The sequence below is a fragment of the Marmota marmota genome, unplaced genomic scaffold (genome assembly GCF_001458135.2).
Source record: "Marmota marmota marmota unplaced genomic scaffold, marMar, whole genome shotgun sequence".
Lineage (NCBI taxonomy): Eukaryota > Metazoa > Chordata > Mammalia > Rodentia > Sciuridae > Marmota > Marmota marmota.
This window is the reverse complement of record NW_026000005.1, coordinates 45,881,005-45,953,093: the sequence shown is the minus strand read 5'-3', so window position 1 is coordinate 45,953,093 and position 72,089 is coordinate 45,881,005. Positions and strand designations below refer to the sequence as shown.

Here is a 72,089-nt window from a genome sequence, read left to right as displayed (position 1 = left end):
GGTTGTTTTCAGCAGTGTCCAGTGCTTTGAAGAAAAGAAATCGGTGGAGTATTGGAATGGAGGGGAGAGCAGTGCTTAAGGACATCCCCCACCTGTGGGGCCTCCCCATTATTCTTATCAGTACAAAAGGGCACGTCTAGGAATGAGTAACCGCCCTGTGGACCCATTCCACAGTTCACCTGTCGAAGTCTTAATCCCCAGTAATTCAGAATGTGGCTGTATTTGGAATTACAGTATAATAAAATAATAAGGTAATTAAGTTAAAGTGAAGTCATCAGAGTAAGTTCCAGTCTACCGCAACTGGAGTCCTTATAAGAAGAGATTAGGACACAGATACACGCAGAGGGAGGCCCACGTGAGACACAGGCGGGCACTTGTTTTCTCATCCTTCTTCCTTTCTGCAGAGAGACCCCCAAGGAGCAGAGCTTCTTCCTCCTTGTCTTCCTAGGCCCAAGTTGTTACAATGTGTAATTCAAGAAGTCATTCAGTACAGCTATCAGGAGAGAAGAGTTTTCAGTGCTTACTACAGCACACTTCAAAGTGTTTGGCATGCATATTTCTCTTCATTTGCGCAAACTGGTTTGCAAAGATACCACTTTTATTTGGGTCTTACAGACAAGAAAACCAAGGTACAAAAGGGTGAAGGCACTTGCTCAAGGTCACACATTTAGTAGATGCAAGAGCCAGAGTTTGTATCTAGGCTACCTAGCCCCGTAACCTAGAGCTCTTACCTGCTAGCTACAGAGAACGAGGAGGGAAGGCTGTGGGAAAAGGGTAACGGAGGAGAATAAGAACCAAGGAGAAGTGCCAAGTTGGGCAGAGATGATTTAAAATTAGGAACAGTCTTTTTTAGTAACCAGTCTTCAGAGAAAACTTGAGGTCTGGGATGGAGCTCAGTGGTAGAGAATTAGTCTAGCAGGCATGAGGCCCTGGGCTGAAAGAAACAAAATAAGACAAAACAAAACAAAAACAACAAAAAACTTGAAAACTCTTTATTCTTTTATAATTATCTTACATTCGTGTACCAAATGTCTTTATAACTAATGCTCATTTTAAAATATCTGTAATGAGACCCTTTGTCCTGTTTCCCAATAATTAAGCCACAAAATATGTAAACTTGGTATTATTTCTTCTTTTAATTTTTAATTCACCACTGAAGCCATTTGGATCTGGGATTTTCTTTGTGAGGAGGTCTTATAGTTACAAACGTAGTTTTTATTTGCAGAGAAGGCTATTTCAGTTATCTGTTTCATCTTATTTCTATTTTTGTAAATTGTGTATTTTAAGGATTTATCTATTTTATCTGGGTTGTCAAATTTGTTTTCACAGAACTGTCTTGTTATTTCCTTATCTATGTTATATCTGTAAGATCTGTAGTAATGCTCCTCCCTCTTCCATCCCCTCCTCCTCTTCCTCCTCCTCCTTCTTCTTCTCTACAAATGTCAGGGCAAGTTGGTTGGTAATGTTGAAATCTCCTATATTCTCACTAACTTTTTTTTTAACAGTATTTTTTAGAGAAGTTTTATATTTACAGGAAAATTGCAAATATGATACAGAGAGTTCCCATATATCCATACCCATTTTCCACTATTATTAGTTTTATGTTGGTAAGTACTTTTATTACCATTAATGGATCAATATTGATATCATTATTTTTATTTTTTTGGTACTGGGGATTGAATTCAGAGGCACTTGACTACTGAGCCACATCCCCAGCACTTTTTTGTATTTTATTTAGAGACTAGGTCTCACTAAGTTGCTTAGGCCCTTGCTAAATTGCTGAGGTTGGCTTTGAACTCACAATCCTCCTGTCTCAGCCTTCAGAGCCGCTGGGATTACAGGCATGCATCACTGTGCCTAGTTTGATATCTTTATTAACTAAAGTTCATGCTGTATTCAGATTTTCTTAGTTTTTGCTTAGTGTGCTTTTTCTGTTCCAAGATCTCATCCCAGATATCCCAGTCCATTTGGTGGTCATGAATCCCTGGGCTCCCTGGGCTCTGAGAGTTGATCAGCCTTTCCTGGTTCTGACGACCTGGATGGTGGTAAGATACTTTGTAGACTCTCCGTGCTTTGAGGTTTGTCTGATGTTCTTCCATGACTAGACTGGGGTTATAGGGACAAAGACCACAGAGGTAAAGTGCCATTTTTATCCTAACACATAAGGGACACATGTCATCAGCGTGACATCCCTGTTGATGTTATTCCTGACACCCAGTCAAGGTGGTCTGTGGAGCTCCCTCCCCTGTGAAATCACTCTTTGTTCCGTGCCGTGTTCTTTGGGAGGAAGCCACTGTGCACAGCCCCTGCTTAGGGAATGCCCCGCCTCCTGGAGGACAGGCTATTTACAGGGATTATTTGGAATTCTGCATGGAAGATTCGTCTGTCCCCATTTATTTGTTTATTTAACCCTTTATTTGTGCCAGCGTGGGTACATGAATATTTATTTTATTCTTTGGACCACTTACTTGGATTGCTCAAACTCTTCTGGCATTGGCCACAGGAAACTCTTTCAGAACAACAATAGAATTATTACCCTATACTTTCTAGAAATAGATAAAAAGGAAACAATGTCCTTCTTCATTTCATTTAAAAATAAGCTACATTTATAAAACATTATCCTAAGAATTATTGTTCTGCTGAGCTTTCATCTGAACAATTGCATAATCACTTAATCATGGCACTGAAATTAAGCAAGAGAACATTGAAAATTGCTTGATATGAAAGACAAAAACTTGCTGAGATTTTTGGATCAATAGAGGAAATGTGTTAACAATAACAAAAACATTACATTTATAATATCTAGAAATCAGATAAGATGGCAACAACTTACTAATAAGATTCACATTTATAAGATGTACGCTTACTAAACACAATCCTAAGAATTCTATTCCATTTGTATTATCATCTATCTCAGATAGCAAAAAAAAAAAAAAAAAGAAAGAAAAAGAAAAAGAAAATTTAAAAAAATACTTTGGAAGAAATACAAAAATTATTCTTGTGTTTCTGAACTATTTTAACGGACGCATTAACAAGGATAAAAATGGGCTACCTGCAAGTAGAACGAGATGGAAGCGATTATAAGATCCACATTTAAATAGTCATCATTATGAAACAGCTTTTGAATGACAACCCTAGCTTGCATCATAGTTCCTTAGTAACAACAGCAACTAAGCTAAAAGAAAGTATTGGAGAGAGAAACCGTATTGCTATGATTCTGGAACAATATTATGGAAGGCGGGGTCGGCTCAGAAGGTGACACGTGGCTTTCAGATCCTGTCCGTGGTGCTTGGTGCTGGCAGCAGAGGAAGTGCCTTGGCGGAGAATTCTCGAGGAGCTTGTTCGTCCTCACTTTCCAGCACTGGGGGAGCCCTAGGTAGCCCCTGACCTCTGACAGGAGGAAGGCATGGGAACCCAGCCTGGGCCTGCGGGTGGCAACCTGAGCATCTGGCAGACAGCACAAGCTCTGGCCTGCTCTGGGGAGAGCTGCTGCTGCCGATGGGGCTGGCGGGCTGGAGGGGTCCTTCCCCACCCTGGTGCGGGGCATCTTGTCCACACCAGGCACCAGGTCTCAGATGCCTCCACTATTACAGCCTGATGTTCTTCCTTCCTCAGGGATTCGGGCATCTGGTGACAGGATTGCTAGATTTAACACACACACACTCGCACACACATTCGCACACACGCTTTACACAGGCACCCCCCCACAATGCCTAGTTCAGTTTGAATTTCGGATACACAGCACATAATTCTAAGTGTAAGACTGGGCGACCCGAGCGTCATCTGTCAACCCTGCCTGGTGGTTCTCGTGGCCTCTGCCAAATGCCCCTTTGGAACATCAGGGATGCAAAGATACTCCTCAAAACATTCAATTCTTTCTCAAGAATTTTTCCTCTGCTGCGTAACTCTTCTTAAATTATCGAGGTTTCTTGCAGCCAAAGAGCTCTCAGCCCATTCTCCCGAGTGTTTTCCTCTCTCGGGAAACAGGCGAGCTTCAGTGACAGCCCATGGTGCTTTTGATTTTCCTGACAGACTGTTGGCGTGTCCCTCCTGGCTGGTCTCCGCCATCTGCTCTGGAAATGATCTCCTCTGTTGGTAAAGGGCAAATCCTCTCTAGACTGAAGATTTGGGGAACGTCCGTTTCTTTCTCTTGTAATTCAGAAGGTCCTGAAGTTCCTGGGGGAGCTGTTCGCCCACCCCAGCCCCTACTCCCTTTCTGGGCTCTTCTGACCTTGGTGAAGCCTTCGAGGTCTGTAGACTTTCTGGGGGGGGCTTCGATTATTGCACCTCCTTCAGCTGATTTTGTTTCTTTTACGTGCTGAACAGGACTCTGAGTTGTGTGTTTTCTCAAACACCCCCCCCCCAAACCCTGGCCCAGGAAGCACCCATTTTTGCATGGGGTGGGTCACCTTCCGTTCCAGCCTCCCACCCAGGGGAGTGTGAGCGCTCCCCGGAGGCTGGGGGGCTTTCTGACGTTTCACGGAGTTGGTGTGTTCACACTCTGTTCCCCTCGGCTGGCTTCTCAGGAAAGCTGCTTTATGGGACCCTGGAGGTCCTGGGTTTCACCTGCAGAATCCTTTAGTCCTGTTTAAAGGTGTTCTTCCTCCTTCTGATGCACCCTGAAGGCCATCTGGGCTGCGGGCTGTGGATGGAGGATGTATTTTCATGCACCTTCTGAACACTGTTTTGTAAAGCCAACCACCAGCTTGACCTGTTCCAATGCGTAGGTTTCTCTTTTTGTCCTCTCCTAAAAGCCTCTATTTTAAGCCCAGATAAAGAGTTTGGTGATTTCAGCTCTTTATTAATGGCCTTCTGCTTTTATATTTCCAATAATGTGTGTGCGCGCAGGGGGTTGAAGCCAGGGCCTTGCACACGCTAAGCAGACACTAACCCTGAGCTACCCCCTGAGCTACACCCCCAGCCTCTAATAACTCACTCTGTGGTCCATTAAAGTTGGTTTGAGGGCTTATTAGTCATTTTCCATGAGACCAAGTTTCTAAAAATTTGATTTCTTTTTTCATAGAAGTGCAGAAATTCCAGTGGCCAGGTTGTCTCAACTTGCTTGACGTAGTCTCTTAAGGAAACTCTACGACCTTCAGCACCACGGACCGGCCCAACAGTCCTCGGGAACGCTGGCGAAGGCCCCTGCGTTGTGCCTCGGCCTGGCACTGTGTCTCTAGGTCAGTGCGGCACAGCTACTGCAGACCCTACCAGGCCCTAAGGAGTCCCTTAGGCCTGTCGAGCCCCGTATTTTAGGACAGGGGCCGACAGGACCAAGGACCACATGAGATTCTACTTTGGTGCTGCCTTTGGCTTTACTAATGCTGACACAGGTAGTCCAGCCTTCTTGAGTAATTTGGGCTTGTGTGTGTGTTTTTAAATCCTCTCACTTTTAACGTGGATTTATCTTATAAAGTCTGGCTGTTGACAGTGTGTATTGGGTCTTGTTTTTTAAGTGGGGTGTTTACCCAGGGTCCACTAGCATAAATGTGGCTATGGGAAAGTCCATCCTCAGCTGGTGGTTTCTATTTATCCTCTCTGTTCTTTGGTCCTCTTTTGGATTAATCAGGTATTTGGGTTTGTTGTGGCCTACTATTTTATTTCCTCTGTTGCTTTTTTGACTATGCATGTTTGTCTGTGTGTGTGTGTGTGTGTGTGTGTTTTAATGGTTGCTTTGGGGATGTAGCAAAGCATGTGTCTTTAATGTATCACAGTCCACACTAGATTGATATTAAACCACGCCTGTGTAAGACAAGAACCTTACAATAGTACAATTACTCATTTCTTGTCTTTGCTCTGTTGTTTATTTTGCTTCTGTGTATGTTATAAACAACACGACATTTTATTATTTTTGCTTTACATGGTCAATTGCCTGCTAAAGAAATTAGGAAAAGAGATAAAACTGCCTTTTCTATTTACCAGTACATCTGTACTCCTGGCGCCCTGTTCCTTCCTGTTTCCTTCTGGATCTTTCTCCTTGGTTCCTGAGTGCTCTGTGGCAGCTCTTTAATGGTGAGTCTGGGCTCCAAATTCTCTCAGCTGCCCTTTATCCAGAAATGTCTTTATTGTACCCTCACTTTGAAATTGTTCAGTATTGTAGACATGAACGTCTTCTTCTTGATTTCCATATCACAATGCTATTGTGTCACCATGTTGAAACATGCACCAGCAATCATTACTTTATTTCTCAATAGATTATATTTTAGTCAATAGAAAAAAGTATAAACTTCCTTTTTATACTGAAGTGTTTTCAAACTTTAAGATGGGGGGATAGAAGCAAATGATTCAGTCAGATACCATTTTGAGGGGATTAAATATATTATGATTTTCAATCCAGTGTTTTTTAGTAAATTTTTAGAATCAAGTAACCATCTCAGAGCCAGTGTTACAACCTTTTAGTCACCCTGAAATGTTCCTTCTCAAGGCCATGTACAGCTAATCCGTGCTTCCTTCCTCAGCATTAAAGCATCGCAGATCTGCTTTCAGTCTCATTTAGTGTAAGACAGTTGGTGCAGGTGGAAACATAAGATATACAGTCTTTTGTGTCTGGATTCCTTCAGGTAGCATAAAGTTTCTCAGGTTCATATGTTCATATGCAAGTGTAGCAGGTATCGGTAGATCTTTCCCTTTAATTGCAGCATAGTATCCCAATGCCTGGATGAATCATATTTTGTTCATATGTTCAATAGTTATTGGACATTTGGACTGCTTTAAGGTTTTGGAATTATGAACAATGGTGCTATGGACACTCAGGTACCTGACATTTTGTGGCCCATGTATTCGTTTTTCTTAGAAGATTCCTTGGAATGGAATTGCTTGTCACATGGTATGTTTATGTTTCATTCTTTGCCTGGTTTTCTTTCTCCTATCCAAGCCTCATGCATACCAGGCAAGCACTCTGCACACCCCCTGGCCCCTCATTTGTGTCTTTGAATCTAAAGTATGTATCTTGTGAATAGAATATGGCTTGATCTGGCTTTTTGGCCTGTTGGATGATATCTGCCTTTGTTTTGTGATAGTGGAAGCAAATGTGACTCCATCCTGTAAAACAACCAGGCCAAGTAGAAGGGTCATGACTGGGGAAAGATGTTCTTTTCCTTTTGCTATAGAAACCTTTAAGAACACGGAACTACCTAATGGGGTATTGTTTCTGTAACTAGGGTAACGGGGCTCTGTTTCTGTAACTGGGGTGACTGGGCTAACTGTGATTGGTTAGGCTTCCTTCCACTTGACTGCACTGTCCCGCTTCTGTAACCTGGCTGGCTTGCATTGGCTGGACCCCTGAACATCCCTTTTGCGGTTTTCAGGCTTATGAGGGGCGCCCTTGCAATTGTTTGGGGCTGATCAGGGGAACAGCTTTATGTTCTGGTCAGCCGCCACCGGTGTGCTTCAATAAAGGCTTGATTCGATTATACGTGAGTGGTCTGGAAGTCAGTTTATGAAACCCTGGGACGAAGCTTTAACTATAACAGTTTAAACAAATTTTTTGGTAGTGGGGGTTGAACCCAGGTGTGCTTAACCACTGAGCATCCTCAGCTTTTTTTATTGTATTTCATTCTTTTTTTTTTTAAGATTTAATTTTTAGGGGCTGGGGTTGTGGCTCAATGGTAGAGCACTTGCCTACCATGTGTGAGGCCCTGGGTTTGATCCTCACCATCATATAAATGTAAAATAAAGATTAAAAAAAAAAAAAAAGATTTAATTTTTAGGTGTAGTTGGACACAGTGCCTTCATTTTATTTATTTTATTTTTATGTGGTGCTGAGATCAAACCCAGCACTTCCCACGTGCTAGGTGAGTGCTCTACTGCTGAGCCCCAGCCCGTATTTTATTCTTTTGAGACAAAATCTCATACTTGATAAGTTGCTGAGGATGTCCTTGAACTTGCGATCCTCCTGCCCAGCCTCAGGAGTTGCTGGGATTACAGGTATGGACCACGTGCCTAGTGGCATCTGCCTTTTGCCTGGGGTGTTTAGACTATTCACAGTTAATGTCATTATAATTATGTTTGGATTTATATTTATTCATATTAAAATCACTATTCTATAGTGATTTGTGTCCTGTTTTATCTCCTCTCCTTCCCCCTTTCTCATTACCACTGCCGTCTGCCTTAAATACATATTTTTAGTATGCCATTTTAAGTCTCTTGTTAACCGTTTTGAGTTTTTTCCCCTTAGTGGTTGGTTGCTTTAGGCATTACAATATGTATCTTTATTTATCACGTTTTACTGCAAACTGATGCTAACTCAATTCTGGTAAAATTTAGAAATTTTGCTTCAACACAAGTCAATTCCACCCCTCCTCCTTTGGAGCAGTTAGTGTCATAGTGAAGTCTGCGTATCACCATAACTCCCAGTGCTAGAGCTTTACGCAAACATAGGCCTTTTGGAAGTTAAGAGAAGACGTAAGAATAATAACAATAACCTGTCTGTAACGTGAGTGGACACCTTGACTGTTTCTGGACGCCTTGTCCCTGGATTCCACCCGACCTCCCATGTTCTTTCTTTCGCCCTGAACCATTTCGCTGAGTATTTCTTTGGAGGCAGTTCTGTCAGTACCCAGGTCTCCAGTCTTGATTGATCTGAAATTTCGTCTTCACTTGGAAGGACAGTTTTGCTGGGTGCAGGATGCTGGGTGGCTGGGTTTTGTCATCCCACGATGCTGCAGGGCGGAACCAGTGTGTTCCCACCTGGCTCTTCCCATGGGTCCCTTGTTCCCCTGCCTTGGACAGCCTCGAGTGACTCAATGCACCCATCTTCCTTGGGCTGCTGGGTGTCTTGGGCGTGAGGACCCACACGATTGCTACCCATGGGGCCAGTGGGTGACCGTGACGGCTCCTGCAGGGGGTGTGGGGTGCGAAGTCCCCAGAGCCCTCCTGCGGCTGGATGGCCTTTGCCCGGGCCGCGCTCTCATGATCAGCCCTGATCCTGAGCTGTGGCCTTTGGATCTCAATTGAACCCAGAGCCGATTGGCTTCTGTTTTAGCTATTGTGGGGTCACCTTTGGGTATACTCTGGCAGGTCCGGGATCCGGTCCCCTCAAGAATGATCAGGACTCTGCACTTTCCCTCTGCCTCTCCTTTGCCCTATTGATTTTTGGCAAAGCCAGGCTGAGGCTGTTTCTGGGCCAGGTGATCTGTTCATGTGCTTGGGGCCCTGCCAGGCTCCAGTCTGTCCCCTGAACCCGCCGTCTCCCAGGCCTGGCTGGTTTCCCTGGGCCAGCAGCACCTCTCTGGAATTCCTCTGGAGAGATCCAGTTCATCCGGGCGCCTTGTGTCCACAATGTTTTGCTAACTTCACAGAAACATTATTTTTATTTTGTTGCTTGCTTCTTGTTACCACAGGAGTGGCGCCTCTGCTTCCTGCTGGGGCCGAGGGCCGGCCGGAGCTTCCCCTGGGTGTTCTAACTGTCGGTCAGCTGTCCACTCCACTGCCCCGCTGCCTGCCCATCCTGACCTCCTCAGGGAGGTGTGAGGTCAAATCAGCTGACATGCATCCTTGCTAGTGTCCTGGTGGCTGTGATGGAGGGGACAAGGCACTGTGGCCCAGGCTGATTATTTTTATTACATTTTTTTTTAGTTGTCAATAGACTTTATTTATTTATTTATTTTAATATTTATTTTTTTTAGATGTAGATGGACACAACACAATGCCTTTATTTATTTATTTTTTTAAATGTGGTGCTGAGGATCCAACCCGGGTCCCGCCCGTGCTAGGTGAGCGCTCTACCGCTGAGTCACAATCCCAGCCTGACTTTATTTATTTTCATGTGGTGCTGAGAATCGAACTCAGTGTCTCACACATGCTAGGCAAGCACTCTACCCCTGAGCCACAACCCCAGCCCCAAACACAGTCTTACTTAAATCAAATCATCCTTTCAGTGAGACAGTTCTTAAAACCTTGTCCTTCACTACTGCAGGTCCCGGCCAAAGTCCCCCAACTTACATGAGGCCAGAAGGACTTGTCACATTGACCTCTCTAATGCTCCCGTTTGAGTCAGGGAGGAACCATCCGTGGGGTCCCAGGGTGTCCTGCTTACCTGGACCTCTTGGCCCCTCCCAACAGAGCCCCTTTCCTTAGGGGGTGTACTTAGGTGTGTGGGCAGGGCCTCTGGCAGTGGCTTTGTGTTCTTTTCACTTGACAAACATTCCCAGGTTGGGTGCTGGGGCCTGAGCCTGCCCAGGGGCATCAAGAGCTGGGATCCTTATCCTCTGGTTCAGACTCTGGCCGTGGCCTCCTGGTCCCGTGTTTACCCCCAGCAGGTCCTCTTCTGTGGGTGGACACAGCAGGGAGAGCCTCCGCCCATGCTTATCTCCTCCTGGAGAGACACTCGGGCAGCCCAGACTCACCTCCGGCACGGGTACCACAGGTTGACGCTTTGATAGGAGCACACCTGAGTTGTCTCCATCCTTCTCTGAGAAGCCACCCTCAGCTGGCTCCTGCAGAAATGCATTCTGCGGTTCATGGGGGACCTCAGCCATCGTTCCTCTGTGCCCTGCACCCCAACAGACCAATACTCAGAGGCAGATGCAGGCCTTCGGGAATTGCCACCAAACCTCAGAGAACCATGTCCTGTCCCTACCTGAGTAAGGGAGGCAGAGGCCACTGCTCCATGCGAGCCAGGAAAGCCATGCCAGCCAGACCCCACACCACCACCGTGGCACTCCGCAGCTCTCCCCGGGGCAGTCCTGAAGCGAGGACTGTGGCCCTACACAGTGCAGGTGTGTCAGCACTGCTGGGACGGGCTCTGGCTCAGCTGGAGTAAGGCTGAAGGTGGAAAGGCGGGCGACTCTGATTTCTGACCCTGAGACGCTCGTAGGGCCTTGGGGGCGGGTGACATACAGATGAACCATGACACCATAGGTGAAGTTTGGGCCAAATGCTGCCCAGTTCAGACTCCCAGCCCTGGGTGCTAGGTCCAGGCCTGCCTCACCTGGAGGCTGGGCTGTGGCCCCTCCGGTGGCTATGGTCATCTTGGTGGACTCAGCAAATGGAGTCCTGGCACCTAGTGATGCCCAGGCCTCGACTGGCCCTCTTCCTGGAGAGGCCAGCTCCACCTGGGCTGCTCTCCTTACTCACCTGTACCGCCTGTCCTGGGCTTGCAGCTGTGTCTGCCGCCCACCCAAGGAGCTGGGCAACCTGCTCATTCTTAGCCCCCATGGCCGCAGGTCTCCTGCTACCACTCCTGCAGGTGCGGGGCTCGGCCAGCAACACGGGCTGTGTGAGAGCGCTAGGGAGGCCGAGTCGGGGCGCCTGCTCAGGCACTGAATGCACATGGCATCTCCGGATCCCCGGGGGAGCCGGGGAACTGCATAGCAGGAGAGCCCTGTTCTCATCATTGCCTCGGGCCCAGGCCCCTCTGTTCACTTTGATTACCTGTTGGACTTTGATTACCTGCTTTTGACAATTCTGAAGGAAGGCGGGCACTTGGGGGGAAAGGTACAGCATGCTGGATTAGAGATGCTGCCTGCCATGACCACTTCTTTGCTTCCCGTTACTGTTTGGCCTTAAGCTGAGTGACTTAACCTCTCTGTACAATCAGGATAATAGAGGACCTCTCCATCTGAGGGTTATGAGGATTGAGTAGGTTATCCCTTATGAAGCACCTAATAATCGCTCAGAAAGTGCTAATGAGAAATTGTTGGAGAACTTGAAGGAACAGGGATCTGCTTTCGTGGCTGCTGTAGAAGGCATGGGTGGGTTTCCCAGATTAAATGGGCAGGGTTAGCCAGAGCTAGCTGTCACTCAGCAGCTATAAAGCTGCTTCATCATAAGATGGAACCTCCAAGTTTGTTTCCTAAGAAGGGAAAAGAACTTTCCTACCCGTTTAGGGGGCTTGTCTGATAGTTTGGAGGATGTTCGACTTGCAACTTTTGAAACTACACGCTTTATGGCAGGACACGTCCACTGTTGACGGGACGGGCAAGAGGCCAGGCGAGGAACCAAGGATGATCCCCACATTGCTGGCTTAAGACACCAGGGGACCCTGGCGCCCTGAGCTTGGGGTCCCTGGTGGGTGGCCTCCATCGGGATGTTTTGTGCTGCGGTTGCTGGTTGGGAGGTGGATGCTGCGTCCTACCTGGTCTTTTTCATCATATCCTGCATCCTGTTCTGGCTGCTCGTCCTGCTCCCTGGCCATTTATCACTTTTTAATTTCCACCACTTCGTTGTGAGCACACAGAAATGGAAAGAATGTTATAGGGAGAAGCCATATAATGGGGAGAAGGGACAAAAGTCCAGCAGAGACAGAAAGGATGTAGGAATTCCATCCTCCTGGCCCCTTGCTCCTCAGGTGTGGGCTGGGCACGGTGACTTCCTTCCTAAGAATGCAGAGTGGTGACTTCCTTCCTAAGAAGGCAGAGTTGACAGAGGGCAAAAATGAAGAGCAACCTGAGAGTGGAGACACCTGGAGAACCTCCCTGGGTCACAGTCAGTGTCAGCAGGGAAGTCCTGTTGGTACAGGTGCCCTCGACAGGCTGGGGTAACAGGATGTGTCCTCCCTCACCACCTCATTCTAACCCCTGGGAAAACAGCAGGCAGACCTCCGGGGGAGGGGGAGACTCTGTAAGGAACGGCAGTGATGGCGGGTGACTAAGGTGTTATGGGGAAAGCTGGGTGTGGTGTCTTTTGGGGACTCTACTACATATGCATTTTTTCCCACCTGGAAATCGAAAATTCTTCTAAAACATAAAATTTAACAAATCAAACAGTTGTATACCCATCACCTAAATTTTACCCTTCACATTGTGTCTCACATCCCTCTTTCTTATCCCCTTGGCCACTCCCTCCTTGTGGATGAAAACAGTCCCCAGGAAGCTCAGGGCAGCCTGGTATGTGAGTGACACCTCTGTCCTTCTTTGTCACACTGGGTTGGCCCTAGAAGGCCCAGCTGCTTCTAAACACGGGGCTCCACTGCCACCCAGTGGGCTTCTCAGAGAACGACCGCAGAAGCCGGGGGACCTGTGGGCTGTCCTAGCAGCAGGGACACCATGGAGAGGCTGACTCCACAGAGACCCAGGGCCCTGCGGCCCAACTGCACCATGGTTTTCTAGGACTCCATACCTTTCAATAAAGTCCCTTTTGGAAGGGGCAGATGAGAATCCCTCAGTTTCGCTGGCATGTTGGCTGACGATGAACAAAGAGCTGTGGGCACATCCCCCACCCCACAGCTGGTTTTGAAAGATGATGGAAGCTCCCTGGGCAGCAGGGCAGCCTGATGAGCCCTGCCACTCACTATCTGGGGACAGGCTTTCATGTATCCACGGTGGTCACAGTCCTAAGTTTCGCACCGAGAGGGACCAGGAGGAGGCTTCAGGAGGTCTGGCAACCCCATTTAGCCACACTGACTTCCTCTCCCAGGAGGAAGGGCCCCCACAGGGCTGACCTCAGGTGGGCCATCCACACCTCCGACTCAGCAGAAGGAACAAGCATATCCTGGGGCCTTGATCCCAGAAACACTGGTCCACAGCAGGGTGTGAGCCAGGGAGAGCTCAGAACCCATGGAAGCCCTCCGTGGAGCTGCTGGCCAAGGAGGTGGGCATTGGGGCTCAGTCCTGCTTCAGACCAGGAGGAGGCGAGCACCTGTCCTTGCCCAGCAGCCACTGTTGTCACTGTTGGCTGAGGACTGCTTCTGCCTGTGGCTCCAGGGGAGGCACCCAGGTGGGTACAGGAGTTCACACTCGGCAGTGGGCCACAAAGGACAGCGTAGGCACTGCCGGCCCTGTTGGCATGCTTGGGTGATGGAGGTTGGCACCTGACCTGCCTGCCTGGGTAACTGGGAAGCCCAGGGCCACACAGATTCCACCACATATGGGAGGAGCCACTCGAGTTGGGGGTGGGGGCCTGACTCTCCCCACCTGTTTCTCCACGCGGGGAGGACCTCGTAAGAAAGGCCTAGTGGCCTGTGGTGAACATCTGTAAGCAGTGTTTCTGGGAAGGGTACCTTTGTTCCCAGGGACTGGGCAATTCAGGGGACCACATGCCTTCAGTCCCAGCCCACGTGGAGAGGAAACCACTAGGGTGCAGCCTGGGGAGGCTGGCCTGCTCCTCCTGAGGCCGCTGCTCACTATGGCCTCTCAACCAAACACAAGGCCCAGCCAACTAAAGCCAGCCTGTGTCAGTTCCATGGACCAAGATTAAAGTGGTAACAATTTATTACCCAGGAACAGGGGGGTTCTGTTGAGCTGCAACAGCTGTAAAACCTTTTGACCTTGTGGAAAATGTTGAAAATTAGGCATCTTCCCTAGAAATCACCGGAGTCTGTCTTACGGAAGTGCTACCTAGAAAAGAAATTAATGGGCTGGGGCTGGGGCTGAGTGGTAGAGCACTTGCCCAGCGTGTGAGGTGCTGGGTTCGATTCTCAGCACTGCATATAAATAAATGAATAAAATAAAGGTCCATCAACAACTAAAAAAAAAAATGAATAAAAAAAAAGAAATTAACAAATTGCAGAAAGACTACTTAATGGATCCCAGAGGCGTCCATCTCTTGCACAGAAACCTGCTGATCACCATCCTTGGATTTTCTTCCCACGGGACATGCCCTCAGGTGCAACGTGTGCTCAACCTTCAGGCCCAGTGAGGACGGCTGCATGAGGAACCAGACACTGGCAAGGCCTCAGAGGTCACCATGGTGCATGCAGGCGAAAACACCGTGCACTGAAGAGATGCAGCCTGTGCAACCACCAGTCGGGGTCAATGCTGGGAGACGGGCTCCCTGAAGGGTCAAGGCTCACAGTCCCAAGACTTCCTCAGCTGCTTGGTGGAGGCAGGCAGGTTGACTGGAAGTGAAATGTTAGTGAGCAGATGCTGATGGTCACTTGAGGTGAAGCTCAAACGGGACGTACTCAAGACTGCTCCTAAGGTCTTTGGGCAAGGTCTATTTTTTGGCAGGCAGAAGAGCCTCAAGAACACCACGTAGGAGCATCTTATCTTGTCCTGGCCTGCTGGAACCAGATGGCCTGAGTGGACATCAGGCTCTGGAAGATGTGGTAGGAACATAGCAAGGTTGGGAAGAACACGCAACATGCTGCAAGTTCAGGAGCAGAGAAGACAGGGTCCAGGCAGTGCTTGAGGATCTCTCCGGCACATTCTCCTGCGGGATTTCTCATGGCCAGGGAGTGGCTCCAGATTCCTTCCAGAATGAACCTGGTGTGGTGCACTGCAGCCCTGGTGATCTTGTTTGGTCCTGGTGTGTTAGGATGGCAGGTTAAGAATCCTATAGCCCCTGAGCAACCTGGGGCTGGAGGTTTGGGGTTTAGTTGCAGAGGAGGATGGTATTCCAATTCGTGACTGGGAGGAAGTGAGATCTGAACTGCAGTGCAACTCTAGCTGTGAGGGTGGTCACCTTCAGAAGCAACAGACACAGGTTGTAACTCCCTGGTGCAGTGGTCAATGTGGAGTCACAACATATATAAGTAGATAAAAACTGCCTGGCAGAAACGATAGCAGGAAGGAGCTGTTATTCAGATGAGGCGCTTTGGACAAGGGAACATCCCTTGCCCTTCTGCCAGAGCATGGAGGTCTCATTTCCTGTTAAATATCAGGGTTAAAAGTAGAGGGCAGGGTGTGCCCAAGGTTAGTGGCTTCCTGGAAGTCCATGCCGGGGTTCAGCTGAGTACCTTGCTCCCAGTTCTTTGCCGGTTGTCACCTCCCTCCAGCAACTTGTGAACACCCTACCAAGCGGCTGGTCTATCTTGGGAGTATTACAAAGAAAAGGGTTTAGAGCCAGAGAGGATCACTTCCCCAATGTTATGGTCTGAAAAATGGCATCATGACACTCAGCTGTGGCACTAGGATGGCGACAGCGAGCAGCGTGCTATAGCAGGCATGTGACAGGGAAGTAGAAACCGCCCTTTTGGTATATAAAATCTTGAACAGAGAAAGAAAGGAGTGTTCACTGTTTGCTCTCCAGCTTGTGACACAATTTGTCCCTGTGTCCTGATGGGGCTGTTTACAAAGACACGAGTGCAGCTGTCCAAAAGATAGTACGAAGAGGGACAAAGTTGTTTCTCCAAAATTTTTATTTTAATTTAAATTACAGGGCCAGCCAGATATTCTGATAAGAAATTCACTTTTCCTCAGGAGGAAGGAAATGCTTTCATGGCATTAACAACTGTATACATCTCCACTTTTTCTTATTGGGTTAAAAATCACATTAAGTAACTGCTTAAGTAAAATTAAACCTTTGTAACACAAAAACAAACCACTTCCAGTATAATAATTTGGTAATATATTAAATGATTGAAACTTCAATGCAACTTTTCAACTTTGAACATTTTTACAATGTTTTGTTTAAAAACAAAAACCAGAAAGTCTGAACTACCTCCAGCATCCAATGCATTAGTAACATACAAAAATTTTGACACACTGCACCCCGTCCTCCACATGAAAGGCTCTAGAGTGACAATCACGGACCTGCCCAAGTGGAAGCTGTTCTGTGTTTGGACTTCTAAGAACTAGCTTGGCAAGGAGACGCTTCTTCCACTTGGTGTGGTGACTGCATTCACACTGGCTGCTGACACGCGCCACTTGACCACAAGAACCAGAATGCTCTTCTGCGGCTGGGCCTGCCTCCTCCATGGCAGGGGTTTTGTTTTGAGGAGGTCAGAACGCTTTCCCTACTTCCTTCTGGTAGAGAACATGAGTTATTTCACACAGATTCTTGTAAAAGCAGCCTCAGGAAAACCAATTACCATAGACTGCCATTTAAATTAAACAGAATAAAACTGATCTATTTTCTGGAGTGGTTTTTCAAATTGGTGTCCTTTGGAGGAGATCTTAAAATCTGCTGAAACATCAATTGGAAGGCTCATTTTACTGGCTGATAAATAATTCAATTAGTAAGAGGCTAGCAAAGAATAATCATATAATAAATTTCTTAATCAGCTACAGCCATGCTGAATTCAAACTGGCAAACTCTGATTCATAAGTTGTTAGTTGTGATCTTCGTATCACTAAAATGAACAGATACCATTCTAATAACTTTACACAGAGTCTAGGAGACATTGTTCTGCTGTGGTCACAGTAACAAAAAGTGGTGCAAAATCAGTTACTTTATAAATACTGATAATTTGCAGCATTAAGGAACAGGACATTAAAAAAAATAAATTTCCCCGTAGGACACCTATGGCTAGGAACTTTTCTTTTCCTAAGAGAAGCCAAAGTTTTAATTATTCAGTTTCACAACTATTGTACTGGATTACTTACTCTAAGAAAGAAAGGGTGCTCTACAGAGGCCCCCCACAAAGAATCAGCATTTATTTAGCATAATCTGTATCATTCATATATCTGGCAAACTTATGACTCATTTTAATGAATAAGGCCAATATTATGCAGGAAAGTGTAGCGGACTGAGTTCCAGGTTTGTGGTTCCGCAAATCATGGCACCCCATTAGGTAACTGAATACAAAGGATTGGTTTACTTTTTTCTTTTAATGCTGTGATCCTTAAATGTTAAATCAGCATTTTCATGTGATCTGAAGTATTTCAATTACATATGAGCATTCATTTTTTTTTTTTTTTTGCAAAAAACTCAGTATTAGGTAATAGTTACATACTACTACAATAACATTCCTCTGCTGTACAAATTAAACCATTTAAAAGAAATGAGCATTCTAAGAATTATATACAAAAGAAATCTGTAAGCAGTGTTGAAATGAAATGCAAGGTGTTGTTGTTGTTGCTAGCTCTACTGTTTTAAAATATCTTCAAAAAGTAAAATTAACAAATACCCTTCAACATATCCAGGTTTACAAGTTTCAAGAAAATCAAATGTCAAAAAAGTTCTACAAAGCTGTGAAAAGCCTATATACATTTTCCTTATGACCTTATGAAGCTTCATACTTTTTAAGAAGTTGCTAAGTTTCAGTATCAATTTATTCGCACGTCAACTTAATCCGCCCCAAAAGCTCACATCTTGGATATAGTTCCCCTGATTTCCAACAAAGCTCTGCATGCATGCTCTTTCTTCAGCGAAGGCAGGTGTACAGTCTGATGCAAGGATGCCATGTGTGCACACGCCACACTGCGCTCAGATCTTTCCCAAAGAGGAATGGAAACACACGGGTGTGCCTGGGTGCTATCAGGGCCTCTCCCCTACACCACTCTCATCCATACGTTTGCCTCCACAAACTCAGCCACGCTCAGAACTCCTACAAGCAAACGCAGTCTTTGAATTCTGAAATGACACAAAGATCAAGAAAAAGCCCACGTGCGCTCTAGTGTGCAAGCAGCAGCAGCTACGTTCTCCAACCTGGACTGAAAAACAAAAAGGTAAAATGAAAAACCGTTCACTTAACAGCAGATTAGCAGTAATGTTCCTCATGAATCGATAAGAGTGCCTGATGCTGAATAGCTAACAGCAAATGCTGAATTTGGATTTAATATTTTAGATGTTTATTGGAAATTAGGCTTCTTGCTGAGCTGGTCTCTTCAAATCCCTGATCTGTTTAACTAAATAGGTCTTCTCATCGTTGAACTGCTCGTCCTCGGTCCTGTCATTTTGAAACTTGCTGAGGAACTCGATAAGTTTGGTCTGGTTCTTGAGAAGGATGTCCAGGATGGGCTGTGTCTTGTTAGGATTGGCCACAAACACCTGCAGAGGGAGAAGCCCATGTCAGTCAGAGAAAGAACACGGGTCTGGGTGTGCTCCTGGGGCAAGCAATGAAGCCAGGGGAATAGATTTTGCTTTAGAGGAGCTTATTTTTCATAACATGGGGAAAAATAATAATTACATGTTATAGCACAAATAGCACTGCCAAACTCATTCTGCCTATCCTGAAACACAGTGGTTAGTACTAAATACAGACTGATATTAGAATAAAATGAGCAGATATCATTTCTGGGCCTAGGAGGTTAGATAGATTTTAAGTCAAAACCTTCATGAAAAGCATTAAGAAATGCTTTTACTCTGCAATGAATAATCTACTATGCCAAAGATAATAATACTCTTTTATAAATATACTTTCTTGTTCCCCAAAACAACTTTAGGTCTTTCTGTTTAAATTTGTACCACACAAATATGAAAATTGAATTATATTATTACCAAAATGAAGTTAACAATACCTTCAGTAATTTGTAAATGGAAAGATAAACAATTCTGGAGAAAAATATTATTTACTCTACCTTGAAAACATGAAAGGCCTCAAACTGGATGTTACGACTTTTGTCTCGTAGAAGGTTCATCATTAACTTGAGGTTCTCAGGTTTACTGATGTATTTTGTCATAATTGTGAAGTTGTGTCGATCTAACAGTAGTTCACCGAGAAGCTGAGAAGATGTTAAAACAATTATTCTTAAATTATTGAGTTTTAAACCAAACCCGAAGTTTTAAAAATAACTCATTCTGTAATCACCATTACTAAATAAAAAAATGTGAAGTCTTGCACAAGAAATATAAATTTGCTGGCAAAATATAGGAATAAATAAATACCAACGTGGCTGCAAAAAAGATAGTACCAATTAAACTTCATCTTTAAAGTACCACTGGGCCTGGCGCAGTGGCGCATGCCTATAATCCCAGCAGCTTGGGAGGCTAAGACAGGAGAATTGCGAGTTCAAAGCTAGCCTCAGCAGAAGCAGGGTGCTAAGCAACTCAGTGAGACCCTGTCTCTTAATACAAAATAAGGGCTGGGGATGTGGCTCAGTGGTAGAGTGCCCCTGAGTTCAATCCCTGGTACCCCCGACCCCTCAAAAAAGTACCACTGGTCTCAAAACTGTTGCATGTGTTCATGATGTCTTCAATCTGGCCTATGACTAAAATAAACTGTGAGAATGAATGAGTTGCTTCATTCATATCCATCAATAAAGGCTTACAAATGCCAGTCTCCTTACAGTACTGCAAAAACAGAAAATGAAAATCAGCAACAAAAATACCTACAAAACCCAAAACAGAAAAACCCGTAAAACAAATGCCAGTCTCAAGCTTCCTTTTCATGTTAGTAATTTGGGGTGGTAGAAATATTTTAAAGGCTTTCTTCTTATTCAAGAAGTCCAAGAACCCAAAATTTGTTCAAAGGTTATTGATTTGCCAATACATCTCCCCTTCTCCAATGAAGAGGAACCAGGCCTGGAAGCTGGTGTCCCAGGTCACCCTGTCTGGCCTCTGACTCCTTTGAGCTGTGCAACTGTGTAACCACGGGAGAGAGCAGAATGTGTTGGCTCTTCTAGGATCACAGAGAAGGAACCTCTCCAAGCTAACATTCAGAGAGGGGAAGTGCCTCCACCAACTGCCAAAATTCCCTACAACCCCCTGAAGAAGTTGTTCTTATCAGTCAGTAGACTACCAGATGATCATGGAGGTGGGGACTAGGATAGGTTGAAGATCCCCAACCTCAGGCTGAGAGGATGGCTAGGAGGTTAGGCCCCCACCATGGCAACTGACAGAAAGCACTAGGTGTGCCTGGACTATTTTAGTACTGACACATTTCCAAGATGGGGCTGTTATTGATCCCTGACTACAGAGTTATGGCCTTAAGAAAAAAGAAGGATGCTGCTCATCAGGTGGAAAGGACTCCATTGGAAATCTGCATGGCAGACTATTCTTATCAAAGGACACAAAGTATTAGTGTCTTTCTACAGAAAAATAAGGTCTTTAAGGGAGATCTCCCTATGGCTGGAAGGGGCAGAAGGAACAGGGTCTTGATGAATATGAATTCAGATACCTCAGAGGGGGAGGAACTGCGGGTAGAGTCTAATTTAAAATGAACCTGGCAAAACATGTACATAGTTACAAATTTCCCCCCTTAATCCTTTGTGATTCTATCTATACTTCCCACCAGGACCATTTACTGACAGAATGATGGTGGTAGTTATGCATTTATTAACTGCCCTAAGAATTTTCTAGAACAGGGGCCAGCAAACTTTTTCTGTAAAGGGCAAGACACAAATATTTTAACCTTTGCAGGCCATATCATATGGTCTCTGGGGCAAGTATTTTAAAACTCTGTTGTAGCCTGAAACAGCCTTAACAATATGTAAACAAATGAACACATGTGTTCCTATAAAACTTTGTTTACAAAACTAGGCAGTTGGCTATGGCTAGATTTGGCCCATGGACTGTAGCTTTTTATTTGTTTATTTTTATGTGGTGCTGAGGATTGAACCCAGTGCCTCACATGTACTAGGCGAACGCTCTACGGCTAAGCCACAACCCCAACCCCTGGACTGTAGTTTTGCCAACCTTTGTTCTAGAGTTTAAATCTTATTTATCTTCTTCTTATTATTATTGGTGGAGTTCTTTGTGTTTTTTTTTTTTTTTGGAACTGGGGGTCAAACCCAGGACTTTGCAAATGCAAGGCAGATGCTTTGCCACTGAGCTATATCTTAGCCCTAGAGTTTAAATCTTAAATTTAACAGTTTTTAGTTAGTTTCAACTAGAATTTCCCATATTCTGTGTTGATCAAAGTTGTGGCAAGCTTGCACCACTGTCCCCTCCCCTCACAGCCTTGTGGGCAGCTGCTCAGGGCACAGGGAATCTATAATCCTTCACCTAGTTGGCATGATTCTAAGTTTTAAAGATATGGTTCAAAACCTAAATACTGCATTGCTAGGAGACAAAGCCCTCTGAAAATTTGTCCATTCCCTTTTGGTGTCTCTAGCTGACGAGGGCGCAGGCAGGTATATCTCAGGGACCGCTGCCACGTTCTGTTACTTTCTGCAAAAATCCTGACCGTGGACTAATGTATGTCCCCATGAAGTCTACAACCCACACCAGACATGTCTCCCTTTCCCCAAATCCAAACTTCGAAAACAGAAAAGAGAAACAAGTGACACGAAGTCATGAGTCTGTCATACCTTCAGTGACTGTCTCTTGGTCACATAATTTTCTGAATGAAGTAGCTTCTCATATTCACTGAAAAACTACGAGACAAGAACACATATTAGGGTTATTTAAGAAAAAGACTGGCAGAAAACATAAAGCTCGAGGGCAAACTCTTGACACCACACAGGCCAGTGGTTGCCCAAGCTCTTGTGCTGCCACTGGTTTCACACCTTCCTCTGAAGCCCGCTTATCACCTGTGTGAAGAGGGCTCCTGCAAGGCTCCAGCCAGGCCCAGACACCGCTCAGTCAAGTCCTCTGGGCGACCCCAAATACCATGAGCACAAAACAATGCTCCCTCCGCCCCACAGTTTTCCCATGATTAAGTCAGTGGTCATTTCTTGGTATTAGTCCAGAAAACCCTTTTTAAAAAAATGAGAACTCAATATATCTAAAGCACAACAAAGAGAAATTACATGTTTTATGTATCAAGCGAGGCCAGAAAATAATTAAGATGGTAAATGAGAAGAAACCCAGTACTGTGCTAAACAGAGAAGCGAGAGTCAGGCTCAAGCCTGAAAGAGGGGAGAGATTTCATTTTGAAACATATTCCTGGGGGATAAAAAAATAAGGGCATGTGGGCTGGGGATGTGGCTCAAGTGGTAGCACGCTCTTCTGGCATGCGTGCGGCCCGGGTTCGATCCTCAGTACCACATACAAACAAAGCTGTTGTGTCCGCTGAAAACTAAAAAAAAAATAAATATTAAAAAAAAAAAAATTAAAAAAAAAAAAAAATAAGGGCATAGTTTGAGGGCGGACCTGGAGAAGACAGGATGCTACAAATCTAAGAGCTGACAAGAGGCCACAAGATCATCAAAGTGGCAGCACTAACAAGAAGTGTTACTAGAATGGCAAGGGCTGTGAGTCACTTCCCTAAAGCAGGGAAGTAGAAAATGGAGAGGACGAACAAAGGGGCCAAGGCTGTCCTTGAAACATTTAGTATTTTCAGAAGGTCAGGTAGCTTTAAGGCTATATATGCATTCTGCTTTTCTTTTTCTTTTTTCTTTTTTTTACTCCGGATAGGTTTAAAATATTGCCAGTTTGAAGAGTCAGTATGACTCTGTTGGGTATTTGAGCTTTCCTGAGACTTTTCACTGGGTGTGGTGGCTGCTACATAATGCTTGCTTTGTCACTGGTCCATCTGTGCTTTGCCCTAAGAAGAGTTCTCATTAGCCATTCATCTGGGGTTTAGAGAGGGGGTTGGCAAATTAAGGCCCACAGGCTGAATCCAGCCCATTGCAGAATTTGCTGAAACTTAGCTACTATGCTCATCTGCTTATTACAAATAAATTCATTTTTGTACTAATGAATTATTTATGGTACATTTTCTGGTATCACAGAAAGGAGAGTGGATAGAGGCCACAGGGCCCATGAAACCTCAAATATTTAACTCTCTGGCACTCCTGGCTTGGGGCTAGCTTTGAGGCAGTCCCCTAATTTATATGCAAGTAAGTTAAAACTGCTCTTTTCAAATAACTGTTGCAATGATTAAAAGAGCTAGGTCCACCTTTAATCAGTAACAAAAAATACATACACCTTAAGTTCTTGACAGAAAATTCAAGTTAAGATTTTCTGCTGCATGTATATGGATAAGCTTGGTTGTAAGAAATCACTTTCACGGGGAACAACTTGAGGAGTATGTTTGTAGTCCATGCTTTCCTCCAGATAGGTCCGATTTTCTCTGGGATCAGGACAGCCAGAGGACAGGTAACAAATCTAGGCACTTGCCCCCACCCACCTGTGGACCCCCTCAAATACTTGCTTTCAGGGAACTGCACTTTAGCTGAGTACTGTATATGCTGCAGCGTGGCCTGCAATGACTGTTACCCACTGTGTGACACTGCGATCTGACTCCCCTTTAAGAAGTTGAGTGGAAGAAGTCTGTTTCAGATTCCAGTGCTTGGAAAGGATACATTTCTTCTGAGCAACCAGCACATAGTTTACTTTATAAATATTATGATGCTTTGGTTATTAGAAAACTCAGAGCCAAAGGGTTTAGAATTTAAGAGCATGAATTTTTCTGTAATAAACTCACCTCTGGCCTATTTAGCTTACGTAAATCTCCTACCTTTTTTCTCCCTCAGATCTTACTACCCTGGACACATTTCTGTTAGTTTCCTCACATACATAAAATCATGTTAAATGATGCCATTCACTAATAACATGTAGAAAATGATTTTACTGCTCATAGTAAATTTCCTGGAAATTAGCTAGTCTGTATCTTTGGTAGGATTTAAATTAAGATGTTCTGGCACGTTAAAAGATGTTTGAGACCCAGGTATGGAAGTACACACCTATAATCCCAACAACTCTGGAGCCTGAGGCAGGAGGATCATAAATTCGAGGCCAGCCTCAGTAACTCAGCTAGAGTAAAAAATGCTGCAGATGCGGCTCAGTGGTAAAATGCCCCTAGGTTCAATCCCTGCTACCAAAAATAAAATAAAATTTGAGACCATGTGGCAATTATAAAGCTGCTAACATTTACTAAATGTTTACTGTGTTTTAGCACTATCTCAGGGGCTTTAGCATCCAAAAACTATGTGCTTCCAGTATGTACCCTTGTCTAATGCCCACACGCCCCAGTAGACAGGGATGTCTTTTGGGCCGAAGATCCTGAGGCAAATGAAGGCAACTGCCTAAGGTTCTATCAGCACACTCACAGGTCTGGCACTTGAAGGCAGACCTAGGGCAGTCTGATACGAAAGCCCATGTTTCCAACTGCTGGAAAAGGCCCTGATGAAAATCACAGTGCTGCCAATTTAAGTCAACCACATACCAAAAAAACCATACCCATGTCAAATACCCATGGGCAGAAATAAAAGTAAAGAATTGGCAGTATTTAAGCCATGTGTGAGGCTGTCTATGAAGGATTTAGTATGTACTTAGCATGGTGTTTTGAGCTACTGGGAGTCGTAGGGGAAAATGAGAAGACAAAGACTGAGGAAGCATAGAATTTGCTTCCAAGAATCTTATTATGTAGTTGACCAGCAAAAGGAACAATAAAGTGTTAATAATACCTATGAGTTCAAAGATTCACAAGACTAGTGGAATAATTAAGCCTAAGCCAAATCTTGTGGGATAGATATGAATTTTAAGTGAATTGTTGATATTCTGATTTCTCTAAGAGTAACTATTAGATCTTAGACAAACAACATGGAGTTAAACTACTATGATGTAAGAAAGTGCTGGGGGTATGGAGGGAAGTGCTCAGAGGAAGCAGAACTGGTGTAGTGAAAGGGAACAAGCAGCCCTGTGGTCCTGGGGTGGCTGTGTGGGTCACAGGGAATCAAGTCAACAAAGCACCCAGAGCATTTACAATTCTTGGGGGTGGGTGGGGTCACCATTACCAGGGACTCCTGACATTGACTCAGAGCTGGAAGGGACCTTACCGATGGGCTAGTCCAATGTCCTCATTTTACAAATAAGGGAGGACTTCTAAGTCCCCAAGCAGTAAGTGCCTTGGCCATGGCCACAAAGTAGTTAGCAGTGAAGCAGGAGCAGAGCGGGGTCCTGCCCCCTAGGCCAGCGCTGCTCTCATCCTACCAGCTGCTGCCTCCCTTTCTCTCTATGTATATACAGCAACTGATGGAAGAGGAAGGAAAAGTTAAAAGTCAGATAATAATTCTCCTTTTAACTGTACTTTCATTCAGCAGCAAAATGCCTATTTTCCTTTTCTAAACTAAGAAAAGATGCAAAGGGCAGTGTGTCAACCAAAAGGATTAGGTTCTGATTCTGACCTAGTATAGTAACACTCTACACTGTTTCAGTAGAGAAACGAGCATAGCACCAATTAAATATACTATGCATGCAAAATCAATGTTCTGGGGCAAAATGCAATTTAAATCTTTCACTGCTGTTAACAGAAGTTTCAATTTTTTAAAATAATATTTCACATACTTACTCTATCATAATGCTGTTCCAAAAATTCTGCACTGAGCAATTTATGTCTTGTAAGTAAATCCTAGAAAAAGAAAATATATATATTTTTACAATTGTTCTCCATTAAATTTCTTTCAGAAAAGAGAATCCTAAAACATTCCATGCCATTTTATCTGATAAAAACTTATTATGTATTACTGTTCATGAATTGTACTGAAAACAGTGATTCTATTCAACAGGGAATAAAATCATCAATAATATGAAATCGCAATTTTAATGATTATGCTATGACAAATCTATAATTCTTAGAAGGAAAAAACCCATAAAAGGCAATGAACAAATATACTAAATAACAAAGGGAGTAAAGAAGTGAAATACAAGTTAACAGTTGTAGAATGTCAAACAGTGCTGTGCTGCTTAGTGTTCCTAATGGAGAAAGAGGAAATTTCTTTTATTTTAGACGTATCAGAAGGTTCTATTATCTTCCTCCTAAATTCAACCACAGTTTCAAATCTAATGCGGTCTTTTTTCAGAGGTAGAATGTTTTTTAAAAGCCCCATCATATTATAAACATTAGTTTCTAACTAAGCAGAATTATCACAAAAAATGTGGAATTAATAATTAGTTTGACCCGTAGTTCTATTTGGTATTACTATGAAAAAAAGCTCATGCCTCACCCTAGAAAGGCAACACTCATAGATCATTCAGTCAGAAATAATCCTGAGCTAGGAAAAATTCTAGGTGCTAAGCTTTAGACAATAAAATAAGACCCTTTGTCTCAGGGACCTGTGAGCTGGCCATGACTAGCCTTGGTCTCCCCAGGTGGGAAAGAGAAGGGAACATGTGATAGTAGGAATGCCCAGGCAATGTTTGATGAACCAAGGAGTCAAGTTCCTTCAGTGCCACCTACTAGAGAAGTCAGTGCCAGCAACCCCCTTTCTCTGATTCAACTTTCCTTAACTTGTTTTCTTTCCTGTTTACAGCTGAAGGCTGCCCAGGGCTAGCATTTCCTAAAACTTGCTGATGTGGTACTTGGTCCTGAGAAATGCTCTAAGCAGTGTTCTATGGTCAAGCATGTGGGAAGAGCCACAGCTTGACTTTTCTTGTAGAGATGTCAGCTCTCAGGGATTCTGCAGGAAGCTCTTTTGTCACCTACTCCTGTTACCATCCTTCCCCAAAGGTCTTCCTTCATACAGGCCTTCCCTGTGCCTAGTTACCTACCACCCAGCCTCAGCTCTTAACTGGGCATCCCTTCTTCAGAAACCATTCCTGACTGGTCACCGCATGAAAGCACTGGTCACAACTGTAACTTTATATCTGCTTATGGGATTATTTGAAAACAGTCTCTCCTGTACACAAACATAGACAAAGGGTCATGTCTGTTTTTACTAACCTTTGAGTCACCAGTACTTATGTAGTGCTCCATACTAGGAAGAGCTTAATATTTAGTAAATCAATAAATGAACCAAGAAAACCAGGAAACATGTTTAGAAAAACATCACATTAAACAATCTTCAAAAGTGTGCTTTTCAGAAGGCTTTTAACCCCATCCCAAAGACTTAGTTGTTCAAACTTCTAGGCAAGGTCATCAGTACTGTTATTTCCTGATCTTAACAGGGTTGCCCAATTTTTTTTCTGAGAATTACAGAGGCAAAATTAAGAAATCTGGAGTTTATTTTTAGTACTCTTCAGGAGGAATAGCCACTTTCCTGAAATCATCAGTAGAAATCTGCTGCTTAACATGGTTACATGTGGAGGACTGTGACCTGGCAGAGTGCTGCAAAGTGTCCCCTAATGGAAACAAAGATGAAAGTGGTAGGAGAGTCTCCACCATCTCAGTGCACTGGCCCATAGGGTCAGAGGCAAAGAGAAGGAATGTGAGGATATCAACAGAGAAAGCACCAAGTCCATGCCTGCTAAGGAGCACTCACCATCCTTCAGCCTGTCATTGTGCTTTGTTTATGGCTGGCCTCCTTGAGTAGGTGCCACAAGGGCAGCATTTGTGTGTATGGATTTCTGCCAAGCCCCAGCACTGAAGCTGGCACAGGGCAGGCAATCAGGGGCTTGGGGAAGGAACAAATGAATAGGTGAACTGAGGGTGAATTAAGGGATGTGTTAGGGTCTACAAGACTGTCACTTCTAAGGTTTTGTGGCTGAATCACTCCTGAGGCCAATATGAGGAAGTACAGCCCACAGAGCCATTGTTCACTATTCTGCCACAATCTGATACAATAGAATGTGAGGGGAGAGGGGACTTAAGAGATGCTGGCTCTTAACTGAGTTTAAGGCCTTAGGGATGGGTAGGGGAAAGCATCTACCAATGTTCTACTAGGCAAAGATCTCTAGGTGTAACCATGTTGGGCACCACAATTTTACTGAAGGTTTGAGTGAGTTATTTCCTCTAAAGGATATACTCAAGCAGGGGCAGGAGGCTCTCAACTGAGCCACACCTAAAAAGAGGGACTTCTAACATCTCCCATCTATTTATTCTTCTCTGGGAAATCAGGATATTGTGGTCAATGTGGGAAGCAGATCTCAATGGCTGCAGGGTAGAAAGGATTAAAGAAGTTGTGAGATTGCTAAAGTTTGGGCCCTGTGCATAATAGAATAAAAGTCCTTTGTCAAGGAGGACATTCTAAGGGCCTGGAATGGATGAGAATTTTTGAAGAAAAGGAGCAACTGTTAAGAGCCAGCACCAGGGGCTGGGCTTGTGGCTCAGTGGTAGAGCATTTACCTAGCATATGTGAGGCCCTGGGTTCGATCCTAGCACCACATAAAAAATGAATAAACACATAAAGGTATTGTGTCCATCTACAACTAAAAAAATATTTAAAACAACAACAACAATAAAGCCAGCACCAGAGAAAAAGGCTAATTCTAGAGGCTTAGGAAAGGAGACAGGGCTTTGGGAGTTACCTCCATCTACTGAGAGGTAAGAAGAAACCTTAACTTAGCGACTATCATTAAAAGCTCCGGAGAGCTCAAATAATGGGTCAGGGAGGAACAGAAACCAACAGAAAAGAAAATGAAGCTGAGCACAGTGGCAAACACGTGTAATTCAGCTACATGGGAGGTTGAGGCAGAGGCTCCTAAGTTTGAGGCCCAGCCTGGGCAACTTAGTAGATTCATGTCTCAAATAAATGGACTGGGGATGCACCTCTGTGGCAGAGTACTTGCTTAGAGTGTGTGCCACCCTGGGTTAGTCCTCAGAACTGTGGAGAAAGGGAGAAAGGGAGAGAGGGAGAGAGGAGGAGGAAGAAGAAGAAGAAGAAGAGGAAGAGGAGGAGGAAGAAGAAGAGGAGGAAGAGGAAGAGGAGGAAGAGGAAGAAAAAGGGCAAAAAGGGCATGTGGTCAGCGACTCACCAAGTTTGTAAGTTACATGTGATGCCATACCAGCAGAGCGGGGGAAAGAAGGATTTATGACCTATCTGAATTTCAGTACATCCAAAGCACTGGTATAACTTGAAGAAAGGCCAGGGATCATGTCCCAGGTCCAGGAAACTGAGCAGCCAATTTTTAGGATGGGTTGAATTAGAAACCTTCTTAAAAGTTTGAATTTGGGCACCAAACAGCAGGTGACAGATATCCCTGAAAAAATACTGCTACCTGGGGGGTGGGGCTTATTTTCACAGCATCTTAGCAAGTCTTTTGTCCCCATTTCCCATTCGATGCTCAACTATGTCCAGGGACAAGGAACTCAATTCTTTCACTCATGTGGTTTATCTCTGGGCTCTTATAATTAATAAGTTCTTTCTGTGCTAGAGTCAAAAACTTCTTTTTGATTTATAACTATATATCTCCAAGTTATTTCCAAACACTGCTAAGGCTAGCAGAATGGCTGCAATCCATTTTTCGGAGGTTCCCACTTTGAATACAAGTAGTATCTCATGGCAAAGTCTGACCAAGTCTTCTTTTCTTCAGGTTAAATATGCCCAGTCCTTTAACCTCTCCTTCAATCATGGGTTCTGAGACAACCTACTGTCTCCTGGAAGTTATCTATTGTTTAAGTGCCTCCTAAAGTGGAGCACCTGGAATGGAGCACATTTACATGTCACCACCTGAGGAGCTCATAACTGAGGGAGAACACTGATTCCTTAGGTTACATACTTGTGATCACATGGAGCTTTGGAGACTGTATTCAACATACCGCTTAATTTTAGTGGAATCTTCAGAATTTTATTTACTCAGAGTGGGCTTTGGGTCAGGTCAGTTGGCTTGGGTTCAAATATGGTTTTCCCACTTACTGTCTGACTTCATTCAATATGTCTAGGCTTTTCATCACATATGAAGGTGATGATAACAGTATCTACTTCATAAGGTTCTTTTGAGTATCATTAATTGTATCATAGTAATTATTATACTTAGTAATTATTTAATTTATTAAACAATTTATTATTTATTATTATTTACACCTTATTCCCCTATCCCATTCTTTGTATAATGAGGTACTCAAGTGGGAGAGCTCATATCTGCATTTAGTTTGTTCTGTTCTGTCCCCTTTGGATCTTGAATTTTAGGATCTACTGTTAATCTCTCTTTTTCCCTTCTTGGCTAGGACCTACACATTAGATAAGTATGCCTTGTCACCCTTTGGTCATTAATAAATGATAAAAACGTTCAGCTAGGCCAGGTGGGATAAAGCCCAGTGGAGATTGGCTACAAAATGCATCCAGTTGACAACAATGTATGGATATGGCTTTGTTTAGTTGTGAATCACTATGATAAAACTCCATCTAGTTCATCTTTGTTTACTGTTTCCATGAGAAGAGATGTGTAGATGTTTCAGAATCTAGCACATCCTCATTGTAATGAAGGAATCATCTAACAGTGACGTTTACTGTGCAAAGACCGCATAGAGGTACAAAACCCCTTATATACTTGTATTATCACCTACATTTTAATAGATGGAGAGATGCAGGTTAAATCAGCAGCAGAGCTGGTTTGAAACAGGCAGCCACGTCCTTAACCCCCCTGACCTGCTGGCATCTATGAGATTAGTATGGCTGAACTTACTCTTAGCGAATCCATGGTAGCTGTGGGCACACGGTTTCCTTTCCAAAATGCTCAGAAATCATCTCTTTAGAAATACTTTCTAGAACCTTACAGAGGTAAAACATCAAGCTCCAAGCTCCACCAGCCTCTCTGGGGAATCTACCTTCTTTTATTCTGGAAAATTGGAAATATATTTGTTGGCCTTCTAATTCTCCTCCCCATCTCCTTAATTCCTCAAAAACAAAACAAAAATCACTAACAAATATTTCACCATCTGGCTTACTATTTCAGTATCCATTCATTCAAGCTATGACTCTTGGACGTATTTAGAAGAGATATTTTTATTTCCTTTTAAGACTTAGCACCTGTTCCATAGGCTCTAACCCTAGGGTTTTGGACAAGCTGCATTTGTTCAAAAATTGATGTGTGTAGGGGTACATTTTTTGTGTGTGTGTGTGTGGGGACTGTTGTACATTCTCAAAGGAGAACATGGAACACAGATCCATTCTTTTTTTTGTTAGAAAACTGTGCCCTGCAAAGGGCCATCAGCAAAGGGGACAGGGTCCTTCTTCTGCCCTCCTTGTCAGCACCTGTGGTGTGAAGATGCCAGACTGTCCCTGTTGGTCTGGTTGTTCTCTCTGTCCTGACCGCAGTTTCTTTCAGGGAGGTGTGTAAGGAAGCTTTGGTCTGTTTGCCATTTAGCCCCATGAGATTAAGTGTTAGGTCTGTGTCTTTCACACTCTGTCTTGGCTAGGGGCCCTGTGGCACTATTCTTGGAGAGGCATCTGATCAGGACTCAAGTGGGCTCTCTTTCTTGTATAACTGGGAGCACCTGAGATACAGAAGCCAGGCCAGCTTCTCAACCCTCTCTTCTAGAGCTAACCCCTGGAACCCTAAGTTGTTTATAGAAGTTCCCTTTCTTCAAGGCCACTTTCCAGGCTCTGTACAGTCTTTCCCTTTGTGGCCACCAAGACCTGACAGGACTATATTACCCATGGTGATTCTATCACCACCATTTTCTCCTTGGAGAGAATTCACTCAAAGAAGCAACTCTAACTGAAATGAAATCATCAGCAAGGCCCATCAAGACTGTCAGATATCACATTTTTGGCATGTAGCCAGCGCATCTCTCTCACCTCTGAGCCAATTTGGTCATCTGTGCCAGGAGTATGTCCTCCACGTGGTCAGGGGTCTGGCTGCATTCTCCCACACCACTGCTGCTCCTCAATCCGCTTCCCTCACCCTCACGCGCCCAGAGTGCTGCCACTCTCGGGATCCTGGCTGTCCTTCCACACAGGGGACTCTCTCCTTGACACAAGGTGCTACTACACACCTCCCTTCAGGCCGGGTTGCTGCTCCTGAATGGGGCATTCCCTTCCGTCGATGCATTCTAATCATGAGTCCTATCCCACCACTGCGGTGACACCTAAGACATCATAGTGACCACTCTATGTTACAATCTCAAACTCAATTTGTTTTGCTTTGTACATTGACATTTAAGTATCTGAAGTATTACCTAAAGCTTCTGATATCCTCTTTAAAGGTTTTGGGAAATAAACCCCGAGCACCTTTTACACCATGACCTTATACTCATTCAGTGAAACCCTAATGACCAGTCCCCTGGACTCTGTCCTATCCTAAGGGTGTTCATTCACTGTCAGATACAAATTTTATCTAAAGCCCAAGGTGTGTGCTCATTATGTCACGGGCTCTTTATAATCATAAAGCTGAAACTTAACAAGATAAGAGGACATTTCTACTGTAATAGAGTCCATGGTTTCTGAGCATGGTCGTCTATGTGTAAGTATATGAAATAGTTCTAAACATTTACATATAAGATCAAACATTTTATAGAAGGGAATTATAATATATAAAGCTTTCACTGGGGAAAATACAAGATTGCTGCTTTATTTATATAAATTAAATAGCACAGAACCTTGCAACTCAAATAAAAATCTGCATGTGGTATCATGTGTGTATTTAATTCATACAAATCCACAACAAGGGAGATAAAGTGGATGAGGGGAGGGAGGAAGCAATAGCTGGAATAGTGCAAGTGAGTCTGTCCTCTCCCTGCATTTAATAGATGTGCTCTGGTGTGAGGACACAGGTATGACAACAATGTGGCTATCTCTGTCCTGAATGTGGTTCTAGTATTTAATGACATGTACATTCCAAATCAACATGGCCCCTGAAAAGAAGCCAATGACTTCATCTGTTGCTTAACCAAAGAAACTGCTATAGAATGTCCCAACACAGAAGACCTGGTTGTTAGGCCAACTGTATATTTGTATTTCATATTTAATGGATAATTTAACAAGAAAGTACAATTTTGACCATATAGAACTTCTGCCTTCTTTACAGACTTTACAATCTAACTTTTCCACCTTTTGTAAGCTGTGACTTTTATTACAAATACTTAAAATCATACCAACACATATAAAATTCATCTTCTCTCTTCCCACTAGAGGGCAGCAGTGTGTAGACTAGGAGGGCAGAGAAAATTTAGGGGGGAAAAAAAAGCACACTTTTTGATCTGAATTGCAAGTGTACTTAGAATTCTAGTTTTTGTTACCTTGAATGTGGCAAATGCATCTGAAGCTATGTCAAATGTTGACATTTCAACATATCTGAAGAAATCGTAAAATTGTTCCGACCACAAAATGATTTTTGCAAGTGGCTCGTGTCTGATGCATTCTCTTAACATTATTCCACAATTCAGAGCTATTTCTGGAGATTCATACCTGTAAAAATAAACAAATAAAAAGCCGAACATGATTGCTCTCTCAAAACTTTTAGAATGACTACTTCAAATTTTTAGAAAAGGAAGTTTCAGACATGTGTCCTAATCAAGTGACCACTGGTTACAAAAGGTATTTCTCTGAGGAAAGCCTGGGCTTGGGAGCTTCCTGTAGAGCCCACCTGCACTGGCTTGTCTTCAGCCAAAAAGCATCAGCCACAAGAATGACTGTGTGAATGGAAGTCCACTGTTCAAGGTTTTAACAAGCTGGAAGTCAGTATTAAGGTCACACCAGTCATTCCATTTGGGCTTAGCTTTTTACCTGTGGTGCTTTTAACACCTTGAAGCACCACCAATGGTTGGATCAAAAACAATACAAAACATTTTTCCAAATTCAGAAATTCATAGTATCTAATAAGGTCTATCAAATATACAGCATTTATACTTTGAGGTTTTAACACTCAAAACAGTAAAGTCTCTGGGCTACATGGAAACACTGAGAAGTTGAGAGTTTAGTCCTAAGGATTGCATGGAGAGCTAGGGACACCAGCAGTGGACGCTCAAACTGGTGCCGCCTCACCAGCTCTGCACACACAGCCTTCCTTTATCTCAGTTCAGGTCTCTCACCTTTTCCATCTCTGACATAGAAAGAAAAACCTCTCAGCCAAGCAGGGGCCTTTTCTTCCAATGTGCACCAAGCCCTCTGCCTGGACTCGGCCACCTGCTCAGACACGTTGTTCTCTTTTCTTTTACTTCCTTTCAAGCTGTATGCATTGGCTTCATTTCTTTCCCACTCACATGCTCCTGTAGTTTCTTGCAGTCAAATTCCATTTCCCAACACTCCTGTGAAATAACTAATTGGCCAGCAAAGGCTTCCTCTTGGCTAAAACAAGCAATCCTTACTTATAACAAAAGATCCTTCTAACTTAAGTGTTTTGACAGTGCCAATATTTTCATTGCTCTATTAAAAAAAGAAGAAGGATAAAAGAAGAAATTCTCTCAGTTCTCCCTTTCTATCCTCTGTTCCTATTTTGTGCCTTTGGCCCAAAACCTATACCATCTCAAGGTTCTTACCACTACTAAATTTCCCCTGCTCAAGTCTAGTCCCAAACCTCAAGTTAGGCATTTTCTGTTACTTCAGTTAGAAATCTACCACAAACTCAACATGTCTAAAATACCATCTTGTCTTCCTCCACCAAATAACCCAACAACAATCCTGCCTCCTTTCTGTAATTTGACATTGTTTCTGTTTTGATAGCCAAGTCTAAATCAGGCCTAACAAAAATTTCTGTGATGTTGGAAATGGTCTCTGTTTTGTCCATAATGGTAGCTGCTAGGACATGTGGCTAATAAACATTTGAAATTAGGTCAGTGTGACTGAGGGACTGTATTTTAAATGTTATTTAAAATAATTGAAAATTAAGCATTACATGTGATTGGTAGCTATGGTACTGCACAGCACAGTTTTAAACCTTCCCTTCTTCACTTCAAATCTTCCCAGCTTCAGTATTGCCAGGCCTTTTCGACATTTCTTTGAGGCATGTTAGTTTCATTTTCTCGTATCTCTTCCCACTAGTGCATTAACTCATGCTGCCAGAATAACTGCAAAGGCCTCCCAACCAGCATTGTTCAAGCTCGTCATAAACAATCTACCCAACCCACAAGCTAATCCACAGCATTTCCAGTATAGGAACTTAAAATTATTTCTTGTCAATCAAATAAAGACAAATTTCTGGACTCAATGTCTAGTCTTCCCCTCAATCTATTACTCTGATAAAATGCCATCTTCTGATTCCGCCATAAAACACTCAGATTTTACTGCTTATTGCTTATTCTTCATTGCTGCCAATCACATGGTATTCACTTCTGTCCCTGAACCTTTGTTCCCAGCAATACACCATTAGGATGCTGTCTCTCTATTTTTTCTGCCTATGCAAATTCTAAGCCATCTGGAATTCCAATCTTAAGTCCTATTTCTTTTATCAACCCTGCCTCTCACAAAAATGGCTGATCGCACAATTCATTTTTGCCTCTTTTTTTTTTTTTTGTGGTGCTGGGGACCAAAACCCAGGACCTCACATCACACAAGCTAGGAAGTGCTTTTGACACTGAATTAGACCCCCAACCCCATCTCTGCTTATCTTCAATAAGTAGGAGACTAGAAGGACAGGGTAAGACAGTTTGGTAAAATAAGTTGGGTGGGTTTTGATAAGAAGTCTGTCAAGCTTATCTACCTGATTAAATCATAAACTAATGAGTATAAGGCAAACAGTTATGCTATACAACCTGTTAGCACCAGGCTGGAGAGTAAAACAACTTTTAAATGTCCTATAAAAAAATAACTGCCTCCAAATTCAGTCCAACACAAGCAATAAGACCTCAAGTGCACACTAATATTAGCAGCATAACACCTTGAAATAGCCAACACCAAAGTACTTACAGCCCAAGAAGACAATCGCATTGTATGTAAGTAGTCTAACCAAACCCCAAAATCTTTAAAAGGCAATTCAAGGGCCTCCTTAAACAGTTGTTTCCAGATGTGGCAGGATCCATTCAAAATGAGTAAGGTGGTCATCTTGTGCCAGAAAGCAAGGAAGCTATCAGACTAATGGGAGCCTTGCCAAAAGGACATAGGAACCAATCTGAAAAAGCTCCCAATGGCTGAAGTGGGGACAACTTGACCGGAAAAAAATAATGACTCCAATATTTTTAAAAAACAAAACAAAAAACTGAGTTAATAACAATGTTTAAACAATAAACTCAATGCTCACGTAAAAAGCGGCTAGAGACACCAGCTAATTATACTAAAATAATGACACAAACCTTTCCCTTAAAGACAATATTTTGTAATAACTAAGTTATGGTTAGAAGAGGCTGTTTTTTTGTTTTTTTTTTGGTTGTAGATGAACACAATACCTTCTTTCTTTGTTTTTATAGGGTGCTGAGGATCAAACCCAGTGCCTCACATATGTCAGGCAAATGCTCTATCACTGAGCCACAACCCCAGCCCCGGAGAGGCTGTCCTTTAGAAGAAGCATAGCTATATAGAGAAGAAATAATGAAAGAGGAAGTGGCCATTTTTAATCTAGATAAGGACTCTCAATGGACATTAAAACCTTCAGGTATAAGGCCAATGGAGTACTTTACAATGGACAGATTATAGACTGTACCCAGAGGTCAATCTAAACATCACCTGAAGTGGAATAACCAGAGCCACCTAATAGAACATACATGGCACCACTCATGAACATATGCCCACTTGAAGGGAATCTGAAACTAACCCTAAATCTAAACCCCTACATCTAACCACCAATTTTAAAGGAACAGGGGACAGTGAAACATGTTGAACAGAACCACAGAAATAAAATCCAAAATATGTGATTTATCTACAAACAAATTACACAGTTGCACCAACAAACAAATGACATGAGTATATTTAAAAAAGAAGAAGAAAGAAAAGAAAAAAGAGGATATTCATTAACTATTATAGATTAACAGTCATATCAGTCAAATTTAGTTTGTGGACTTGTTTAGAATTCAATTGAAAAGAAACTGTAATATGCCGTTTTTTATAACAATCAAAAAAATTTGAAATTAGGTTTTTAAATAATATTGTGACTACATGAAACTATTTCTGTACACTTTATTTTGTTGTGTATTATGTACAAGGGATGCACAGAACTCATGTGTAAGGAAAGGAGGCAAAGACTAGAGCAAGTAAGAATGGCAGGACATTAAGGGGCTGCTGAGGCAGGGCTGTGGGTGGGAGAGGTTTTGCTGTGTTCTCCCTGCAGTGGTATGCACAGTGCCCATGACCAAGGGTGAGGGCTGGGGAGCAGGCTATCTCACTCTTCTGCTCCCATTCTCTATGCTTCTCTCTGGCTGCGGATTCTGCTTAGGTCAGCCCAGTGAAGAACGTTAGACTTTAAATTGTATCTCCAAAGTCTTACTGTATACAATATCTAACAATGGTTATATCATTATCCCTGGCTACTGTAAAGTGAAATCATAGGCAGAGATAATTAGTTTACAGATCTTAATAACCACTAGTTTCTATGGAAAAGGAAATACTGGCTTTAAAAATATACAGAGCCAACAGGAAGCTGCTCTAAGAGCACCAAAATTCCAGGCTACTTTCTACGTGTTTACACGGCAACCATGGGGTAATACAACAAGAAATTAGACGCCAAAAGTTCTGTATGACAACATTTGAAGAAGCAACAGAAATGGTTAGAAATAGAAAGGAGGAAACAGAATGCTGGCCGTGCAACACAGGCACTGACTCACGCTTCATCTAAACAAGCTTGAACTTGAGGGAAGTGTTAAACCACAGAGATATGAATCAGAATGAGGCAAGCTGCAAAGCCAGGGGCAGGAGAGCAAGCTGATTCACACCACCAGACAGGCCAGCAACGTGCTTGCCCTCCAGTTTAACAGAACACTGCCAGTGCTGGGACAGAAAGTGGCATAGCATGCCCAGGGCTGTTAAATAGCTCTGGTGCTGAGCGATAGGTTACCTTGCCAGTCAGGGAGGCTCAGTGCTGGGGGAGAAGATTTCTTTTTCCTTTTTTTAGGGTTTTTTGCTTTGCTTTTTAAAGTGAAAAACTTCCCAATCATAAATGCCTGTTTGGTCCAGTAGTGATTCCAGAAGATGCACTGTGCATTACCAAATTAAGTGGATTAGTGAGTGAACACTGAGGTGAAACTCAAGGGGCACCAAATCACAATGACAAGAATGCTGATAACCAAACAGTGCATCTGTGTGGCTCTGTGCTCCACCCGAGGTGGTGTTCCTGGCCTTCCAGTGTGCAGACCAGGTACAAACGAGACATCTGTAAATGCATGACTTAGCTTGTATTTCAATGCAACTCAACTTTTTAAATTTTAGAAAACAGATATAAGACAACAAAGGATGTCTTTCCTTTAGTCACCTTTAATTTGTGAATTTAAAGGCTCACAATTTGCCTAATTTTAAACTCCATCTACAGGGTATTTTTACATTCAATTTAGCTCACAGGTTGAATTTTAAGGAGGGAAATGTGTCCAAGATATACGGGACAAAAAGCTGAGTAAAGAGAAAATGTTCCCCATATTCACCATCCTGGTTTTCTTTTTTCTCCCAAGGCAATCTTTCCTTTTTATTTTCAACTAAGAATATAAATTTTATTGCATTGTACATACCCTTTCAATAACATGAACAAAATATTCTGTTGGGTGCAGATGTATTCAACAGTAGGAGTTCTTGTACCAATTTGTCTTCTGAGAATATTGTTGAAAATTTGAGCCACGTCTTTTTTGCCCTATTAGGAATACAATTATAAACATCAAATGCCCATATACCCTCCCAAATAAACTAAAAGAAAACCACTGTATATTTATAGTTATGACCAAATATCTGACTTTAAAACATTCATAGGCATTACATTGTCTTTTATCTTTTTATTTATAACTCCAATTTCTAAGTTTTAATAGTGTTCTATTTTTAACATGAACAATGTGTTGACAAAGTGAAATCTCACTACCTTCCACGTGTAATTTCAACCATTTCTAACTCTCAGAATCATGCCGACTCAGATATAGAAAACAAAATGTTGCTGTATGCTTACAATCTACAGGGATCTGAATCCCACCCAAGTGGAACAAGCAGCTTCAAACAGGATATTGGTATGTGAACAACACATACTTTTTTTTTTTATAGTGGTGGAAGGAGGGGAAATTATACTCTGCCAGCATAGTAAATTCAAAGAATTTTGTAAGAAGTTCAGCTTTAGTAGCAAGTAGGCATATCCCCCTATTAAACTAGTTCTGTTTTGATAAAATTTCACAAAGATTAATAATGAAGGCATTAAGCATCACATAATGCAGTAGTTCAGAGACCAGAACTTTATTTTACCACTGTACAAAATAGAAGGACTTTACTATTACCCAGAGAACTTTACAATCAGAAAGTTGCACAGAAATTAACAAATAGAAAAACTGATCCCAAGAAATGCTTTTGAATAGCTACTTGTCACAAGGCTAACAAAGCAACAGGAGAGTGAAATGCTAGCTTTTCCGCTCCTTACCTAAAGCACACACAGAGATCACCCTGGGGCCTACACTAGCTCAGATGCAGTAATGGCAGTCTCTGTGAACCGGTCCCAAGGGCACACACCTCTTTTAAATAAATGTCTCTAAAATCCCAAATGAATATTCAATTTCATGCCCAGGTTGGGGAATAAGATAAGTGCAGGCAGGCAAAGGAGAAGAACTATATGTTCTAGTATATCTCTAACTTTGTAGAGGAATTAAAAATTGTTGTTGGAATTCAATACACTATTAAAAGCACATGAGATTAGCTATATAAATGAAAATGTCTTAGTTCTATCTGTTCTACAGGATAAAAATAAATTTTCATTTTCCTTTATTCAAGTGACCTCTGAACTACACCCTCTCATCACCTTTTTCCAAAATTTAATCTGGGTCATTTCCCCTTGTAACATGTAGCTATCTTTTAAGTACCTGCAGAGACATGTCATCACTTAGGCTGATAGACACTGGGGCTGAAAACAAAGCACATTCATGATAGAGTCAAAAAAGAAACTGCCTGCGACCATGACAGAGAGATTCATTATCATATATGTTTCTCAGATAGTACTTTCAGGCTGTATCAAGGACTATTATTCTCACTGCTAAGTTCATTAAATATTTAACACAAAATGATCCAGCTGCATAAGCTTTGGTGATAATCTCAAGTGCCTACAAAGGCCAGGCAGGTGATGTGCACAGGTAAAGCAGGCCCTAAGATGGAAAAGTAAGTTGTGCTATCCAAAGTAAATCCACACTTGGATACCCTGGGTTGCTACTCTGCTCCAGCTGAAGGGCCAAGCAGGACTACTGGCCCCAAACTGCCAGAATCAAATTTCCAGTAGAAGCCAGAAATTCAGAATTGTGAATAAAATCTGCTATTTAAACATAATAATCTAAAAATGTAAAAGCAGTGTCAAGCAAACAAAACACATAATATGATCTCTGTGGCAATTGATGTTCTTTAGAATCTATCTACTTCTAAAATTCTAACATTCTATGGTTTTCTTTAGATTGTTTTTATTGGGAGCCCAAGATGAGTGGATTATATAATCCACTACGGTGCTCTGAAGAGTAGCTCTTTGTGAAAAAACAACCTGAATGAAAGAGAATAAGGAATACCTAAGAAACTCTATATAAAATGTGGTAGAAAAGAGGGGCAAACCCTGGTCTGGGCCTGAGATGCCCTTGGGTTCCTGCCCTTGCTCTTCTAATGAGGCAGGCAGCCTGGGCTTGCTTACAGAGGCCAGGAACCCCTGTGCCAAGAGCCCAGTGGGGATCTTAAGATGTTCCAAAGTAGAGAGCATATGGAAAAGAACTGCTTTTGAAAATAAAAGAAACTGATTTCTTACCTCAAAGTCAATGAGCTGCAGATCAGCCACCAGGGTGCTAAGGAGCCCGCTATTATATAGTTCTTGAGCAAGTTGAGCCACTGCTTCTGTCTGAGGCTCTTTTTCATTTGTGCCATACAGAATTTCTTTCATGGCAACCAGATTTTTGGAAACTTCTTCTGTGGCCTAATTTTGGGGGAGAAGTTGAAGAAGAGGAGAAAAACAATTCATTTTACCAAAATGCAACACAGCTGTTTGTTAAATGCCTCCTCTCTGTATCAAAGACACTCAGACCTAAGTGTGAGCTCCATCCCTGCCCTTAGGAGCTGAGGTGAACACTATGTACAGGTGTTATCCAGGTACCAAAATGCACATTCCTCAGGAAGGTCAGCATGTGTCAATACATATATACTTGAACAATGAAAATCCAGTTCATATATGGTAGAAACAGAACAAAGAGAAAAGAAAAGGTTTAGTTTCTCCTCAAGTTGAAGAAATATCAGAAGAGGCACCTGAACTGACCCTGAGTTTGAGAAAACTCTTAAAAATGAGTGTTAGGGAATAGAAGCAGCATGAGACAGGGATGAGGGAGAGAGAAAACTACAGGGCCTGTGAGAGGAAAGATGTGAGGAAAGTAAAGGACAAAAAATGAAGCTGAAAAAGACTAAACGCAAAGGTAAGGTGTTAGAGGAAAATAAAAAGTCACTTATGAGCTTCTACTTCTGGCCATGGACAGGGTCAGATTTGTCTATTCCCACAATGAAGACTAGCAAATAAGACATACGAAACAATGCCATTTATTTATTTATTGGGGGGGGTGGTGTCCTGGGGACTGAATTCAGGGGCACTCAACCACTGAGCCACATCCCAGCCCTATTCTGTATTTTTATTTGGAGACAGAGTCTCACTGAGCTGCTTAGCACCTGGCTTTTGCTGAGGTTGACTTTGAACTCGCAACCCTCCTGTTTCACCCTCCAGAGCACCAGGCTTGAAACAATGCTTTTTAAATACTGGACTTCAGGCAGCATGGGACAGTGATCCCTGGAGAAGGGAAACAAGCAAAGAGCACCTTACAATTACGCTAGCTTACTGCCAGGCCATAGCACAGGGATGGGAAGCCATCTCCGTGAGTTGGGGAGGCCAGCTGGGAAGGAGGCCAAGGAGACTAGAGTTTGCAGGGAAGAATACCAGGAAGGAGAGCAGGCACAGAAAAGAGTGCATTAGAGGTCTGCTGAAACCTACTGGCATCTTTAGCTGAGCTGATAAGGTAAGTCACCATGGCCAGGGAACAGAACCACAGAGCTCACTTGAGGTTGAAAAGAGTTCTTGATCCCATTGGCCTGAACAGAAAACCTCATAGTTACAGGGTATCAAGAAGAATGCTCAAGATGATTTTGCCTCAGTATTTGCACAAAATTAGCCCTAACCTCTGCTCTGGTCCCACTCGGCAAAGTTAACAACAAGCCTAGAGAGGATTATAACTGGAAAAACATAATCAATGAGGAGTCCAACTAAAAGAAACAACCCTGGAAATGACACAGATGGCAGAATAACAAAGAATGTTAAAGCAGTTATTACAACTATATTCAATATGTTTAAGAAAAACTGAGTACATTAAATAGAGGAATAGAAGACATAAAAACACTCAAGGAATTGAAACTACAATGTCCGAGATAAAAATTACAATGGGTGGGATTAAAGCAGATTAGACACTACAGAAGAAAAGTTAAAAACAGCAGTGAAAACTCTCCAAAATGAAATACAGGGCTGGGGGAGATATCAAATCTGTGAGCTATGGGATGACTTTAAGCAATTAAATATATATATGTAGCTGCAGTCCTCAAAGCAGTGGGAAGGACAGACAAAATATGTGGGAAAATGCAAATAAAAATTTCTGAATTTGGTAAGAACTATAATACCCTAAAAATACTGAAAATTCCCAAGTGCAAGAAACAAGAAGAATATTATAATGAGGAATAGAACAATCAAATTGCTTTAATTCAGTGATTAAAAAAAAAAGTCTCAGAGGCAAAACAAAAACAACAACAACAACAAAACACACTGTGGATAAAGAACCAAAGAATAACAGACTTCTTGACAGAAATGATGAAAATCAAAACATAGGGGAGGAACACTGTAACAAATGCTGAAAAATATATGCAACCAAAATGCCACCCTAGAATCTCACACTCATTAAAAATATCTTTCAAAAACAAAGGCTATGAAATAAGAGCTTTTGAGACATATAGAAGCTGAAAGACTTCATTAGTAGTAGACTTGTATTAGGTATACACAAAAGAAGGAAGAACACTGGTAATGTGAGCAAATGTAAAAGATTTTATTTAAAACAAGATATTATTTAAAACAAGGTCTCCAAAAGAGAATTGGCTGTTTAAAGCAAAAAAATAACAATGTCTTCTGGGATTATGACACATGCAGAAAAAAGAATGTATGGTGATAATAGCTAAAAGGGAGGAATGAAAGTATAGTGTTGTAAGGGTCTTATAATAACTAAATGTGTAACAGTTTCTGTGACTAGACTGCGATAAATTAGCAGTGTATGTTATAAGCCCTAAAGCTTATTAAAAACCCCCCACACAAAACACTTGAAAAAAGTTATAGGTAATAAACCAACAAAGGAGATTTGGGTAAAATAAGATAAATGAAACACACAATGGCTGTAAAAATCTATTTAAAATGAAGCATTTAGCCAGGCACATTGGTGCATGCCTATAATCCCAGCAGCTCTGAAGGCTGAGGCAGGAGGATTGCGTAAATTAAAGACCAGCCTCAGCCTCAAAATAAAAACAAAAGGGCTGGGGATGTGGATCGTGGTAAAGTGCCCCTGGGTTCAATCCTCAGTACAAACAAACAAACAAACAAAAAATAAACAAAATGAATCATTTATGACCAGAAATATACCTTAAGAGAAGTAACTTAAATTCACAGAACATCAGCATGTAACAGTCCATAAAGAATTATCTAGTCCCATAATACTCCCTTTACAACGTCCTGGACTTCTCACCAAATGATTATGTTGCTTCACCTTGAATATTTCCAGTGTCCAGTAATGCAGCATTGGCAGATCTCAGAATTAGATAGCTATTAGACAATTTTATAAGGAGACAAACATTGTCTCACCACACTGTCTGCTGGCTCTGAGTCTGTCCTGCAAATCTGGCAGTATTCTAATTTCTGTTCCACACAAAGGCTCCTATTTGAAGGGAGCCTGCCTGTCTTTCCTAAATAGTCATCTTCTCCAGAAAACCTTCTCTCATCTTCTAAGAAAGGGAGAACTAGTATTCTAATTCTAGCTCAAATGGAAGGATACAGAAGACATCAGATCACCAATTCCCCATCACAAATGGTAACACAGCCCAGTATCTTTAAGAATTTTGGCAATTATATCAGAGAACTCTGAGTGAACTAACCTCTCTGGCTTTCACAGGCACTGCTGCTTAAGCCAGACCTTTGCAAATGTTGTTCTTAAACTGAAGCAAATGATCCCACAATGAATGATTTAAATCTTCTCACTATTTAATCCCAGTATCAGCCAATCACTCAAGACTGTGGGGATTTCTGTATTCTGAAAGACATCTCACCTTTCTATCATCTGAAAAATCTCAAGTGGAGCCCACCATGTTGTCTCTGGCTCATCATGCTTTCTTCAGTAATGTTCTAATAATTTTTGGGTTTGATTGCTCAGCCACTCTATATGTACCTATTTCCAAATCATATTCAAAAAGCTTTTAAAAATTTATTTATTTATTTTTTTGTATTACAATTCTTAATACACCATTATACCATAATTTATTGTATCTCTGACTATATCTAAAGTATTGTTAGGGCTGGGGCTGTAGCTTAGTGTCACAGCACTTGTCTCACTGGGTTCAATCCTTAGCACCACATAAAAATAAATAAAACAAAGATATGCTGCTGTTCACCTGCAATTTTTTTTTTTAAAAGCTTTTTGTTAAATATTTTGATAAAACGAAAACATGCTATTTCTTCTATGCTTCCTGACTGTAACAAACTGAAATCAAGTTCATTGGTTGACCTTTTCACTAAGGCTATACTGATTTCTGCAATTTTCTTTTCTAAATGCTTATAAATCATCCTTCAGTAATCACATTATGAAATCTTATTCAGTACTGATTTTAAGCAGAGTCCACTGTTACTATATTCTCTATACACCTCCGAGATTACTATATTCTCTATAACACCTTAGAGATTTCTGACAGAAGTTCATCATCCCATATGCATATTTTTTTTTTTTAGAGAGAGAGAATTTTAATATTTATTTTTTTAAGTTTTCGGCGGACACAACATCTTTGTTTGTATGTGGTGCTGAGGATTGAACCCGAGCCGCACGCGTGCCAGGCGAGCGTGCTACCGCTTGAGCCACATCCCCAGCCCCCATATGCATATTTTTAATAACTTAAAATAGAATTTTGAGTCAAGAGGAAATCATTTGGTAACACGTTCTCTTATAATCTACTCACATATGCTGCTTTTTCAAAATAATTTCATTAATTTCTATTCTTCACATGATTCTTTCTGACAGGAAAAAAATCTGACAATTAATAGGTAAGACACTGAATCATAAACTTTAAATGGATAAACTATGGTATGTGAATTATATTTCAATAAAGCTGTTTATAAGATAGGGAGGAGAGAGGTAAGGATATAATTAGAAAACTATTTATTACACTTCCGAGTTAAATGGCAACCTGGACTCACATATAAAGCCCCCTTCCCTTTCAGAAGATGGCACTGACACCTACATTACGGATGGGGAAGAAATGCTAAATACAATTATACTCATTCACCTACCTACATTACTGCTCAACTGCTTTCAGATTCTGCCCCCTTCCTGACTGTTCAGGAACCCACCCTCTTATCTCCTCATACCACCAATTTTCCCTTTATCTGATTTTTCCCTATCAGTTTATAAACATGATCAAGACTCCCGTTTACAAAATCAAAAAAGCTCTCCTTGGACTCCATAACCCTCCTCCTAGTCCCCACCCACTCATAATTAAATCTCTCAAAACATATGTCACAGTTTAGTCCTCTTTCCTTGTTCACTCCTCAGCCCAACTCCACATGGCTTCTATATCTAGTACTTTACAGGTCTGGGAGTCACCAGTGACTTATATGCTACTATATGCAATTTTCCCTCTTCATTATGCCTGAGTTTCCCACAGCATACCCTCCTTTTAAAACAGTTTCTCCCTTGTCCTCTGTGACTTATCATCACCCTAATTTTCCTTCCTATTTCTCTAGTTGCTCCTTTTTGGCTCATCCTCCTTGGGTAGGCCATTTTAATAGTAAGCATTTCTCAAGGCACGGTACTGGCTCTCCTTTTCTCATTCTGTGGTTTCATTTTAAGTAAGCTCATCCATACCTACTGCTTTAATTAACTCCCTAATGCAAAGGCCTCAGATTCCTACCTCTAATTCTTTTCTCTAGGCCTTACCCATACATTCAGCAGTCTACTCTCTACTTGGATGTTTCATGGTACTTCACACCTAATGCATCCAAAACAACTCGTGATCTTGTCCCAGTGCCTGGTACTCTCCCCTTGTTCCTTTATTTCAGGTTAACAGAACCACTACTGATGCTGTTTTTCATGCCAAAAACTTAAGGGCCACTCTCAACTCTTCCTTCTTCATCTTGCTCCCAAAGCAAAATCATTACCAGTGCTCCCCCAATTTTTCCATCTATGCCCTGCTTCTAATTGCCACCTAAATCAGAGTTTTCATAGCACAAATGATTTAGACATTTTCCTCTGCTTAAAATGTTCCAGTGGCTACCCGCTGTTCTTAGGATGGAGCAAATGCTTTCTCAGCATGGCCTATAAAATATAAAGCCCTGCAAGGTCTGGCCTTACACTTAACCTAACCCTGTACTACAATTTCTCCCTGACTACCTATTCACCAATGCTCTGGCTACACTGGACTTTGTTCAGTCTTTGCATGTGTGGTTTCCTATGCCTGAAACGCTCTTTGCACCTGCCTCCTGGTCAAATCCCATTCTTCCTTCACTGCTCAGCTCAATGGTCACTTCCTCACAAGTCTTTCTAGGTAAATTCTATCATATACTCTCCTACTACCCCATCTTTTTTCATATTGTTTCTCATGATTGTATGAAATTTCACTTTTCATTATGATTTCAAATTGCTGTTTCCTTCTGCTCCATTAAGAGCCCAATGCCTACAGGTGCTCTACACATGCTCAATGAATAGCTGAACATCAGAATGCCTGATATAAAGCCAAATTAAAACTAAGTGTATGGAAATATGGTGCTATCACCCTATAAAGTAGGAACGATGATCTAGCAATATCTCACCAAGAAAGGGAATAGTGCACAGTACTTAGCAGAACCTCCCAAAAGACATTGTTACACCAAGCAGACATTGTGCAAAACACTTAATTCTAGTGGTGGTGGGGGTCAGGGGGATATGGGACAGCATAGCTGGCTTACTCCTAGAAACAAAACATGTAGGTAAGAAATTCACCCAAGGTAGACCCCTACTTCTTAACCTTCCCCAGGTCTGCTGGATCACTGAACAAGCAAAGCAAGATTACAATCATTAATCTTTTAGCTATTGATAAAGGAAAAAAAAAATATTAGCATTAGAAATCAAAACTCTGTCTAGTAGTAGACAAGAACAGACTTTCTTCTAGGAATGGGCAAAGAAACAAATCTCCTTAAATGTGAAAAAAATAACTGTAGTACAGAGGAAGGGAGCTGTTACAGTTTAGATATGAGGTATCCCCCAAATGCTCGTGAGATAATGCAAGAAAGTATAGAGATGAAATGATTATTAGGTTTGGAAGATGTGGACATCTTCTAAAGCTGAGCTTAATGAAAGCCAACTCCTACATCTGGTTCTCAACTGAAGAAAGAGTAGTCTGCTTGAATGCTGGAAAAAATACCTGCTGTGTTAGAAATCTTGAATCATAGCACACCCACAATGTAAAATTTCTGTATGGGCAAGTGGTAAGCTCAAAGGTAAATTTAGTTGTAATCTGCCTTGTGCTCAATTTGTAGCTAACTCCTTATATCTCACGGAAAACACTCTGGAAGAATACACACCAGGGCTGGGTTTGTGGCTCAGTGATGGAGCGCTTGCCTTGTATCTTTGTATGCGTGAAGAACGGGGTTTGATCCTTAGCACCACATAAAAATAAATAAAATAAAGACATTGTGTCCATCTACAACTAAAAAAAAAAAAAAAAAAAAAAAGAATACACAAACTGAGTGAAGTCCAGCTTTTGGGGGCGGGGGGTGAAGGAGGAAAACTTTTACTTTTTATTTGCTCTACTTCAGACTTGTTTGAATGTTTTAAAATTCACATTTTCCCCTGGCACTGGGGATTGAACCCAAGGGCTCTCCTCCACTGTGCTATACCCCCAGCTCTTTTTATTTATTTATTTTTTGAGACAGGGTGTCTCACTAAATTGTGAGGCTGGTCTTGAATTTATGTTCTTTCTGCCTTATCCTCCTGGGTCACTGGGACTAGAAGTGTCCACTACTGTACTGGCTCACATTTTACTTTTTAAAGAGCAAAATGATAAAGCGGACAGACAGATATATAGATAAATAAGTCGAAATGTTCATCATGCTGGTACTAACTGGTTTATTTTCTTATTTCTTCTACTTCTCCTTTTACATCATCCCCATAAGATAGTCTCCCAAATTTTTAAGATTTATTTCTAAAAAATAACTACGTATGTAGGTTTACATACATACGTAAGTAGGTCTACCAACTATTTTTGAAAAACAGTGTCACAATGACAAATATAAATCTAAAGATTAGAATTGGATTTAAGAGAAAGTGTTCAACTATCCAGAAAAAGATAAGCATATTTTGGAATATAAGACTTCCAAAATTGGGCATTTCCATGGCCAGTTACCATCTACACAGGCTAATCAGCAACATGACGTGAGAGAAAATCTAAAATTAATCAACCTTATTATTTATTAGCAATTCTGGTGAAATGTTTGTTCACAGTTCAACAGATAATATTAATATATTTAATAAATTTTAATTATATGTATATGTAATTGTGTGTGTGTGTATTTCAGCTATTTGTGTGGTTTCTGTTTCCCATTACACAATCATCAGCTGATTAAACAAAAAAACAACAAAAATGTCAAATATTACCAATTAGTAAAAGATGATCAAAAAGCTTAAGAATTATCACACAAGAAAAGGCAATTCAGCAAGCATTTGCTGACTGAAGATGCCAAACACAGAACAAATTTGGTTGTTCTTGTTTAGATATGACTTGGTTCCCTTCATCAGTGTTTGTTAGTGATCATGCTCAGTCCCCCACCTCTGGCATGTCCGCAGATATCAATATGTTCTCTCCCTCTCTAACCACATCCTCCTTGTCTGCACTTCCCCATCTCCTCACACCTACTGAGTAAGCTATTCACACTCAGAACACCTCCAAACACTGTGCCCTTTACAAGCTGCTAAAATCACCAAGTGTCGCATACTCCAGTGACTCCTTAATGACCATCTTATCTGTTCTGCTAGTTTCAGTTCTGCCTATGCTATGAGCTCAGTCTCTGGCTCTCTTAGTCTGGGACATGCTTCACATGATTCTCTACCCCAGCTCCCCAAGATTTGTAGAAAAACTGATGGAAATGGTATAGTTCACTAATAATTCATGCTGTTTAACTGCCTTCAATTCAGCTTGGAAATACTGTTTTCAATTAGCTTGATTTCCAACCAGTAACTCCTACTGGTACATATTTCAAAATATGTACAAGTTCATATTCCACTTTCCTCCAGGGAAAGGAATTTCTTTCTCTACTTCATAACTGAACATCTAGCTTTGCTCCTTCTCTACTATGATAAGACTTTTTAATTAAAACACTCTTCATCTTCCTAGCTCTATCTTGATGTATTTCTGCCATCCTCTGGCATAACCAGGCAACACACTTAGAATCACTTAGAGAACTTTCAGAAAAAACAACCAATCCCCTGAGATACTTATTAATGACAAAAAAATAAAGGTAGTAACTTTATAGAGGAGATACCACCTCAAACAAGTGATCAAAGTCAACATCACCAGTAATGAGACTATGGATAAGTGTCTCCTGCTAGGATGGCTTGAAGAAGGTACATCATCATTCTGTGGTACTCCTACCCAAAATGTATAACCAACATCAAATCATGAGGAAACAGCTATCCAAACCCAAGAAAAATTCTGCAAAATTTTCAAGTGTCCAGATCAAAAAAAGGTAAAGATTGAGGAACTGTTCCAGATTAAAGCAGATTAAGGAAAACAACTAAATGTAATGTGTGATTCTGTATCGGATGCTGGTCCAGAAAAAGGTAATTAGTAAAACAACTGATAAAATTTGAAAAATGTGTATTAATTTAATAGTACTACATCAATGTTACTTTCCTGATTTTGATCATTGTACTATGGTTATTAACATCTGGGGAAGCTGGATGAAGACTATTCTTTTTGCAACCATTTAAAAAATTTTCCATTTCTTAAGATCTCAAATTCCAAATATAGGCCTTCAGTTCTTCACTGTCATCCACCTTTACTTTCTCGCCCTGGACATCTCTCTCTGTTCCAACTGAAAGCCCTGATGCTCACACTCCTCTGCTCCACTCCTGGCCTATGCCCCTCATACTGCCTGCCACCTCCGAGGCCTGAGACAGCTGACCTTGTAGTACTCTTAATTTCTCCTACGGACCTTCCATTTCCTAGCACTGGCAAGAGCTGGAAAGGGCTGATTTACACTCTTTATAACACTCCATGCTCATTCCAATGTCTAAAATGACAATTTACACATGGAATGACCTCATGATTTTGTTAACTGACTGAACTGTCTGCAAGTATCTGTCAGTTGGACATGGTGTCCCGAGACACAGATGCTACTCTTGTATGGGCCAAGGAGACTCATATTAAGTTTCACAGGCAGACTGCTGCTTTATTAACAGCAGCCAACTATTTTATAAATACATGGTCAAGAAGAGACACATATGAAAGAACAGTACCCCTTGTGACAAGTCCACTCACTTGACTAGAAAAAGATGTGGTTTGTCTTTTATCTGCTCACCTTTTTAGGTGAGGACAGAAATTTGTTTAAGTTCTTTACTTGTCAGTAGGGTTCTTGAGAAGTGATTTACCCTGCATCACTCTACAAAGCAGCTACAGGGAATTGAGTCTGGAGACACCCATGATGGCCGGAACTGCAGAGGAGAGTCTGAGGCTTAGCAGAGCTTCTTAGGATCAAAGTTCTGAGTTATGAAGTATAGTTCCTAAGTCTCTTGGGGTCTAAGCAGTTTAATCCCAAACTAGGAAAACTAATAACTTAACCTATCTTCAGGATCAACTTAAGCATTAACCAGTATCTCAGGATCCACATCCAATGCTTACTTTACAATTAACAGTATCAGAACTAAACTTCTTTCCCACCATGTTTTTCAGAAGCAGCCCATCATAACCTCCCCAAATAGCATGAGACTGTGAGACTTTCCATTGCCTGTTTTCCCATTAAAAAAAAAAAAAAAAGGTGAGCCAGATGTGGTAGTGTGATCCTATTTGGGGCCCAGGCATGTTGAAAGCCACAGCCAAAGGGGCCCCAGCAAACTTCTAGCTGCCAACTGATTGGCTCCTCTGCAGTGATGCTCATTGGGCTGTTTCCCCACCCTTTCAGACCACGGAGCTGCTCACTGGGGGACATTTTTGGCTCCGCCCACTCGACCCAGCCAATTGGCCTCAAGAGCACCAGGGGTGGGGGAGGTGGAGAGGCTTGTGGGAAGCTGGTGGTGGCAGCTGGGCTCTGAGGGTTTTCCTGAAGAGCTGTGTGGTAGGTGTGTGTGTTCTAAAAATAAAGTTCGTTTCTTTTGACAAGTGGCTCCTGAATTGTGCCCAGCCAGACTGCAGCACAGGCAGATACAAGGTAGTGAGGTAAAAATGCAATTTTAGACACTAGAGAAGATACCCATTAGTGCTTCCAGACCATATCCCTGAAGTACTTTACCATCCCTCCTCTGGAACCAGCTACTTGGTAGACCCAAACTGGCCTCATGTCAAGAAAGAAAGGAGACAAGGTAACTACTCACAATTGAAGAGGCAAGGTTGTGTCTATTGGGATACAAGAATAGGGCTCTGGGATTTTACACATCCTCCCCCTTGCTAGTTATTAAAAAAACCCTGAGATCTATGTTGACATGAAAGATATTAACGTTAAAATTAAAAAACAAACCAGGTTACAGAAGAGCATAACTTACCTGATCTTATCTGCCCCAGAGGGGGAGAGTACTAGAACTATGAAAAAGAATCTGTAAGGATGCTCCCCTCCCCATGTTAATGACAATCAATTCAAAATTGTGAATTATGAATTAACTTCAATTTTTCTTCATAATCTCTGGTATTTTCTTAATTTTTTAAAATAAGCATATATCAAAACTTATTGCTTTGTATAGACAAACAATATAAATATAGAAATGAATTAAAACTCTTAGGCTTAATGAAGGCAACAGATTTCTCCCACACACACATTGCTTACGAAAAGAAAACAAGGGAGAAATTGTAAACTTGTGACCCACTCCTCCACCAGTGATTTAAGATGAACAGGACTTTGGAGAACAGAAGCTTAAGTAAGGAGAAAGAATCTGATGCCCCTAAGGTTTTGGGCCCAGGATACATTTCTTAGAGCAGTCAGGAAGAAAGCCCAGTTCTGGGAAGGAGAAAATGAATTTCAAGTTGAACACGTTCAGTGTGAAGTGATGCAGTGCAAATGGCAGCATCTTAAGTGTTGATGGAAACATCAGAAGTCACCTCAATTAGCAGATTTCAGATCTTTTGGGGGCCACTGATGCCCTATTTTCTACTCTTGGGTACTGCCATTTTTCAAAATAATCATCTTATGTAGGCTCCCAATGTTCAGATTAGAATAGAGTAAAAGTAGATGAAGGGAGAAAAAGCACCTGAAGCCACAGCTAGCCTGCTTCTCCTGAGCACCCTCGGCACATATGTGGAACACCAAGTTTAAAAGCAAAATAAGTACACACAGGAAACACAAGCTCTCCTTTCCCTTTGCCCCAATTTCTAACCAAAATAAGAATTCCTGCTATATCTATCTCCTCAGAAGCATCAAGTTTCTCTAGGTAAGTAGGTGGCAAATTTTTCGTGGTTTGTGCGGTTTCTGTCACAACTCTGCTGCTAAGCAGGACAGTATCCAAAGACCACATGCAGATGAACGGACCTGGCTGCGCGACAATGTGGCTTGATTTAGAAAACCAGGTAGTGGGCAACTGGGGCTGCTGTTTGGTTACTTGGGCTCTGGAAAATATTTGGGGAGTATAAGATGATGGGTGGTAAAGGGTATGTGAACCTGAAGTTGAGCGTAGATAATCAGTAAACTCTCAGAAACTCTGGTTTCATTTCCTATCTTTACCCCAAATTTTTCCTTGTCACCAGAATTCCCTTACCACCACAGTGTCTTCTGCAATTATATCTATCTTACTGAACACACATTCAATCTCACCTCATCTTTGACTCTGAAACATTGCTCAGGCCTAGTATCTTTAGAAGAAATCTTGGCAGTTTCTTATAAAACCAAATATGTGATTACCACACGACTCAGGAACTGGACTCTTGAGCATTTATCCCAAAGGAATAACAACATATGTTCACCTACTGAAATATGTATAACAGTTTTACTAGCTAGAAACTGGAAACAGCCCAGATGTCCTTCCACGGGCCAATGGTTAAACACAGCATGGCACACATCCACAGAATGGAAAAAACTCAGTAATCAAAAGCAATGAACTACTGATAAAACCACGGACATGGATCTCATGGGAATAATGATGAGTGGAAAAAAAAAAAGGTTACATATTGTATGAATCTATATAACATTCTTCAAATGACAATTTACAGATTAGCAGAACAGATTATCGACTGCTGGTAGAAATTAGGGGTGGGAGAGAAATGGATGTGGCTATTCTAGTGTAGCAAGAGAGGGCTATGATGATGGAGATGTATATTATAAATGTAGTGATGGTTACAGAATAATCACATGGCTGCACATGTGATAAAACTGCACAGAACTACACCCATAAAGGTTGTAAAGATGGTGAGCTCTGAATAAGGCCTGTAAACTGCACCAATGCCAATTTCCTGGTTTTAATATTTAATATAGTTATGTGAGATGTAACCATTGGGGGGAAGTAGCGGAAGGGCACATGGGATCTCACTGTGTGCATTTTTACAACTTACTATGAAGTAATTTAATTATTATGAATCAAAGTAAGCACTTTTAAAGCAAAATAACAAAAGACCTCTTGAGCTTCCTTAGTATATCCTTATGTTGTATATAAAATTCCCTCCCCCCAATTTTTTGATACTGGGGATTGAGCCCAGGGGTGCTTTTTCACTGAGCGACATTCCCAACAATCCCCCAGCTTTTTTGAGACAGGTCTCCCCGAGTTGCTGAGGGTCTTGCTAAATTGCTGAGGAAGCCTCAAACTTGCAATCCCAACTCGCTGGGATTACAGGCATGCATCACTGTGCCCAGATATAAGACCTTTTTCAATCTACCAAAATTTATATCTCTAGACTTAACTCCCACCATTCCACTCTATCTCCATCCCTATAAAACCACACTGAACAGTGCTGCTCTGGTGTTTTTGTTTAACATTTTTTTGTTGTTGTTGAGATTTTTTAAACTCACTCTTTACAAAAAAATCATTTTAAATAAAAATCTTCTAAGTATATACCAACCTATATTTACTTCCTTAAATAACAATTCATTCTCAAAAAAGGGATTAAATGACCTCAATGAAAAAGGAGAGTCTTATATCAAAGTTCATATGAAGACAAAGATGTTAGATGAAGTCTACAGTAAAATGACAAATATTTGGGGCCAAATATTTGATTATGAGAAAAAGTCCATTATGATATTAATTCCTGTGCTAAATGCTTTTTAAAATCCCAGCTCTTTACTTAAGGTGTTACTTAAAATACTGGGTATTCTAAGGAAAGATCATGGACTAAGAAAAACCTATTAATAAACTTGTGGTGTCGAGGATTACTCTAAGCAAGTTTAGTAACCATGAGTCACTGTTAAATGGCCATGCTATGAAAAGGCTACTACCTCCCCACCTCTTATATTTGCCAGCAAACCCATTCCTCTTGTGCAATGAGTGAATATAGCTATTCAACCCAGTGAACACACACATTCATGGTGAGGAAGGGAACCAAGTATTAGCTAAGCAAAGCAGCCATACCTTCTTTACATAGCATGTAGTGGGCAAAGTGTGTAAACAGTCATTACATATACCACACATTTTTTGGCTCTTGGCAGTGAAAGACCAAGTCCCATCCCAACCCCATTTGCCAGTTACCTAAAAATAGGGATGGTGAAATCAACCTTTTTAGAAAAAAGGCATAAGGAAATTAGTTTTGTACAAATTCTTCAAAAAGCTGTGGCAAAGTTACTAAGGTACCAGTATTTGCATCACATACAATTCTTAATATGATAACTGTGTACCATGTAAAAATAATAGTATATTACAAATAAAGGAATAAACATTCAAATATATTCACATTTTGTCCAAGGATCATAACAAACAAACGGGAAAATGCCATAATTTTACCATGGGTTTGGCATCCTTTATTATAATGGGTTACCTAGGAAATAATAGTTTTCTATAGCTGGTACCTCAAAACAAGATGAAGATTTCACTACAAAGCATCTTGCAAAGGATGTTGCTATATCAATGTAAGGATGTGCCAATGATGCAAAGATGGAATTTTTCATATAACCAAGTGGTCTATGCCAATACAGATTTTGAGGAAGCCACCTTCCTTCCACCTATTATTTTCCCCAATATCAAGACAAAATTTATTCCCAGTTATACTTCCACTCAGGTCTGAAACAGATCTAACCCTTGCCTTACAGTAGATAGTTCCTCCCTCCAATATTTTACTAGGAGCTATAATGATTCTCTCCATCCTTCAAAGTCCCTCTGCTCAAATCTTGTTCTTTTCACATGAAGTCTCCGATTCATTCAACTGTTCCTTATGGCAGAGTTTTGAATTTCCATGCCAGTCTAATTATGTCTCCCTCAATACAGTACAGTTGTTTTTTTTTTTTTTTAACATCTTTGAGTGAGCATCTGCCCACACAAAGAATTTAAATAGTTCATTTTTATTATTGTGACCTAGTCTTCCAAAAGCCTTTTCAGGATGTTTTATTATATTATCTATTTTCAAGACAGTCATTTGTGGTTTCTAAGCCACATCTGTCCCAGCTGTTACATGGACCATCTTATTATCTATTGGGTTATAGTGGGCACATATTTGAAATGCATACTTGATTGAGTTTTGAATTATCAAGATGGTGGAACCTGCCTACCACCAAAAATTCCCTTATGCCTCTTTATAGTCCCTTCCCCTCCAATGACCCACTCTATTCCATAGGTCCCAGCCAATCCCCAAGCAATCACTGACCTATATTTTGTAATTATGGATTAGTTTTGTTTTTTAGAGTTTTATACAAATAGAATCATATATAATGTACTGTTTATAATTTTGGCTTCTTTCACTTGACCTAATTATTTTGAGATTCATTAATATTGTTATGTACAGCAATAATTCATTCTTTTTTATTGCTGAGTAGTGTATCATTATATGAGTGTATCCCAACTAGTTTATTCACATACCTGGCTATTTCCTGTTTTGGGCTACTACAAATAAAGCTGCTATGAATGTTTACAGACAAGTCTTTGTGTGGACCTGTATTTCTTTCTTTCTTTTTCTTTTCTTTTTTTGGTACTCGGGATTGAACTAGCTCTTTATTGCTGAGCTACATCCCCAGTCCTTTATTTTTTAATTTTGAGATCCTCCTGCCTCAGCTTTCCAATGGACCTACACATCTAGTTATCTTAAGAGTTGAATAGCTAGATCTTATGGTAGATTTAAATTTAGCCTTTTAAGAAATTGCCTGTTTTCCGAAGTGTTTGTACCATCTCATATTCTTGCCAGCAAATCCAACACTGTTAACATTTCGTACAGTATTTTCAATTTTAACCATTCTAAGCTAGGCAATTGTATTTCATCATGGTTTTACTCTACATTCTCTTAATGATTAACATCTTTTCAAGTGTTTGTCTGCCATCTGTATACTTTATTTGGTGAAGTGCACATTCAACTCTTGTAGTAACAAAAACAGCATGGTACTGGTACCAAAACAGGTGGGTGGACCAATGGTACAGAATAGAGGACACAGAGACCAATGCACAAAATTACAACTATCTTATATTTGACAAAGGTGCTAAAAGCATGCAATGGAGGAAGGATAGCATCTTCAACAAATGGTGCTGGGAAAACTGGAAATCCATATGCAACAAAATGAATCTGAATCCCTTTCTCTCACCATGCCCAAAAGTTAACTCAAAATGGATCAAGGAGCTTGATATCACAACAGAGACTCTGCAGTCTGATAGAAGAAAAAGTTGGCTCTAATCTACATATTGTGGGGTCGGGCTCCAAATTCCTTAATAGGACACCCATAGCACAAGAGTTAAAAACAAGAATCAACAAATGGGACTTACTCAAACTAAAAAGTTTTTTCTCAGCAAGAGAAACAACAAGAGAGGTAAATAGGGAGCCTACATCCTGGGAACAAATTTTTACTCCTCACACTTCAGATAGAGCCCTAATATCCAGAGTATACAAAGAACTCAAAAAGTTAAACAATAAGAAAACAAATAACCCAATCAACAAATGGGCCAAGGACCTGAACAGACACTTCTCAGAGGAGGACATACAATCAATCAATAAGTACATGAAAAAATGCTCACCATCTCTAGCAGTCAGAGAAATGCAAATTAAAACCACCCTAAGATACCATCTCACTCCAGAAAGAATGGCAGCCATTATGAAGTCAAACAACAACAAGTGCTGGCGAGGATGTGGGGAAAAGGGTACACTTGTACATTGCTAGTGGGAATGCAAATTGGTGCGGCCAATTTGGAAAGCAGTATGGACATTCCTCGGAAAGCGGAAATGGAACCACCATTTGACCCAGCTATTCCCCTTCTCGGACTATTCCCCAAAGACCTTAGAAGAGCGTACTATAGGGATACAGCTACATCGATGTTCATAGCAGCACAATTCACAATAGCTAGACTGTGGAACCAACCTAGATGCCCTTCAATAGATGAATGGATAAATAAAAAATGTGGCATTTATACACAATGGAGTATTACTCAGCACTAAAAAATGACAAAATCATGGCATTTGCAGGAAAATGGATGGCATTAGAGCAGATTATGCTAAGTGAAGCTAGCCAATCCCTAAAACACAAATGGCAAATGTCTTCTTTGATATAAGGAGGGCAACTAAGAACAGAGAAGGGAGGAAGAGCATGAGAAGAAGATTACCATTAAACAGGGACGAGAGGTGGGAGGGAAAGGGAGAGAGTAGGGAAATTGCATGGAAATGGAAGGAGAACCCTCATTGTTATACAAAATTACATATAAGAGGAAGTGAGGGGAAAGGGAAAAAAAACGAGAGAGAAATGAATTACAGTAGATGGGGTAGAAAGAGAAGATGGGAGGGGAGGGAAGAGGGGATAGTAGAGGATAGGAAGGGCAGCAGAATACAACAGACACTAGTATGGCAGTATGTAAAAATGTGGATGTGTAACCGATGTGATTCTGCAATCTGTATTTGGGGTAAAAATGGGAGTTCATAATCCACTTGAATCAAATGTATGAAATATGATATGTCAAGAACTATGTAATGTTTTGAACAACTAATAATAAAAAAAAAAACTTAAAAAAATCTTTTGCCACTTTTTACTGTTTTCTTATTGTTCGTTTTGAGAATTCTCTATATATTCTGAATGCAATCTTTCATCAGATATATACATTGCAAGGATTTTTTCATGGTCTGTGGCTGGCATGTCTTTTCATTCTTTTAACAGTGCCCATAAATAATGGGTATTTTCCAAACTCATTTAGCTCTTTAATTTTTCTTAACAATGTTTTGTAGTTTTCAGTCTTTCACTTCCTTTGTCAGATTTATCCCAAAGTATGCCATATTTTTTGATGCTATTCTAAATATTTCAAAATTTCAATCTCAGATTGTTCACTGCTACTAATCAGAAATACAACAGATATTTGTGTAATGACATTGTAACCAATGACCCTGACTAAACTCATTTACTAATTCTATTAGTTGTAGATTCCTTCCTTCAGCTTTTTTTTTTTTTTAATAATTATGTCATCTAAGAATAAAAGGTTTTATTTCTTTCTGATCTGCAAGCCTTCAATAACTTGTCTGCATAGGCAAAGACCTCTAAATACAAAGATAAAGAGAAATGGTGAAAGTGGATATCTCTCTCTCAATCTTGAGAGAATGAACTAGCCTTTTTAAACACGTTATTATTATGTTAGCTGTAGGGTTTTTGTAGATGCCCTTTCTCAGGCTGGGGAATTTACTTTCATTTCTTCTTGCCTGTTTTGTTGTTTTAAATCAGAAATGAATGCTTTTTTCCCCTTTTCATCTACTGATATACTGTTTGACAATAGTGAATTATATTGATTTTGAATGTTGAACTAGCCTTGCATTCTAGAAATAAACCTTACTTGGTATTTAGATTTGATTTGCTAAAATTTAGTATTTTTTGTACCCACCATCATGAGTGATATTAATTTGTAATTTTCTTATAACATCTTTGTCTGGTTTTGGTATCTGGATAATAATGCTGACCTGATAAGGGTTAAGAGCAATTCTTTCTACTTAAATTTTTGGAAAAGTTAGCAATTCTATTATTTTGTCCTTAAACATTTGGCAATTTCCAGTGAAATCCTCTAGGCCCAGAGTTTTCTTGATTGTACCATTATCAGTTAAATTTTCAACTATTTTGACATAGGTTCAGGTTATCTGCTTCTTCCTGAGTGAGCCTGGGCAATTTGTGGCTTTCAGGGAATTTGTCCATTTCCTCTAAAGCTATTTATGGCATGAGATTGTTTATAATACTATTACCCTTTCAAGATCTGTAGAATCTGGAGTGATGTTAACTTTCTCCTTCTATATATTAGTAACTTCTGTTTTTTCTTTCCTGACCAATCTTAGCTAGAGTTTATTGATTTTTGAATCCTTACATTTTTTCTGCTCCAAAAATAGCTGATTTCAGTTTTGAAAGTTATTTCCTTTTGCTTATTTTATATTTAATTCACTCTTCTTTTTCTACCTTCTTAAAGTGGAGGCTCAGACTGTCCTTCCTTTCTAACATTTAGTGTTATAAGTTTTGTAAGTAATGGTTTAACAGCATTCCACTAATTCTGTTGTTTTCACTTTTATTCCATTCAAACCAGTTTTTTTTGGGGGGGGGGGTACTGGGGATTGAGCCCAGGGATGTTTAACCACTGATTCACATCCCCAGTCCTTTTATGTTTTACACTGAGACAGGGTCTTACTAAATTCCTCAGAGCCTCTCTAAATTGCTAAGGCTGGCTTTGAACTCACATCCTTCTGCCTCAGTCACCATGCCCAACTTCAAACCACTTTCTAATACCTCTTTGATCCATGAGTTAATTTCTAAATATTTTGGATTTCCAAGGATATATTACTGATATTTAATTCCAGAACAGCATGGAGCATATTGTATATAATTTCATCCTTCAAAATGTACTAAGACTTATTTTTATGGCCCAAAATATGGTCCATGTTGGTAAATGTTCCACCTGCACTTCAAATGAATGTGTAGGTTGGTTCTGCTGTTGTTGAGTGGAGTGTTCTATAATTTATTCAGATCAAGTTGGTTGATAGCATCATTTTGGTCTATAAGAAAATCCCTGCTGATTTTGTTTATTAATTATATTAATGAAAGTGAAGTACCAGATTTCTAATTATAACTGTGGATTTGGTTAGTTCTTTCAGTTTTATTATTTTTGGTTATTTTGAAGCTCTGATTTTTAGGAATGTAAGCATTCAGGATTGTTATATCCATGGATTAAATGATCCCTATACTTTATCATGAAATGGCTTATTTTTCCTTAGAAATTTTCTTTGCTCTGAAATCTCTTTGTCTGCTTTTAACAGAGGCATGTCAGTTTTCTTTTGACAAGAGTTAAGTGTACATTTTCCCATCTTTTTAATCTATTTGTAGTGTTACCTGTGTATTTCTTATAGGCAGCATATAGTTGGGATTTTTTTCATCCAGACGATCTCTGTCTTTAAACAAGTGTTTAGATCATTTATATTTAATGTTATTATTTATGCACACACTGGACTCTACCATCTTATATGTCCCATCTGTTATTTAATCTTTTCCCTTTTTTTGGTCTTCTTTTAGATTTATCATGCATTTCCAATGATTGTGTACTTCTATTCTATTTTTCTTTGCTGGCATTTAGTCTTTGTTGTTTTTTTTTTTTTCCTAAGATTAAGCAAGGAGCCATACTTTTATCCATATTACATTTTATAAGTTAAGATTATACACCACCACCAGATAATTAACTATTCTTTGGAGCCTGATTCAGTCACTCACATGATTTTCCTATCCTCCTCCAATTTTTGCCATTTACAATATTAAGTTCTTTAATTTTTGTCTTTAGCAGTCATAAAGAGTTCAGAAGAGAATAATATGACAGTGGTTCATGTTTACTCTGCTTTCTATTCCACTTTCAACCAATACAAATATTTATTGAGCTATGTCTTTTAGAAGGCTTATTTTTAACAGGGGCAAGCAAACATCACTGAGTATATTACACAGAAAAAGAGAAAAAGGTCTAAGGGAATTAGAGTGCAATAGGGTAGGGCTGCATTTTCAATAGGGGGCTGGTTAAAAAATGGCATTTGAGCAAAGACTTGAAAAAAGGGAGTAAGTAAAGGAGACAGCTGGTAAAGAACATTTGACGCAAAGGGAACAGCCAAATGCAAAGGCCTACAGACCAGAGTGTGACTGAAGCACACAAGGAAAGATGGCCAATGTGTGGAAGAGTACTTAGAAGATACCATTAAGGTCATGGGCCTGATTATCTAGGCCAGGAGTTAGCATTTGTTTTTCTGTAAATTGGCAGAGAGTAAGTATTTTAGCCTTTGTAGGCCACATAAGGTCTCTATCACATAATTCTTTGCTTTTTAAACCAACCCTTTAAAAAATGTAAAACCCATTTCTTAGCTCATGAGCCTTACAAAAATAGGCCTAGGCACGATTTGGCTGCAGAATGTACATTAGACCCATGTAAGTAAGGACTTTGACTCTTATTCCAAGGAAATTATTATTTGACTCTGTTTTGAAAGAACCATGGTGGCTGTAGAGAGGCAAGGGAGACCAGTTAAGAGGACCACACAGATATGATAATGATATATAATAAGAGATAATGATAGTTCAGGCAAGGGTAGTAACAACGAAAATGAGAAGAGGTGATTAAATTCTGGATTTTTATTTATTTTCTTCTTCACATAACATAGATGAATTTGAGGAGTGAGAAAGCAGTCATGGATGCCTTTTTGGCTTGAAAAACTAGATAGAATTTTGTATACCACAATTGTGGGGACTGTGAATAGAATAAATCTTGAAGTATGTTTTGATTCAAAATAGAGTGAATTTCTATTGGTCGAATTCCAAAATATCTTGCTGTGATCTGAATGGAATTGTTTTCAGCTTAAAAAATTAATTTGGAAAGAAATGGCATCTTAACTATTTTCCATATTTCTATCTGTTAACAGATCAAGTATTCTTCCATGCCTCTAAATTAGGTTCTATGGTTTTCTTCAAGTGGAGAGTTCTAAAAGAGCAGTATTGAGGACTATTATCCCCAGTGCTTTAAATGACACCTAGCACAAGACAGGTATTCAATATAGTCTGATGAGAGCTGGGTAGTTTAGTGGTACAGTACTTGCTCAGGATGAATGAGACCTGGGTTCAATCCCCAGCATCATAAAAATAAAAACAAGCACATGCAATTATTAGTTTGGTGAACAGAATATATTTAAGAGAGTGGACAGCACATTTAGGCACTGCAAAAGATGATGAATCATTTTAAATTCATGGAATGCACACAATATTTTGTCAACAATTAGCAGTTTCAGCAGACAGGCAGCATGTCTGCTTCTGTGGGGGTTTCCTCTCCCTCACACTGCCTCTTTAGCTCTGCTGTGATCCCAGGTACCACATATGGGTATCACCCCTGCTTCTTGCTGGTGTGGCTTCCTCTACCCATGCAAACCTGTAGACTACTAGGACTGCTGGGTGTTGCAGTAGATGTCCAGCAGTGAAAGGAAAGCCAGGTTATGTACTCTTACCCTGAGGTAGAGATACTGCTGTGATTCTGCCAAATGTCTCCTCTACTTTCCTCAGGACACAATGTTTCTAGTTTCTGGAACTAGACTTTTCATATTTTTATATCCTAACTGATTATCTTCAATAAGATGGGAAGAGTTCTTGAATTCTATGTTTCATATCATTTACCTTACCCGGAAGTTCTCTTAGAATCTCTTTCTCTATATATATATTTTAACTATTTCAATTAGTCTGGCTTCCCAGTCCAAAGGGCATTAGAAATAACAGCATGCACCCAGTTCAGGGGAATCAGGTACTGTGGAGGACACAAGTGGTCCAGAAATGACATATCGATCAAGGAGTTTGCATTCAAGTAAGGAAGACAAAAATATAACACAAACATAATTAGGCTGAAAATGGTGGCACTTCTGACATTTCCTAGAGAGGTGCCTACATGGTGGGGATTTGTTTTAGTGGGCAGGGTTGAGATAGGAGAGAGGAAGTATTCTGGTAAGCAATCTGGGGGAGAAAAGAAAAAAAAAAGGCGGGGCATGGTGGTGCATGCCTGTAATTCCAGCAACTCAGTAGGCGAAGGCAGGAGGATCACCAGTTCAAAGCCAGCCTCAGCAAAAGTGAGGCGCTAAATAACTTAGTAAAATCCTAACTCTATACAAAATAGGGCTGGGGATGTGGCTCAGTGGTCAAGTGCCCCTGAGTTCAATCCCCAGTACAACAACAACAACAAAAATCGTAAGGGTAGTTTTGAATGATAAGTGGGGGCTTTGGTGGAAATCCAGCAAGAGGGAACATGATTTCAGGCAGCACAGAAAGACAAAGGCATTAAAAACAGTGCATTTAATTATCTGACTTGGTGTAGGTTGCTGGAGCCTACCGAATAAGGGAGAAAGAAATTAAAATTCACCTACAGAAGAGAGCATATCATAAAGGGTCTTGTGTATCTGTACTGAACATTTAAAGCATAGAGCATATTTTAGGAAGGACAGTAAGAAGGTAACTACTAAGATCCAAAAGAAAGATTATGAGGCTCTTCTTCAAGCAGAAATACGACTCAGATTCTATTCATAAACCTTTATGAAACAGAATATACAATATTTAGTGGAAATGCTGTTTCAGGAATCAGGTGGCAAGACATGACTGGGATGGAGTCAGGTTTGGGCTATGTTGAATGGAAGAGAAGGAGAGTATGGACATTGAGAACATGGAAAGAAAACCAGAAGCAGTATCCTCCCAGGAAGATTTTGGTGGAAACACTGCTTTCAAGAATAAGAGAAAACATTTCAAGAATGAAATAAACACTTTGTAAATAAACTTGGAAATTTCAACAGAAGAAGAAACAAAAAGGTGAGAATGTCTGTGAGATAGATACATAGCAGAAAACTTGTTTCAGCAGCAGCAGCAGCAGCAGCAGCAGCAAGCAAATGCCATATTAGGACTAGATCTTAAAACCCCCCAATCAGGGGCTGGAGTGGTGAATCAGGGGTAGAGAGCTTACCAAGCATGTGTGAGGCACAGGGTTCGATTCTCAGAACCACATATAAATAAATAAAATAAAGATGCACTGACAACTAAATATATTAAAAAAACAAAAACAAAAACCTCCAAATCACCCATATCCATACCTTCTCTGCTTTTTTGTCAGAAATGTCCTGCTTTTCCAGAACAGCCATGCTCTCCTTCAGGTTCTTCACGATGTCTGCTGGAGATTTGTGAGACTTCCCAAATGGGAACGGCATGACGGCAACAACAGAGGCCTCCGACGCACTCTGCCTGCTTGACCTGCAACAAGCACAAAGCTCAGGTGAGAAAACATGGGGTCAACAGAAGACATTCTTACCAAATAGGGAGGAAATCAGTGCTTAAGAAAGTCATGACTTTCATAATCAATAGAAATTGGGAGACCCACTAATATATGGAAAAAATGATAACAGAGATGCCTTGGAATTATAGAACATTGTACTTTTCAAAATTTTCTTTCTTTTCAAATCCTCGGTTCTCCTAACCACCCAGCCAAGAAAGAACCTGCCGATGCTACTGATATAGGTAGGTACAGTTACTGGTATCACTCACAGTCAAACCCAATGCTAAGCATTTAATTCATCATCTAACAGAATGCTATAGTATTATCATTTACAGGTCAAGTTTAGCAAGGTTGAGAATCTGGCTCAAGGTACTAAGTGGTTAAAAAAAGCACTCAGGTCTGTCTTAACCAGTATCCTTAATCACTACATTATACCTCCAATTAATAGTTCTCTATTCTAAAGTCATGAGTGAGGCAAAAAGCCAGAGGAAGCTTTAGTTACACGGCACCAGCAAAACAGGTCTTTTATCTAGGTCTCTCCCAATGCTCCTGTCCAGTCCTTGTTGCTCCTCCCAAGCACCCCAGTGGGCTGCACTGGACATGTGCATACTTCCTCAACATGGCTACCCTTCTATTCAGTCAATCGCAGTGTCTCAGAGCTGAAAGAACCTTGGACAAATCTCCCAACAGATCTTCAAAGCTCTCATGTGACACTTTCAACATACCCTTTAGGAATGGATGTGAAAGAACTCGCTTGATAAAACCCTAGAAATATTGAACTTATGAAAGTTCTTAATATTTTGGATATTACATTATCCAAAGGAGGACATACAACTACTCCAAGAAGTCATCGTGAAAAAAGGTTAACAAAACAAAAAATGGAATTGACTTGAGAACATATTAGAAGTTACGATTTCATTTTTTATTAAATAAACTAAAAAGAAGTTAAACTACGGAATCACTTCATAGTTTCAAACTGTGAATTCCAACTTTATATTTAACTGCTCCAGGTGTCTCCATACTTCCTACCCTTGAACCAATGTAAGAAAACATAGGTCTTAAATCCTCCAACCCTACTCTGTCCCTGCCTACATGTAAACTCAGTATCTCTGTCACACAGCATCACACTTCTTTTGAGCTCTCCCTATGACTTTATTGAATATTGAATATTTCCCCTTCTCAAGTTTAAGACACGATAACATACATATCTGTTTATAAAGAACAAAGACTTAGGGGAAAACCATGTAAATGAATGTTAATGTTAAGACTATAGTTAAATCATAAACAAGTATGCTATTTCTCAAAGGTTTTGATATGATGTGTTCTAACCAATCTGTCCCAAAATATCACCTATCTCAGCTTCTGTCAGCTTATAAATCCTTTTTTGATCAAATTAAAAACACATCTTCATTAACCAAAGAGACATAGCCTAACATGGGTCTTCTTAAAATTCAATGATAAGCTTAAGTCCATTTCTAAGTATCTTTCTATAAGAAGTCTGGATAGACTACAGAAGAATCACTCCCCAATAGCTGTTAAATTATCTCTGATTATCTGGCTACATGGCAGACAAATTCTGGATTTTTCTTTCCCAAATCATTTTTAAAAAAAATGTCGGGGAAGGGGGGCATGCAGGTTGCTTCTACATAAATATAGTAGTTCACACTCAAATTCTCTGAAAATATTTCTTTCCTATTTGTGATTGTGCAAATCACAGCAGTGATGTCTATATATGTCAATGCTGGTGGAGAGTAGGACTGTTTACTGGAATATTTTGCAGGAAGTATTTAGAACCCTGTCTCAATGGTGGAAGAGGTGATTTTCCAGGGTAAAGGAGTTTTAAAAAGTCCTACTAAAAGTTAAAATATGAAAAAACTTCAAATTTAAGAATACCCACATGGGATGATTACTAAGTAGACAGATAATTCATGTGCCTAGAACATTGCTAACAGCAGGTAAGAAAAGCAATGCTTTAAGAAATAAAAGATCTTGCCAGGCATAGTGGCACCCACCTGTAATCCCAACTACTTGGGAGGCTGAGGCAGGTAGAGCTCAAGTTTGAGGTCAGCTTGGGCAACACAGCAAGACCCTTTCTCAAAATAATAATTAAAAAGGGGCAGGAGGGGGGGGGCTGGGGTTGTGGCTCAGCGGTAGAGCGCTCACCTAGCATGTGCACAGCGCTGGGTTTGATCCTCAGCACCACATAAAAATAAATAAATAAAATAAAGGTATTGTGTCCAACTACACTGCTGATACAGTGGGGGAAAAGAGAGGAAAAAATGAGAAAAAAAGTTCCTAAGCATGTTAGATTAACATGCCCAGTACTGTGTATTGATTTTGTGTTGCTAAATTTGCAATGAGTATAATAAAAGAAGGCCAAAGCAGCTAACTGACAAACATATTATCACTGATAAACAGAAAGCCTAAACTTACAGAAAATGGATAAACAATCCATCCTTAGTACTTGAAACTTACTTAACAAGCCACAAACATGTTCAGGTTACTATATTAATCTAAATGCAGACATTTTCTATTTTATTCAATTCCACTTATTAAAATACAAGGGTTTATAACTAATTAGAACAAATTAAAAAAAATACACAGGTGACTAAACAATTTCATGAATTACCAATTGGTTTTAGTGATAATAAAGAGGAACAGGAAGATATGGAACCAAATAGACTTCATGTTTTAATTCTTGCTTCAATCTTTTTACTGTTATCTATACCCACAAGAAATAGTAGCAATTCTTGCACACAACAACACATCACCTTCAGAAGATGCTCAAATTATATAGCAAAGGCACATTGCTCTAGAGGGACTCTCATCAGTACTGCCTTCTCCATGCAGTGGAGACAAAGCCTTCCAAAAAGCCTGGTCTACCATGCCAGGAGTATTGTTCAGAGTGCTTTGAGACCTAGAAACATGATAAACACATAGGCACCAGTCTTTGTTTCTGACTGCCTTTCTCATTTATCCTTCTTCCTCAGCATTATTTCCTTAAGTAAGAAACTGAAGGGATTTTAGGAAATAATAAGAACCCACTGAATAAGGCCCTTCTTCAATAATTTTTCTCTGCCCTTAGATTAGAATCCAAAACCCGTAAGTTAAACTTACAGCTTTTTTTTTTTAATGGTTACACTGCTTGTTCAGCAAGATTCAAACACTAAAGGATTATTACATAAGGAAGAAAGTGAAAATCACCTGCAAAGCCTATAGACAGCCATTATTAATGGATTAGCATAATGTCCTTTTAATTTCTTCCTTTATATGTGTAGCTTTTTGCACTGGAAATCTACTCTCGTCTCCAACATGGAGACTTGATGACACTAGATATGATGACTTCTAGTTTACAAAGAATGAAAACTTCAAATCACTATTCTATTCCACTGATATTCCTAATAGCAGAAAGTTTAGCAGAAAGCTCCTCAAGAAAGTGCTGGAGAATATACAGAAGAGCCACTGGGGAAAGTCCACACCATTAAAGTTAGGACTGTTAGGTACTGCCCATCTTTGGCAATGTGACTGCTTCCACATTCTTATTCACCAGTGTACTGATGAATACTGGAGGGTAGTCAAATGGCCCATAAGCCAGTCACCATGATACATTAATTTATTCAAATACTAACAGTGCATTCACTATATGCCATAAAGTTAAAGCACTGAGTACCTGTTCTCAAGACAACATTCTGCTGTGTATGGATGTGGGTGTACATGTTTAGAGAGAATAATGAAAAGCTGTTGAATGACAACACATTCCTAGACAGCTGAGTTCATAAGACTCTACATGAACATATTTGTTAGGCTTGACTCATAAACTTGGTGGTCAAAAGCAAAAAAGTGCAAACAAACACAAAGTCCTCCCTCCCATAAGACTTGCATACAGGAACTATTAAGGAATCTAATAGGCAGTTGTAAATTAGCCCTAAAACCTAATCTTGCTTTCAGGTTAATGTTACTTAATTCATATAATTACTGAATATGTACAGATACTGTGTTAGGTGCTAGAATACCTATCCAGTAGTGCAATTATAGAAAGCACAGTAGTTAATTACATGGCTTTAAAGATAGCCTGGGTTCAAATCTTGACTTCTCAAGGTCTTAACTGATTTAAGACTTTTCTAAGCCCTCTCACCTCATATGTGAAAATGCAAAACACAATATCTACCTCACAATGTGGTGTTAAGAATTAAATTACACATGTTTAAAGTATTTAGCACATCATCCACATACAGTAAAATTTAAATAAACAGGAGTATGGGATAGTTTTTTCCCTATCTTCTAAAATCTGATTACTATTATTTCCCGAATTAAAGTGGGTAGATACGATTTTTATCATATAGACTATACAGCACCATATAAAGCATTACAATGAGTGATCTTATCCTTCTTTTTAAGAGTGCACTTAGAAGTCCTGAGTCAGCTTTTGGATGGATGGGAGGTTTGCCCTTCTTAGCTGCAAATAAGATGTGATGATTCAGCTCCATTAAAATAAACCAAGGGCATCTTTAAGAAGCTGGTGGATCTTTGGTTAATTAAAAAGCTACCAAATGCATAAGTCTAAATCAACCATGTCAAAACCAAAATCAAGTGCTCAAGAACACACATGGCACTAGAATGTGTTTTGTGATTAACAGATTGTAACCAGACTTTCAGGGGTCAATGATACACAAAAGAAACCATACAGAAAATTATTTTATAGCCTAGGCAGTAAATGATAGTGATGGCAATAATACCAGCAATATTTAAATAATGTAAGATCTCTCACAGTTTGTGAGCATTGCCAACTTCTCTGTCCAATTGTGAACCCCATCCAATGACTTACTTCACTCCTGACCAAACCTACAACAAACCTGACGATCTATCCCTCCCTTTCTCATCTCCCTCATTCTAGGTTTTGGCTATATTTTGTGCTTTGACATTTCTGGACCAGGTCTAAGTATATTCCCCATATTGTTCATAGGGAGCACTTAGCCCAAATCACCACAGCTCTCCCCTCATTTTCATTCACACTTCTGCTGAAATGACACCCAGTCAGTAAGGCCTTCCTTGACCATTGTTTCTCTAATGTCATCTCTTCCCCATTTTCATCTTCTTATCCTACTTCATTTTCATCCAGTACTTACTACCACAACCTGACATAAATTTCTCTCTTCTCTATTAAATCACATGAAAACAAGGACTTTATCAATGTCATTTCTTCACTGAAAACTGTGTGGCATACACTTAAAGGGATATTTATAATAAATGACTATTTAATCTTCAAAAGAACAAGGTAGGATTCTTTTGTCCCTTCATTCCTAAGAGAAGTTCTATTATTTCTGCTCTGTAGATGAATAAAAAAGGCTAAAATGATGGTAATGTATTTAAATATTAAAAAGCTATTTAATAGAAGAACAGGGACTTAAAACCAGGTTTTAACTAACTTTTATACAGTGTTTATCAGGTTATCCAGTACCTTTCACATTACAATGAATACATTCATTATGTATCAATAGCCTTAAAAATGTCCTTCTCTCAAACCTTCAATCCCACTTCTACAAATGTATCCTAATAATTGCTTCTCTAAGATTTATGTTCAAAGAAGGTTAAACAGTTCTGTAAAATAGCAGAAAAAGGAAAAACTGAATCTTCAGAAACTATAGCTGAGCGCTGCAAAGTAATTTAAAATGAATTCTTCTGAATATTTCTACCGCTATAAAAAGTCTGCAATTTCTTTTAAATGAAAACACTTTATGTATGAAGTTGCATATATATTACAGTCCCACCTGTGATCTTTATGTACATAGGTATTTGCTAAGAGAAAAAATATCAAAGGTTAATAATGGGTAATGAAAATGAGACTTGTATATTTATGTTTTTCTTATGGGTAAGTATCTACAAAATACATCCAACATTTTTTCTGATTATACAAATATTATTTTAAAAAATTAATTCAAGATTATTTTCCACTAAAAGGAATGAGAGCTCCATGAAAAGAGTAGGAAATATGCAAGATGAGCCTGGGACAGACACCTTATTCCAGAAAGCAAATATTAATGAGATCATGGCAAAAAAGAGAGGAGCCAAACTGAAAAAGTACCCATAGGCCTTTGATGGTATAATTTAAGCATTAAAAGAAAAAGATTATAATGTACTGTCATGCAAATTAAGCAACATGCATATAAAAAGTATTATATATTTAACAGCAATATTAGTAAACCATAAAAATCCATTAAAAACTCTAAAATATTTATTGGTCACCCTGAAGGTTGTGAAAGTAACAATTCAACACTCTAAAAATTGGTAAATAAAAGGAAGGAATAGAACACTTTAGACGACCTTTTTTCTGTACCCTGTTTCTCAGGGTAACTGAAGAATGACAAAGGAAAGTTCTTAAAGATTCATAGCTAATGCATATTGAAAGAAAAACCATAAAGTTATACAATCCTTGATAAAATCATGGATCTAGCAACAATAATCAATGGCATTAAAACTACTAACTACAGCTGAATAGTAGATGGACAATTTCACAGTGCACGGACTAATAACAGAGAACACACTGACTTATGACTAAAAGCAGGACAACCAGACCCAGCGTCTCATGATACCACATAACAAGGAATAAAAGCATCACCTATAAAAAGATCTGACCCTTTTTATCCCCCAAAATATAAATCAAAATCCAATCAAGCTTCCAGATCTACCTACCAACTTATGGGAAACAGATGAATAAACCAACAAGTTAAACACCACCACAACGAAGCAGTCAAACCCACAGAACATGGTACATGTGACAGGAAAAATAATGGGTTCTCCAACAAGTCAAACAACATGAGAGGGGGAAAAGAAGGCAGTGGAGACTGTTACATAGGTAAGAGAGATTCCTGGATCTTCTCTGGACCCTAATTTGAATAAACCAACTGAAGAAAAGATATGTTGGCAACCAGAAAAATTATTCACTGGGTATGAGCAATTGTTGTTAGTTTTGTTAGGTATTACAATGGAGTATAACCGATACATGAAAAATGTCATCAGACACATCAAATTATGAAATATGAATGATCTGGATTTTGCTTTAATATACTTCAGCATCATCCTTCCAAAAAGCAGAGGAACAGATAACCTTCCTGGAAAAGCCCTCTGCCTTTCAAAAAACATCACATTTTTTTTTTTTTTT

The 72,089-nt window shown here is 40.5% G+C and overlaps 1 protein-coding gene across 1 annotated transcript; it reads right to left on the bottom strand.

The window, feature by feature from the left end:
* Positions 1-16,000: 16,000 nt before the first annotated feature.
* Positions 16,001-64,908, bottom strand: Cab39 (calcium binding protein 39). Its single transcript, XM_015481529.2, has 8 exons — positions 64,752-64,908; positions 40,846-41,010; positions 38,609-38,727; positions 33,263-33,431; positions 25,718-25,777; positions 21,792-21,857; positions 19,122-19,265; positions 16,001-18,591 (listed from the first exon to the last, which is right to left on the bottom strand). The coding sequence occupies exons 1-8, from the start codon at positions 64,863-64,865 to the stop codon at positions 18,403-18,405; spliced, it is 1,026 nt and encodes a 341-aa protein (XP_015337015.1). The 5' UTR covers positions 64,866-64,908; the 3' UTR covers positions 16,001-18,402.
* Between the last annotated feature and the right edge of the window lie 7,181 nt (positions 64,909-72,089).

Coding starts and splice junctions, on each gene's coding strand:
- Cab39 (XM_015481529.2), bottom strand. CDS start 64,865: ATGCCGTTCCCATTTGGGAAGTCTCACAAATCTCCAGCAGACATCGTG. Junction 25,778..33,262: donor ATGCATTTGCCACATTCAAG/GTAACAAAAACT, acceptor TTCTTTTTCTAG/GATTTACTTACAAGACATAA. Junction 21,858..25,717: donor TGGAACAGCATTATGATAGA/GTAAGTATGTGA, acceptor CTTGTCTCGTAG/TTTTTCAGTGAATATGAGAA.